Source organism: Notothenia rossii (assembly GCF_949606895.1).
Source record: "Notothenia rossii genome assembly, chromosome: 5".
NCBI lineage: Eukaryota > Metazoa > Chordata > Actinopteri > Perciformes > Nototheniidae > Notothenia > Notothenia rossii.
The window spans coordinates 83,543,390-83,614,420 of NC_136903.1; the positions used below are offsets into that span (position 1 = coordinate 83,543,390).

Here is a 71,031-nt window from a genome sequence, read left to right on the forward strand (position 1 = left end):
CATTATTAATATTATTATTATCAATACACATAATAATCAGTTTGAAAACAATGCTGATGTCCCTTGCCCTCTTGGATAAGATCCGTTAGAGTGAAAACAGCAATGAATGGTGAGCCGATGAGTGGTGTTTTTTTCCACTTCTTGGCAACTGGTAGGCTACTACATTCAAGCCAAGTTTACACAAACTTTAAACAAGATTTCCACACCATGTCTGCCTTTGTGTACACAAAAGTCCTCATGAAGCAGAGATAAACAAAACGTTAATGTGATGTATTAGCGCCCGCAGTGTCCCTAACATGAAATTGTAACAAGAATGCACACTACTAACTAACATACCTTAAACGTGGACAGTGATACGGTACGGTAGCCAAAAATATCTATCAGCAAATTGCAACACAATCAAGGAGCAACAGGATGCAACAAATTTGCTTCCTTCACTTTAGTTAATAATAATTAATTTAATTTATATAGCGCTTCTCATCTGCCATGATAAATCTCGAAGCGCTTAGTAAATAAAACAAAATGTTTTGTGATAGCGACTCATCAAATCCATTAAAAAACGTCTTTAATCCGAAACATCACTCAGATAATGCATGGTGTGTATTTTTAATTGTGCTCTACCGACCTCTGGTGGGTACAGCGACTATTTTCACAAATGACCGTCAATCTTCATCCGCCGAAATAGCTCAGTTGGGAGAGCGTTAGACTGAAGATCTAAAGGTCCCTGGTTCGATCCCTGGTTTCGGCAGTGACCCGGACATTTTTAATGGCAATTTGAAAGGTTAGTATTTGAACAACATATCTAATACAAGTAGCAGTTATTAAGAAATACATGTACTTTCTGGTGTTAAACGATACTTAACAACTTGTAGATACATACATGAAAGTAGAATATAATCAAGATTCAAGATTCAAGGCTTTTATTGTAATGTGTACATAGCTACAGTGTAGTTATGACAATGAAAATCTTAGGTCACAGGCCCCTCCAACAGTGCAACACAATAAAACAGATAATATATAACAGTGTTATACCGTAAGACCAGCAACACCGACAAAAACATACATTTTTTCTTCTATTTGTGTGTGTTTCTGTGCATGTGTTAAAGTGGGTTGTGCATGTTTCAGGTATGTGCGATGAGTGGGACAAGGAGAGATAAATAGATAATAATAAAACAAATACTGGATTATAACTATTGATGCCTTTATGTGTTTATCACTTGATACATGACAATGACTTCTCACAGTAGCTTCAAAGTAGGGATGATAAGGATAAGTCAGCAGTGCAAATCTTTATCAAATGTTGGTCCTAGATGGTATAATATGAAGCCGTAGTCTCACTTAAGTAGGGTATGCTAATTTGATGGGTGTATTTATGCATGAATGTGCATATAAAAAACAGGAAAAAGGAAAACCAGTTGTTTCTCATACTTTAGGTCATATCATGCATCAGAGCATGCCAGGAGAGCCCAGCAGGACAGCAGAAGGTTTGTTAGGACCTCCTGTGGTAAACTTGGACGTTCTGGCTGACTCTCAGCTGTTGCCTTTCCAAGTGCCGGCCACACACACACACACACACACACACACACACACACACACACACACACACACCCCCACACACACACACACACACACACACACACACACACACACACACACACACACACACACACACACACACACACACACACACACACACACACACACACACACGCAGTACCACAGGGTACCGACCAGATCAGCGATTTGCGTCATTCCAATAGAGACCGGAATGAATCGCTAACCAGCTCTCCGTGGGTGACCTTCAATGCAGGAGATGGGGAAAGAAAAGGTTCTAGGGAACTGCCTGGTCATGAAGAAACGTGTGTGTGTGTGTGTGTGTGTGTGTGTGTGTGTGTGTGTGTGTGTGTGTGTGTGAGTGTGTGAGTGTGTGTGTGTGTGTGTGTGTGTGTGTGTGTGTGTGTGTGTGTGTGTGTGTGTGTGTGTGTGTGTGTGTGTGTGTGTTTGTGAGTATTGGATTGAGTGTTTCGCTGGCTGGATACCTGGATAAGGATTTCCAATGGTTCCAGTATGAACTTCATTAATGTGACATTATGTGATGTGATTCTGCTTTCTCATTTGTTGCCATGTACCATCCTGTGCTCTAGGTTACATAAGATCTCCTCAGCTCCCTCTCCCTTTGAATTGTGTGTTTTCCACTGGTGCGGGTTGGTTTCCTGGTGGCTTTGTTCCCACTGCTCTCGGAGGACTACAAAGAATGCGTGAAGATGCCAGGCAAGCTCTGAGCCAATTTAATGAGGTAGGTGAATGAAATGTGCAGGTGGCCGACAGCCGGACGGACGGATGCATGGTCGCAGGGAGAGGATGTTTTTGCTTTAATTAATCAAAACCCTATTCAGTCTAGTTCCACTTCCAAAAAGCTCTCACTGACGTCCCGCTCAACCTGGCATTGCTTTGGAGGCTTGCATAACTTCCACCCCTTTGTCCGACTTACATAGCAGGTTGAGCTCTAAGTAATTGATTTGTTGACCATATGGATTTAGCTCCACCTTTAATAATATTGTTCATAGATTTGGTCATTGTTAAAGTTGCAATTGTAATGGAATCATTTCCATGCAATGATGGAATGCAATAGTAAGTAGTAGTAAGTAATCTAAATGTGTTGGTTTTGTATTTAATTTTAAGAGTCGATTGTGAGTGTAAAGTAGGTTTAAAATGCCTAACAAACTGCAGAGAGAACAGGGTCAAAGGTTAAGCTTTATGAAACACTCTCCAGAAAATCGCTGAGTTTGCATTATACTGGACTGGAGTCAGGAAGAGGAAGAGAAATAATTTATAGTGGAACCGGCAAACGGCCTCACACTAATTTCACCGGTAACAGTTGAAGACAGGTGCCGAAATAGCTCAGTTGGGAGAGCGTTAGACTGAAGATCTAAAGGTCCCTGGTTCGATCCCTGGTTTCGGCAGGCATATGTAACTTTTAAGGGAAAGTATGTACAGTTAGTAAAAACGATAAGCCTGGTTGCACTGAATACAAGATGGGCATTTTGTCCACCATCTGTTACATGATTGTGTATCATAAATGCAGGCTTGATATCATTTCTGTGGATATAGAAGGATTTGTTTCAACTTTCATTTAATATTTGCAATATATTTTTTAAAGTGCACCCTATTTATCCAATTGAAAGTGTTTTGGGCTGTCGTAGTGTGTTTACCTGGCCACCGCACATAACTCTCATAATAACTCTCATAATATACAACATAGAGGATAAAGACTATTAAATGTTGCATAGTTGCTGCATTGCTCACATAAGTGTGTCCCTACATTTGAGAGTTTGGGCCTACTATAAAGAAGTATTATTTTAAGAAGTTGTGGAGTTGTGACATAACCCACCATGATGCAAATACAGTGAAACGGTGACAAGGGGAGGTTGTCTAAGGGGACAGAGAGTGACCTCGCTTTTGTCCTTATAGACAAAAGGCTGGCATTGTTTTTCTCAGACGGACTGAGTGGAAAGCAACGAACCCACTCTCCGCTCCATGACCGAACTCCAGATACAGTGGGGAGGTTTGTTTCTCTGTGGCTTCTGCGTACATGCTGTTGATAGATTGGTGTTGTTTTTTCTCTGAAGTGGGCTGACCTTTTCTAATGTGTGGGTGATCTACGTCATTCAATCAAAGCTGCAAGTCACAAATGTTTGCAATTCTTGATTTGTACACCAAACAAAGGTGCTGACATTTGAGTGCTAGGGGAAAAATATCAAATATCACCAAGTCACCTGACTCTCTGCTGTGGTAAAGTAAGTTGCTGGTAATCATTTGTTAATTTTACAAATGCATTTCACTAGCAAGTACTATAAAAAGTGCAAGAAAATGTTATGCAATGTGCTCCCAGCTTGAGTTCCCCATAGTAAAACCAATATTTTCTTATATATATATTCTTTTCTAATTCATGATTTCTGATCAACTTTTAAAGGAGCCCTTTTATGTTATTTGGTTTCAGACAGAGGGGGAAAAGAGGTTCTGCAGCACAGGCAGTATGAGAAAAAGACTTCATGTAAACATGTCACAGTAGAGGCACAACATACTAATATGTGGCTGAAAATAAGCATTAAATGTCCTTTTTAATATGTTATCAATTGTCTTTGAATTATTGTCCACACAAGGCAAATCATATTGATCTGTGTTCCAGATTTAGTACATTTTCCCTTCCCCCGTTCTCTGCTACCACTCAAGGTTGACCTGGAGGATCACAGTGATGTGATTTTGAACATCATCTACCAGAGATTGACTCCACCAGGTGCACAAACTCACATGCATCACATTCACTCTCACATCCCATGATCTACATTTCATACTTCCCCCCCCCCCTTGACTCAAAGAGGTCACCAGGGTTAATGACTGAAGTTATGATCTCCTAAAGCGCTGTGCCAACATGTGTCATTGTCAGCAGGGCAGTCACACACTTTCCAGTGACAGTATTGTTGTGATGCCATGCTGTTTCTTTCCTTCTCTGGTGTAAATGTGTGAGTTGTTGTCAGTGTGTGTTTGAGCATGTGTGCGATTTCTCTCACGCCAACGCTGCATCTGTGGTTTTCCCAGCATCTGTTAAAAGGCCTAAAAATGAGGAAATGTGAAGTTCCATTTTACTGTACATGTAGGAGAAGAACTGAGATGACAAGTTGTATCGGCAGGATTTGGTTGAGTAAGCAACATTTTTTAGAAATGAGAAAGTGACACACACACACACACACACACACACACACACACACACACACACACACACACACAAACTGCTAAACCTACTGGCAGGATCGGGTGTCCCCCTTTTGTCCATTGAAATGTGTCCGGAGCCTGGCAGCTTGTCTCCCCTCTTTTCTCTCTCTAGGGACTCAGGATCCTGACCTGTTATGTAACTCTGATCCTGAGCCGTTGAACTGAATGTACAAACATGATTGGACCTACAACAGATCGTTGTATTCTTCATAAACCATATTGTACTGAGGAACAGGAAGTACTTGTTGCTGATGCTGCAGATGTAGCAAAACATTTCTTAAGTCTTTCAAACAGAATATTTCCACTGATATGAAACAGAACAATCCTCACTCTCGTGCAGGTGGACCCTTAGAATAAAATTAAAATAAATGTAGTTGTATCATTGTTTCAGATCAAGGCTGCCATTTAATTCATTTGCATATTCTTACTACAAAGCTATCGTTTGGTAGCGTGTCTTTCACTCTATGGGTTTCAATTGGTTGAGAGGTTGATTTGGTATCCTGTAGTTTGAATTTAAATGCAGCCCAGCCAGTGCACATGCCTTTTTTCACGAGTCTATTAGAAACCCCATCAATAGGACTCTTTAAGCTCTGACACAACCTGTTATGGTGAGGATTCCCCTGCATGCAGAGGGGCTCTCTATGGCCATGCTGTGGTAGTATTCAGTGTCTTTGAAAAGTGAAGCCAGGTTGCATTCATGGACGATGACAAGCTGAAGATAAATGTTAGCGCCACATATCTCACAGGCACTCGTTTTCCTGTTGCAGCACATTTGTGCACTTGACACAAATGCTTAGTTATCATTTATCACTTGACTTGTCTCAGCTAAATGGGGCCAGGTTGACAACACAAATTTTAAAACATGTTGTGTTAGCAGAATGCACAGTGACATGGATATATCGCTGGCGCCAGCTCCTCAAATGTGAATATTTGCAGGTGTACTGAATGTATTCGTACGGTGGCCAACAAGTGCAAACATGCTTCAACGGCCTAAAACATATCCATTAGAACTAGAGCTACGATGCAAATATAAAAACACAAATGGGCCAAGTCACACAAATGAGAAAACATCTTTACCAATTTGAGAACACACGCGCAACATTTACTAAAAACACTGCATAATCAAAACCCTGCAAATACAAAACACTGCAAAATAATGTGTTTATTCTACGGGACACTAAAAAGTGATGCACAGCATATGTTTGTTTCTTTAACTGTGAGTCAGACAAAATAAGTAATGTGAATATATCTTTTTTTTTTTGAACAAGCGATTTATAAATGAATTTAGAAAATGATAAACAGATAAATTGGCCGATGAAAAAATTGTTTGGTTTCATTTCCAATCAAGTTATCCTGCAAAAAATGTGTGTATCTGACTTCGCCAAAAACATAATAGAAAGATCCAATTGTTTTGTAGCCAAATTCTAATGAGGTAACTTCTGCAACTTCAACAGTCACATGTGTACAATAAGTCCAGCACTCTAATAACCTTCAAGCACGACTTAAAAAAAGTTATTAGAAATGTGTGAATGCTTTTCCTAAGTGGCAAATTCATATAACATAAAGGGCATTACGATTTGCTTTTGCCGCCCCTCACTCAGTGATCCCCGTCCCTGCAGAGCACGGCTAGCATCTTAATCTGTGCCCCGCAGTCATCAATCTGTTAATCTCGCAAACCGCTGATCTGAGTGCTCTTATTTCACATACTCACATACACCGCCATGTTTCCTGGCACTGGGCTGATGGGGATTTAGATGTGTTGGCTGGGGAACCATCAAGTGTGCTTTTAACTGGATGGATATGTATATTATGTATGTGTTAATGCATGGTCACATGTTATCTTCACTTTCAAGCATATGAGATCACACTGAGATGAGTGAATGGTCAGCAAAGAGTGGCTTAGTGACAGAAATACAAGCATGGTGTGTTATAATATCTTAGTATAGATGACATGTTATTTAGCAGACGCTTTTATCCAAAGAGACTTACAAGCAATTCAATACTGTAGACAGGCATTGAAGCAATATGGGGCTATTGTAGCGACTGAATTTCCAATAAATGAAATTGCTAAGAAGCTAAATTTGGCTCATCACTGTGACTCGCTCCAAATAAAACAAATCAAATACTAAAGTCTTTGTCCTCAACTAACCTCGACGTACAACAGGTGCACTAAATACCATCAACCACACCCAGGTCACAATTGTGGACTATATGCAAATATGTGTGGTCTAAACAAATAATGATCCATCCATCCATCCATCTTCTCCCGCTTATCCGTGGTCGGGTCGCGGAGGTAGCAGTTCCAGCAGAGAGCCCCAAACTTTCTTTTCCCTGGCCACATCAACCAGCTCTGACTGGGGGATCCCAAGGCGCTCCCAGGCCAGAGAAGAGATATAATCCCTCCATCTGGTTCTAGGTCTACCCCTTGGTCTCTTCCCAGCTGGACGTGCCTGGAACACCTCCCTAGGGAGGCGCCCAGGTGGCATCCTAACTAGGTGCCCGAACCACCTCAACTGGCTCCTTTCGACGCGAAGGAGGAGCGGTTCAACTCCGAGTCCCTCCCGGATGACCGAACTTCTCACCTTATCCCTAAGGGAGACACCAGCCACCCTGCGGAGAAAACCCATCTCGGCCGCTTGTACCCGCGATCTCGTTCTTTCGGTCATGACCCATCCTTCATGACCATAGGTGAGGGTAGGAACGAAAATGGCCCGGTAGACAGAGAGCTTTGCCTTTTGGCTCAGCTCCCTTTTCGTCACAACGGTGCGGTAAAGAGACTGCAGTACCGCTCCCGCTGCTCCGATTCTCCGACCCATCTCACGCTCCATTGTTCCCTCACTCGAGAACAAGACCCCGAGATACTTGAACTCCTTCACTTGGGGTAAGGACTCATTCCCTACTTGGAGTGGACAGTCCATCGGTTTCCTGCTGAGAACCATGGCCTCAGATTTGGAGGTGCTGATCCTCATCCCAGCCGCTTCACACTCGGTTGCGAACCGATCCAGTGAGTGCTGAAGGTCGCAGACCGATGAAGCCATCAGAACCACATCATCTGCAAAAAGCAGTGGTGCAATCCTTAGTCCACCGAACTGCAGACCCCCTCCCCCACGACTACGCCTCGAAATCCGATCCATGTATATTACAAACAGGATTGGTGACAAAGCGCAGCCCTGGCGGAGGCCAACCCTCACCTGAAATGGGTCCGACTTACTGCCGAGGACCCGGACACAGCTCTCGCTTTGGGAGTACAGAGATTGGATGGCCCTGAGTAGAGACCCCCTCACCCCATACTCCCGCAGCACCTCCCACAGTGACTCCCTTGGAACCCGGTCATATGCCTTCTCCAAGTCTACAAAACACATGTAGACTGGATAAGCATACTCCCAGGCACCCTCCAGGATCCTTGCGAGAGTAAAAAGCTGATCCGTCGTTCCACGACCAGGACGGAATCCGCATTGTTCCTCCTCAATCTGAGGTTCGACAATCAATGATAATAACAGAAATAATAAACTCAGGCTAAATTAGCATTTTGTCCGGAGTTAAGGATCTCGCCCAAGGACACTTTGATCAAACAGGATGACTGACAACAGAACAAGCATCCTTAGAAAATAAGTAACCAAAATATATTTTATCAGAAATAAATTCTCTGCTCAGGGATTTTATTTATAGGACAACCTGCCTTCATTTGATCCACATTAAAAACAGCATTCTGATTATTTTATTATGTTACTGTAAGAGAATCCAGTTTATTTATTTTGGTATGATTACATAATCCAATGTAATAATTTAGTCTCCGAACCTGACCCGGATTTGCCAGTCAACACTTCTCATTTGCGGAGAGTCCTGAGACTTCATTAAATAATCTCATTAGTGACTTATTTTTTTATTATTATTAGCTGTGAGCCCAGTTTGAAAGTGTGTTTTGGCCTTTAGGGAGCCCGTTTGGCAGAGAGGGAACATGTGGTATTTGTCATTGAGAGGTCACTGAGCATGAATCTGCTCCGTTCGATGAGTGGCACAATCCTGAGTTGAAGCCAGCGACATTCCCCTCTTCACCTCCCTCCCTCCCTCATCCTAACATCCAGGCTCTCATTAAGTGCCCCTTTGTTGAGGGATTACTGAGTTTATATATATCACTGGACTGTTGAAGCATTTGTTGGCACTGCCGGCTCATTTAGGATCCATATCTGCGTCCGTCTGGCGTCTGACTCCCTCCAATGTCTCGCTTCATTTTCCGCCTCTCCCTCTCACGTCTCTCTGATCTGAGCACTCTTCTCCCTTGTGATACTACAGTCATACTCTTTAATCTATTTCTGTAAATGCAGGACCTTCTTTCTCCCCCGGTCCACATTCAAAGAATGAGTGGCTCAGTGCCTCATCGTTGTGCTGCATCTGATGTGAGGTGATGTTTATATATGCAAGGGCAGGTTTGCTTTCACTAACTGTACAGCAGCTCAATCACTGGTATCTTTTTATTTACAAAGGAATGTTAGGCAAACTTCCATCCTACATCTGCTCCCTGATCTCACGGCGTATTGTAAATGGCTACTGCCTGAGACCGAATGCTGTGGTTGTATTAAATGTGCCAACTGCTAGGACTGTCTTAGGGAATACAGCTTTTAGATGCGCAGCTCCGCTAAGTTGGAACAGTCTGCAAAAGGAATGGAAGTTGAGCAGTTTGGTTCCATTACATGTTTTTAAAGCAAGGTTAGATGCCATCCAATCGGAAACTGTTGGTATCTGTAAATGCTACTAGCTATACAAACTGTAGTCAATGTATGCCATATGATGTCCCACTTGCTGCAGGTCACCATTGAAAAAGAGTTCAATGATCTCAATGGGTTTTCACCTGAATAAATAAAGGTTTTGAATTTAATTGAATGTAATGTCTGCATCTGTCAGACATTAACACATATTTCTGTAATGTAAATGCCTGACTGCCCTTAATGTGTAAGCACCTCTTGTTGTTTTTTCAGGCTTTGTGTGTGTGTGGTTGTTTTTGAGGAACATACTGTTTCCATACCGTGCTCCAGAGAGTCAGGCTGAGTTCATCTGCTATTTACTTCTTCTGAGTTCAGTTGTAGAAATGCACTTAACCCCTGTGCCTTCCTTTTAAACAAGTTGCTCTAAACCACCACATATTCTACAGAGGCTCAACCCTTTAAATGCCACTGTATATACATATTGCCACCTTTATATACAGTGTAAAGGTCACATGAAATCACTCTATTTCTCCCAATCACAATATCTCTTACAAAAACTGCTCAAAATACCTACACAAATATACTATGAGACTTTGACCAGTTAAAATATATTATTGCTTGATATTTTGCATAACCATACACAGTATAACTCCTGATGGCAGACAGGAGCTCTCACACATATTAGATTGTTTGGATGTATTACTATAAATACTTACTAAATCTGTATAGGAGTTATTCGTAACAATAAACTGGAAATGTGATGTAATAAATTAGTAATGAAAAACACACATTTTCCGTTTACTAAATGCTAGGGGGGTTAATGACGAGAAAATGGCTCAATCTGGCGAAAAATTCAAAAATGTCCCTAGTCTGGCACAACTGTTAAGCAACACACCCTCATGGAGAAATCAGTGTGAGAGTTACAGCAGTTTCTATTTATGGGCTTTGTCTGTGTCTAACACTGTTCAACTTTTATAGAGCAACTTAAGCACATATATCCACCGTTTTTTGTCTTTTTCCGGGTGTTTTGTACACAGGCCATAAAGGGTGAATCCTCAGAGCAAGACCCAAGTTGTTTTAGCTTCAGGGAGGGAATTACCTCTCTGAACTGTTTTCAACTCACCCTCCATAAATCATTTGCTTGACACGCTTTTTGTTTTTTATTTCTACCAGCACTCTTCTGCTTTTCCTCCCTCTGGGCATGTTCTCTGCTTTCCCTTCTTACAATGACGGAGGGTGTGATTTTACTAAGCCAGGATCTGTTTGTTCTAAGTATGTGAGTTCAGACACTGTAGATTCACCAGAGGTAAATGAGCCGCTACTTTATGGTTCACTAATAAACACCAAGCACAGAGGAAAGTCCATCTCAATGCAAAATAGTGAGCTGGCTCTGAATAGAGATGAAGGTTGGATATTGGAAGTGGATTTGATTCCCTATGTTGAGACCAATGTAAATGCCTAACAATGAAGTCATCAGTGGGACCGACTCTGATTTCGAAATTGCATCGATGTGACCTTCTGTTAGAGATTAATCAGCATGTCTCATAAAATATGTGTTACATCATGACCTGATGATTCATTTTAAAACCTATAAACAAACAATGTATTGTCTTAATACATATTTTCCAAAAGGAAACCATACCTAAGATCCCAGTGCATGATGTGTATTGATCCCATTAGCACTTCTCTGTCAGCTGGTGAACTGCATCGTGTCAATGGAGCGTCTGACCCATGGGTCTGAGAAGTGAGGACAATTTGAGCTAAATCCAGGAAGTATGTGACATCCACACATGGATGTATAATAACATCCCTATTTTCAATCCAGTGTTGCTGAGCTTTACAAGAGGTGGTTTAAAAAGAAGACGCTGAGAGTAAATAACCTCTATGTGTTGGTTTAGCCACTTCCTTACCTTTATTAGTCGAAGAGCAGCAGGTCTAAGTCGATTTTCTCCAATGAAAACGATGACCAATTCTTTCGGCCATCGCCACCAAAGTAAATGTTGGACCTGTTTTCAATATGTGTCAAATTGTCCTGTGGTGGCAGCCAGTGAATTGTTTCCGCTCTCTCTGATCCCTGTGTTGATTTGCCTCTTGTATTTGGCATGCAGCAAACTCCAGTTTATTAATAGCAAGTCGGCAGCATGAATTACTTACAGCATGTTTTATTTTTAGTGGGAGCTTATGTGTTTTGTGACCTATGAGCGTTTCGTTAGTGCGGTTTATCTGGTGTGATGTCATGTGAGGAGACCAGTCTGTAAAACACAAATCAACAGGGGGTCAGACAAGCACAGGTAGAGATTGTGTGTTTGTTTTGATGTGTTGTTGTTATTGGATTGTTGACCCTGTTTCTGCCTGTTTGCATGTGTGATCTTAATGGCTGCTGAGTGTTTTGAGAACATGTATTGTAAGTGGATGTGTCTCAGCACGATTCGCCCTGGGCCACTGGGTAAATAAGTCCAGGTAAATCCAGTCGCATGCCGATTCATTCAGGTTCCACGTCTCATCCTAAATCTTTTAAGTCTCTTGAATTAGCTCAGTTTAGCCTTACCAAAAACGTCAATTAAGTAGTTCTCAGAAGCATGACAAATACTGAGCATGCTCAAAATCATTATTCAAGACATATAGCAAGTTGTTTGTAGGCTTGTTTGTGCTGTTTTACTGGTACGGAAGCACATAATAGACCCGTCCAAGTATTTGATATGTTGTGTGTGCTTTGTTACTTTGCCCTTCACGTACCCCTCTAGTCATTTGCAATTTGTTTTGTATCCAAATTCCCTCAGCACCTCCTTATTAGCCTCCTCCTCAAATGTCCATGGCCACACAAGGGCAAAAGAAAAACCTCACCCACCCTTCCTTTTCTATCCTCCCCTCCCTCCCCCCTCACCTACTATCCTTCTCCACAAGAGTTCTCCTAATACAGACATATCAGCCATTCACATTTTTAGGAAGCCTGATTAAGCTGTAAAGCCCTCTGGAGCTCCCGCAGCCTTCATTCATAAAACAACGCCCTAACTACTATCACTCTTTCCCCTTTTGCTGCCCTGTTTTTGTTGATAGATGAAAGCTCACAGATTTTGTTTGTTAAGTGAGCCCTTTGATCTTCATTAATCTGATGATCATGGTCAGAATGTTGTCCTGTTTCTGAATAACTCAATACATTTTAATTCTCTCTTCGGCATGTCATTTCCATTGCATGGAACTTATTCACTTTCCAGTTTGGGTTTCAATTTCCACTGCATGGCACGGCACAACTTAACATGCATGACCTGCTTTATTTTGTTTCCTATTGGTAATGAAATGTAATGTAATGTAACTCTAACTGAATGTCTAAAAATGTGCGCTGGACAAGACATGCCTCTGTTTGGTAACAGAAGAGGTGATCCAGCTTTGTTCAATTGTGTATTTGTGGCGCGTTGAAGGTGTTGTCTAGGCTTTGTTTTGTGGAGAGCAGCATACAAGTCCTGCAAACATTGAGGGCATACATTATACAGTAGAATACACAATTGATAAAGTACCTGCACCAAAAGTTAATTAAAGGGGACCTATCATGCAGAATGCACTTTTTGATGACTTTTATACATAAATATTTGCGTCGGGGAACTCACGCAGCGTCAGAAAATAAAACCCTTTCTCTTTGCCTCCGTACCCAAATCTTTTTTAAATGTGGGTACAACGAGCAGATACAGATTTGTTGCCGATATGACGTCAAATTGGACCCACAGAAAGTTGCTATCAGAAACAATGCCTGATGTGTTTTGGACGTAATCTCATCTTTGTTTACATTAGCAAGCCTCGCTAACACTCAGAGCTAACCTGTACTGAAGAGCACATGTGTTTAAAAAGCAGGAAATAAAAAAAGAAACTCACCTTGTGATAAACCCGCAAGAGAAAAAGCGTTTGAGCTCCATTCTATTTCAGAAATAATCCTTGACGTGATTTAAACGGATGGCGTTTTATCACAACCGAATTGAACTTTGTCTCCGGTAGAATTCTGATCAGGCATTAGCTCCGCCTCCTTTTATTTTTTTTAAAGCTAAGGACCCAAAATCCGCGTTTCTCTAACAGGGCTGCAAAAGAGGGGTTTGAGCAGTATGAGGCATGGCTACAATGGGTGATCTGTTTGGTATTTGAAGCAAAAAAATTCACAGACATGTTTTTTATAGGTATGGCCCTACAATATATTTTTCCAATATAGCATAATAGGTCCACTTTAAGTTAATTTGAGTCGAGCTGTGGAAATGTGGCAATCTTTCTGTCATGCACCTGTTGATGTTTTTGCCAGCGTGTCTGTGAGCTTTGTGGATGTCAACAAGCAATTCATTTCATCACATTATGTGCCTGAGGAACTCCATAACTCTGATGTTTGCAGTTAATCTTTTTGTAATGTTGATCCCTTGCCATCTTCAGCCATCTGTCAATTCCAACTCTCTTTGTGGTAATTTTAATATAACATGCAATACAGGAGTTGAAATTGACATATCTGTAGACAAGACAAGCACGTTGTCATAAACTCAGGGTTCACCTTTATCCTCCGTTAACAGGTTGCATTTATGACCCACAGTCAAATCATGATGTTATAGTTGTGCAGCCGCCTGACAGCAAAATATCCTTTATTGTGTGTTGGTCTCTATCTTAACGACAAGTTGAGGTGATAACAGGGAGTCAGATGTTGTAAAGATCTTTCCCTACCAAGTTGGACTTGGATTCAATGGTCTGTTTTTTAAGGTGCCCATTGATGAAAGATAATGAAAGCAGGGGGTTTGTAAAGGGGTTCCCAGGAAGTTACAGCGGCCACCCGACTTCTTTGTCCACAATCACACGTCTGTTTAAGTGTAGCTATTTTCTACTTGTGTGTCATGTCCTGTATTTCCCTCTTGTGTTCCACGATGCAGGATTAGAGAGATTACTGCTCAGCTTTCTGACTCTGTTCCTTGAACAACTGATCAGTGGCCAACACACACACACACATGCTCACAAGCAAACACTCACACTTACACAAAAACAAACATCACAAGCCCACAAAACACACGCCGCCATACACTGATAAGCATGTGATACATTTTGATAACACATCATGGACTCATCTGTGATTTCCAACGAGCAGTTTCAAGGTGGAAACAGCAGCGAGCAGCATCTTAATCAGATATTTTGTCTGATGCAATAATCTGTGCCAAAGAAAGGTTTTGAAATGAGGACCATAGTTCCCACTCTGGCTGCAGCTCTCAGTCACCCCCTAACATCACCCCACTTTCCCTTATCCACATCCTGAACTCAGCTGCCATTTACATCTCCATATTACACTAAGTTTCCATACCCTGTTTATCAACTAAATTGGCAGAAATTCACTTTGGACTATAACTAAAGGCAGGGGACCCAACAAATGTTGTTTTCATTTAACATCACAAGCCCATAAAACCCGTTGTACACGCGATCAACTTTTGTTGGCTATTATTACGTTTTATATTCTATCACAAGGTTCGTTTTCAGGTATCCTCAGCTGGAAGAGAGACAAACTGCATATGGATAAAACTGAGTTTGTATAAACTGGGCATACGAATAATGTGTAGGGTGGCCCCAGGGTGCCATTTATAAACCTGTTCATGGAACAGACAATAGGCTGAAGGAGTAATAATAACTTGATAGTACTTGATAGGTCTTAGCCGTCATCAATGTTTACACCCATTAAACTATTATAGATTGGATTCATGTTAATCTAAAGTGTGTTTTCAGATGACCTCCCTCCACCAATCCAGTGCGCTATCTCTGAGAGCCTCTTATGTATCACGTTTACAGACGCCTTAGGTCATGATGTTTTTCTAATAAAGTAAAGCTTTATGGATTGAAATGTACCTGATGACTTCTGAAGATGTGATTATTCAGCTATCAGTAGTTGCTGCCTTCATATAGCGAGCACTATCTGTTCCTGTGGTGATCTCGTCCGCCATCTCCCACTCCTGTGCAACTTCAAGAGACTGCCACCTAAAGAGAAAATCGTGCAGATGCCATTTGTCATGGATTAGGTGTGCCATTACACCAAGGTAGTAATGATTACTTCCTGAATGCCAGTGGTCTCCAGTCAACAATACATACAGCTTTACTTCTTCAATGCCATGGAATTCCCGGTAAAAATCCACGCTTGATTTACGGTACGATGTTGGGGTCAAACTTGATAGCTTGATTAATTTGTGTAGTTTTTTTTGGATTTTAATTCAGCACTTTGATCATACTCTGTTTCAACATAGTCTTGTGATATCATGTTATCGCTGGGGGACTTTCACAAGGAAGGAATGAGATGTTCTCTGATCAGATTGTTTACTGAGGAATCTAGTTATAACTTGTTAGGCAGCCTGTGTTTCTGAGCAACTTGGCTTCTACAATGTCAATATAAAAGTCTGCTGGTGGCCACAGAGTTTTAGATGTAAACTCCCACTACTACTACTACTACTACTACTACTACTACTACTGTAAGCATCAAATCAAATCAAGTTTTTTTAACGATTTTTGGTCGAGCCAAAGTGCTGTAGCCTACATATAATAAAAAATAACCTACAGTAAAGACACTTTACAGAAAATACACCAGCACAGTTTGTGCAGAATATCAGTATGACAAAACGACACCCTCTGTCAGACCCTCACATCGTACAAGGAAAAACTTCCAGAGAAAAACCCAGAGTTTAAAGAGAGAGCAGGCTTATGCTTAGCAAGCATAACAACATTACAATGAAAGGGTCCTTACTCTGCGCTGTGTTTTGCTCATATCATCGAGCCAAGTATTCTGTAGTCAGGAAGTAATTGTGTTTATGTTTAACGTTCTCTTTAGTACTGCAGGACAGTTGTGGTGTACAATCTCCCCCTTGTTCTGTTGACCCCATTAAAATGAATAAATAGTGCCGCTTGTTCTGTCGGGTTGTTTAAACATCACAGAGAAAAACAGCTGGTTCAGCTTCACTCTCTCTGCTTTTTTTGTATTCTTCTGACCTCTTTCTCATTGAGTCTGCTCTCACCCTCCCCTCTCTTTGTTGGTTTGCTCCTTTCCCTCGAAGGGAACATCCTGCTTTCGGTGCTCCTGATTGGTGGATTTCTTGTGAAGTGGGTGGGATCTGTGTCAGGCTGGTAGGAGCTTTACCAGTGGTGAGCCTGCTCTCAGCTGTCAAAGAGCATTCAGTCTGAAGTGCAGGCACAAACAGGATCTGTGTGTCTGTGTTTGCTTTCTGTGCCACTGCAGCTCCAGCCTAAACACGTTTTAGAGGACTTTGTGTGCTCAACTTCAAGATCTGCAATAGAAGTAGCAAAGGAGGAATAACATATCCTCTGATACTTGGCTTTTTATTTTGTTTCTCTTCTATTTCCTCCTTCCTGCTTTAATGCCCACGGTAGTGTGGACGGGGCCAGAGGAGGATGGGTCCAGCTGTGGACGTTCAGGCAGCAAAAGCCATGGAGGCAGAGCAAAAGCAGCAAAAGCAGCTCCAGCAGAGCTACATGGAGAAAGGGGTGATGCTTGAGCCCTTCCTACACCAGGTGGGGGGGCATTGCTGTGTGCTGCGCCTCGGGGAGCAGACCATCTGCAAACCCCTCATCACACGGGAGCATCAGTTCTACGAGAGTGTGCCTGCTGAATTGAGGAAGTTTATCCCCCAGTATAGAGGTAATGCAAGCCATGCTAAGATGTGTTGTTGTTGTTGTTGTTGTGGTGGTGCTTTGGTGTGTTGCAATGCATCTTTCTGTCCTTGTGCCCCTGCTCTATGTGCCTATGTTCAAGTCAGGAGGGAAATGATGTTTTGCAAGCTTATTGTAAAATGGTGATTTGGAGATTTTCAGGAAACATGGTGTTGTTTTTAAATAGTGCCAGCAGCATGTGCACCATTGTGCCACAGGAGGGTGCTGCAGCTGAGCTTCAAACTGTCCACTGTTGTGATGTCATGTGTGTACAGTCTGTACTAACATAGGTAAGTCAGGTTTGCCCTCATCTCTTTATTTGGCACGCAGCCAGCATGGTGAAAGGGCTATACGGAATAAGAGATTCTTCCTTGTTTTGATCTACAAACCAAGCAGGAGGTCACCTTGAAAGGAGAACATAGACATTCTTCAAAACCTGTACTGTACATGATTGATTGTGGCTGAAACCAAAACTGACAGTCACACCACCAAACCTTGTGTAGGATCCTTAAAAATGACAAAAGCATTTGAAGCATGATGGACAATTTCCACACTTCTTAATAAGCGGAAGTGCAATAATCTACGCCTCTCTCACACATGTGACATATTTCTAAAAGCGCTTCAGGTTTTTTGTCATATGGGATAGCTTACAGGTTATATCAAAACATAACAACCTTTTTTTTCTCCTCAACATGCAATTGTTATTTTGTAGCAATGGTGCTTTCATTTCAGATGTTTTTCCTCTCTACTTCTCTTGAGTCCTTCACCTTATTTTGCGTTCTTCTTGAGTCACCTTGGGGATGAAAGGATGTTATAAGAATCAAACAAGCTTTGGGGAACCTGTTGACTAATATTTGTTCTGCTCTCAATTTCTATAGCATCAAAAAAATATATATGTCTGTGTATGTGTGTGGTGATATGTTGTATGTATATTGCTCATGATTTCACAATAATAACGAAATCACAATAATATTTGTCACAAAACAACAACATTTAAAAACACCCGACCTGTTTCACGAAACCGAATAACATTTCAGGAAAAATACCTTTGTGAGCCACCCTGGTCATATGTTGTATGTGTACGCATGTAGTGTATGAAAACTGCTCTGTAATTCCATTTTAAAGTGTGATTTCTGTTTACATTTCTGCTGCAGCCCTCTCAAAACATAAAATAAATTGACTTTATTGAGCCTTTTTGTGTTTGGGTTGTCATTTATTTATATTGATATATTCTTCTTATCATTGGATCTATTTAACAGCATACTTTGTTTTTGAGTTTACACAGAAAAACACTACCTGCATATTGATGTTGTCATTGTTTATTATTTTTGGGACAGATTTGGGTGTGGACACAAACTAATCTGAAAGTAGCTGCAGACATTCCTCTTGTGTTATCATATCAGCTTTTTGTGCTTTGATTCTTTATGAAATACATATTCTCTTCATTGCTCCATGACACAAATGGCTAACACACGTTTTTGTTTTCCCGTCTGTGTCTGGTTCCCAGGGGTGGTGTCAGTCAGCTTCGAGGAGGATGAGGAAGGGAACCTTTGCTTCATTGCTTACCCCCTTCAGAGTGACCCGGCACCTGATCTGGAGAACAAAGACCCCTCAGCCGACATACATTTGGGGATGCTTATATGGGAGAAAATGATAGCATCCTCGTCACTTGTGGACAGTGAAAATTACAGCAAAGATGGCCGATGCCGCCTCTCTTGTAGTGACAAGGACAAAAGGTGAGCTGGAAGATTCTGCCAAAAAAGAGAGCAGTACACTCAGGGACTTGTTAATCATCATAAAGCAGAAAGTGTGGTCAATGCATTGGTGTCATTAACAATGGAGACGGTAGCCCCACCACTGTTTGAAATTACTTATTTTGTCCCTTTTCAAGAGTATAATTTATTTTTTTAACCCTCCTTTTATCCTCAGATTTACTTTACACCCTTTATCCTCTGGGGTCAATTTGACCCCAGTAGTTTAAAACTCAAGACAATGATCATATTCCACATTTTAACCAAAATGTATGTCTCTGGTGCTTTAGGTATCTTAGTTGACTACCTAAATAACCATTTAAATAAAACATTACCCCAACCTTTCCCCCCACAGACCCCTTTATACATCCAGAATTCCTATTATGTGACTATCGAAAAATATATAAATCACCATAAAATCTCACTGTCTGAAATAAAATGTTAAAGTAAGATCTTTTTGATGTTGTTAAAGGACCAATAATTAAAGTAGAGGGTAGTTTTTTTTTACAATTATACATTTGCATGTAATAGTCACCTCAATATCATCCTACACAATCTACACAAATAGGAGTAAAATGTTGGCCTTTTTTTATGTTTTATACTTCTAAAACAGCCTGGGGTCAAATTGACCCCGAGGAACACCGATGCGTGCAAAGTGCATACAGGACATTTAAAAAAGATCTTCATGTTAATTTTATGTTACCCATTAGTCCTCACTAAATTAGGAAAAATCAAGAAATACTAAGCAAAAAAAATTATGTGAACCATTTTTTTAGTTACGTTAAACATTGAATGGGGTCAAATTGACCCCAAGGATAACAGGAGGGTTAAGTTAATGGAATAAGTATTAAAGAGGACATCTGCACATTTTCATTTTCATATTTGTATTTTGTGTCTCCACTGGGACATGTCTCCATGCTTTCATGTTCAAAAAGCTCTTTATTTTTCTCACACTGCCTGTGCTGCAGCACCTCTTTTCACCCTCTGTCTGAAACCAGAGCCCAGTCTGCTCTGATTGGTTAGCTGGCCGGCTCAGTTGTGATTGGTCAATCGCTTAGATATGTCCCGCCCCTTAGCCTATCAAATACAATGTGTTTGAGTGCTAGCCAATAGAAGCGCGAGTGTTAGATAGTGATGTCACTTTGTTACAGAAGTAAACAAAGGAGTCCAATTGAGTCTACTCAAGCGGGGGGGGGGGGGGGGGGGGAGTGTGGATTTTCGCCTTTGCAGTCCATTTACATGCACAAAAACCTATATAACACACTACATGAGACGGGAAACCCCAAAAGCATGAGAGGGACCCTCAAACTAACAAATGAAAAAGCTTTCAGAACTTTTTATTTGGACAATAAGAAATCATAAAATGCTATTCAAATATAGGATAAATGTACAGTATGTACAGATGTATGTGTAGTATATGTTGCTAAAAATCTGTAGATTTTAATATTTCTTCACGTAGCTCCTTGCTTTGTTTTTTTAAATCTTGGTAATGATGTACTCAACAACAAAAACAAAAACAACAACAATAACAACAACATAGAGGAGCTAAATGAGTCACTTTAACATTTAAACATTGCCTCATGTACATTTAATTAAAGTGGATTCATTGATCATTTCAGAAATGTTACACAACCGTGATCTTTTCAAAACAGTCTTTACATTCCCTTTAGAAACTTTCTCTGAATGCCGTGCAGAGAGAGTCACAGCTTCAGGGTTGCATAACAGCAATAGATGCACAGTGCACAAACACAAAAACTAGCCGTGACAGTAAAATTGTTGTGGAGGTGTATTTTAAATGCTTTTTTAAGATTATAATGAGTGTAGGACACTATTTTATTGGTTAATTATTTATACACATTACTGCCCCCTAGGGAACCATGTTTATTTAAACATTTCTACTTGTTATTACCATGGTCTGAAGCAATCCAAAAGCATAAGTAAACATGAACTCTCTCCCAAAAAACAATTTGGGGCTTCACTAAATAAGTCTCTGATACAGTTTCTATGGTGCAGCTCCACACTTTATAGCCTCATACTTGATGACATAACAAGTTTGAGAATGACTTCTCATGTTTTTGGGTTTGAGAGAGTAATTTATGTTAACAAGTATGGACTGAATTGAGCAACATAATATCCTCTTAATCTAATGATGTTCTCTTTTCCTCTTCTGTCCAGCGATCAGAGGCTGAAGGAGAAGATCGAGGTGCTCTGTTACAGACTGGACAGCAGTCACAGTAATGCCGTACCGCAGCACACACACAACCCCTGGACACACACAAGGAAACATCACCAGCTGCAGAAGTTGCAGCAGAGCGACATGCACCGCAACAAATACAGTATCCTTTCACTGGCAGACAACTACGCTTTCTTTTTTGTCTTGCAACATTCAATATAATAGTGGAAGGGATAGGATTGTTCAGAGTTTCCAGACCGAAAGAAACCTAAAAAAACTGCACCTGGGCTGCACACTGACGGGACTTGCCTGTACATGCGGGGTTGTAGAGATGATAGCATTAATGTGAAGCCTATCAATTTAAAAGCGGCAGTAGTGGAATGTCAGTACCAGTGTTACCTCTCTCTCCTCCTTTACTGTTTACGATTACCTTATAAGGACCAAATATATTACATACAGAGGGAAAGAAACAGTAAACAAAGAATTACAGTAATAGTGTCCCAGATTAAAGGGGCCCTATTATGCAACATTTTCAGGTTCATATTTGTCTTTTGGGCCTTTTCTGTAACATGTTAGGGAGGCGCGTGGTGTAGTGGGTTGTGCGTTGGTGTTCGGATCAGGGGGTCAAGTTCAAACCCCGCTGCAGTCAGCATGTTATTGTGTCCCTGGGCAAGACACTTCACCCCAAATTGCTCCTGTGGGGATTGCCCACGGTATTGAATATGTAAGTTGCTTTGGATAAAATCGTCTAACAAGTGACATGTAATGTGATGTAATGTTTCCATGCTTCAATGTTCAAAAAGCTCTTTATTTCTCTCATACTGCGTGTGCTGCAGCACCTCTTTTCACCCTCTGTCTGAAACCAAAACCCCGCTTGCTCTGATGGTTAGCTGGCCGGGTCTTTTCTGATTAGTCCACCGCTAAGAGATGACCCGCCCCTGAGCCAATCACGTAGTGTTACAAAGTGATGTGCCGATGTTACGGGAGTAAACAAAGGAGTCCAATGCTGTGGGAGAAAAACTCCATGTAACTTCGGGATTTTAACCTTTGCAGACCGTTTACATAACAAACTAGATAACACACACGAACGGTACGTCCACACAGCAGCTTTGAAAAAATCTTGAAAATCTTGGAGCTGGGCGTGTCTGAGAGCTTGGGGATTTTTTGCGAGCAACGCGACCAACAACCAATCACATGAATCTCCCGCCCCCGACATACAAAGCAAAAAACCCCGGGGATTTTATGCGAGCAATATATATATATATACACTGATCTCCTTTGCATAGAGTTGATCAGGTTGTTGATTGTGGCCTGTGGAATGTTGGTCCACTCCTCTTCAATGGCTGTGCAAGTTGCTGGATATTGGCAGGAACTGGAACACGCTGTCGTATACGCCGATCCAGAGCATCCCAAACATGCTCAATGGGTGACATGTTAGGGTTAGGGTTAGGGTTAGGGTTAGGGTTAGGGTTTAACCCTAGGGTTTTCGGACCCCCCCCAGACCCCCCCAATAAAGCAAAACTACACGTTTCAGAGTGGCCTTTTATTGTGGCCAGCCCAAGGCACACCTGTGCAATAATCATGCTGTCTAATCAGCATCTTGATATGCCACACCTGTGAGGTGGGATGGATTATCTCGGCAAAGGAGAAGTGCTCACTATCAGAGATTTTTTCAGATTTGTGAACAATATTTGAGATAAATGGTTATTTTGTGTATATAGAAAATATTTTAGATCTTTGAATTCATCTCATGAAAAATGGGAGCAAAAACAAAAATGTTGCATTTATATTTTTGTTCAGTGTATAAACTCCCCAAACAGGTGAAAACCTACCAGTTTCACCCACTGTCTCTGCCAACACCCTCCATGCCTGGTTACTCCGGTTTGTATCCCGGTAAATAGTTCTGGTCGTAAAGAACCGGGTGATTTGCTACCGTAATTTCTCGTTTGGAATATGAGGAAATGAACTGCGGTCTGGCTCTCCCAGCTTACACGCGGTTTGATTGGCTAGCGCTTGTACTATCAGATTTGCATAAACGGGATTTGATTGGCTGATGCTTGCACCTCAGCTTCAAAAGTTGAACATTGCTCAACTTTTGAATCCTGAAAATCCTGAAAATCCTGGAAATCTTCGCTTTGCTTCCCCACAATGCAGGCAAAAAGCGAGGCAAAGTGACGTCACCCCCATTCAAAGTCAATGGGCAGAGAAGCGTTGGAAGCGTTGGAAGATTTTTTTTAAGCTGCTGTGTGGACGTACCGTAAGTGTAGGTTGATTAGTGGAAAGAAGGCTGTGTTTTTTGTTATTGGCCTCCTTGACTCCACTGACCAGAATTCATCCTGCTGGAGAACCTGACGTGGCGGCACACTTTACCGTGTGTGTTGGACCTGAAGATGGGCATACAGCAGCATGGAGACGATGTCACCGAGGAAAAAAAGGCCAGGAAGATTTACAAGTGTCAGCAGAGCACAGTGTCCCAGTTAGGAGTCGTCCTCTCTGGCATGCAGGTGAGCTTCTCTTAGCCATCGCTTTAATATCAATGGCTACATCCAAAAGGAAAAGTTGGACATTTTTGGGAATTGTTTGTAGCGATGGATGATAATATCAATATAACTACGTACTTAAATATAAGGATTACAAAATCCACCTACCTGCACCTCTAAAACCCGATGGAAAGGAAATCTAAAACAGTTCAAGTGTCAATCTGGCAACAGACAAAAAAACAGTGAAATATGACAATATACTCGGAAACTATAAAATATTTGCAGTAGTGGAAAAATATGCCGATTTTAAAAGAGGTAACTTTGAACAGAAATGAGCAAAGTATACAGAGTGATCTGATTCACACTGACCTCTCTTTGTCCCTCCATCAGGTGTACCGGTGTGACACGGGTCAGCTGATGTTCATGAACAAATTCCACGGCCGCAGCTTGACGGTGCCGGGCTTCAAGGAGGCTTTGCTCCAGTTCTTCCACAGCGGACAGCGTCTGCGGCGTGAACTCCTCTCCCCCGTCATACAAAGGCTCCGAGAGCTGCAAGCCGCCCTGGAAACCTGTGAATCCTACCGCTTCTACTCCAGCTCCTTGCTCATCATCTACGACGGAGCGCCCCAGCCAAAGCACGCTGAGGACGGCCTCTCTGAAGAAGAGGATGAGGACGAGGAGGTGGAACCAGACATGGAGGAAGAGAAGAGGGAAGGTGAAGCAGCGGGTGCATTCGGTATCCCACGCAGACCCTCCACGTCTAGCGATGGCAGCATCAGGGACGGGAGCTTGTGTGTGGGCCACTCAGAGCCCCGGAGCCCCATGGTGGAGGTGAGAATGATAGATTTTGCCCACACCACCTGCAGCCATTACCAGGGGGACAGCGTGGTGTACGAGGGCCTGGACAGCGGCTACATCTTCGGCCTCCAGAACTTGATCACCATCATCTCCGAGCTGGAGAACACCAGCACAGACTGATGAGACAACACACAGGAAAACGAGGAGGACTGGACTACAGAGGTGGAGAGAGATTTCTCCTCTTAAATTAACATCTTATTGTAGCAGACATTTTATTGGACATACAGCCTGTTTTTGCTCTTGGTGCTCCTCAATGTTCCTGTTGTATGTTTCCATTTTTGGGATATGACAAATAAATGCACTTAACATAGACAAGCCATCTGTGTGAACAATGCAGTGATTTACTGTAACGTCTAATTCAGTTTGGAACAAAAGTTTAGGCAGCATTAAAAGCAGTTAGGATTCTCAGGAGAGGAGAAACGTTTTTGTTGTGTCGGATCCAAAGAAAGCATTTAGCACAAAAACACTTTATGATGAAGAAGGACTTGAAGGAGTGTGTTTTTTGCCTTTTAATTCTGCCATCCTCTTTTCCCAGTTCGACTTGTCTCAAAGACATTATTTTAGGTATAAGGGAAAGATGATATAAAAGTTTTTGCATTATTTGACATGTTTCATAAAATAAATAGAAAGTCTAAAAAAAAAAACGCGTACTACATTCCATGTTGTTCAATGTCATAATAATAATATTGATTAATATTGTTACTTGACAAGTTTGGATACCTCTATCTTGTATGTGTGGACTGTAAGGGAAGAAAATAAAGACTTCAAGTCAATATCTGTGTCTTCTTTCATATTCACTGGCCAGGAAGTGGGTGAAAAATGCAATCTGAAAAGCCTCACATTTGTACATAAGGTTAGCTGGCCGGCTTTGTTGTGAATGGTCAACTGCTTAGAGATGTCCCGCCCCTTAGCCTATCACAAACAATATATTGGAGCGCTGGCCAATTGAAGCGCAAGTGTTACACAGTGATGTCACTATGTTACGGAAGTGAACAAAGTAGTCCAATGGAGGCGTTTTCAGGCACACTACAGGAAAGGGAAACCCCCAAAAAGCATACAAGGGTCTTTTAATATACTATGAATTTACTATATTGTGAAAACGTTACATGTTTTTTTCATGTATTGTGTCTTGATATTTGTCCATGTTTATGTTACAAGGTATAAGGGAAAGAAATTCTGAAAGTCTGAAATTGGACTATCAGCTCACTGTGACGCAAGTCCAATTTCAGAATTGATCTGACCATTAAAGTCTTATAGTATCGTATGCATCACTGCTTGTTGATGCAAAGATGTTAAAAAAGAAACTGGTTGTTCTGGCAGGAGGAGGATTACGACACTCCGGCTGCGTCCACTGGTCCGGCTCGTCTCTGACCAGTCTGAGGCGGACAGAGAGGAGAGAACAATCTGCGCTCAGAGTCACGGGCTGCGGTCATGTGAGGAGTACCGGCCGTCTGCAGGGAGGAGAGATGTGAGGCAGACACAGGCCTTTGTAAACAGAGAGCATGGGCCGTCAACACCAGAGTTGGGAGAGTTACGTTATGTATTCCATTACAATTAGTTATTTGTAAAAGGTGTAATCCTGTCAAAATGTAAAAGTGATGTAACCTGATTACTTTCCGTTACTTTTGGATAACTTCAGAAAATAAATATTATTACTTCAGAGCATTATGTGAGACAACAAAACAACCTTACAAAAGAAGAAACCGCCAAAAATGGAAAACTTGCCTTTTATCAAGCATTGTTATGATTGAGAGAGCACCAGTGGAAACATATTGTGCTTCTAAACTTTTTTTTAATTATTCAAATTTGGGAAAAACTGAAAAATGTTTTCCGTCAGCTTTTCTTTGGACATTCTATCCCACTGCAGCAACAGTTTTGTCATTAATTAATTAATTAATTAATTGTCAACACATATGTTCCTTATATAGGCTACTGTAACATATTTAATTCTATGACCATAGCTTATACTGCAGCAAATTTATAAAAGTACATTAAGAAGTCAAACCCTTTACTGTCACCCAGTAAAGGACAGACACTTAATCTGTAAGAGTCTGGGTCAGGGCAGGCTTAGGATGGTTTATGAGCACATATCATATGGACACGCCACTCTCAGACCCCGATGTATGTTTAATAGTCTGCTAACGACCAGCAGCGGAGCCACGGGCGGTCCTGCAGCAGGAGGCCTGTGGTGCTTCTGTGCTGTGTAACTGCAAAGGGATGTATAGATTGATAGATGGATGGAGAGATGAAGAAGATAAACTCAAACTGGGGGGTGGGGGTGTGTGTAGCAAATGTTACATAACAGCCTCAGGATCAGTTGTCTGCTTTAAACCATCAAATGATCCCACTCTTTCATCAAATGCATGTATATAAAACCACACACATATTGTAAATTCACTGTTATTCTATACCACAGTGCTTGCATGATGCTGTATATCAAGTGTTTGTGTTTGCATCATGGTAGCCCATGGCTTTGTGCATGTGGAGCAGTTGCGTAACTGCGGCTTAAATCACTATGACAACAGCAGCCAAACAGCTGGGAATGAAATAGTGTCGAAGCATTTTGGGCCACGAGAGCCATGCCCCCTCCCGTTCATCATACTGTTCATTCAACAAGTCTGCTCCATCCTTTAATGAACACATTGTGTATGCATGCATATAGTCACTGTGCTGCACACTTCCATTTAAAGCACATGGTGGGATTGACGTGTCACTTTCATTTATTTGCATTGCAAATGTCCAGTTGCTGAAGTTGAAGCTAGTGCATGATGCAAATCTCATTTTGTTTACTTGCATCATCTCATTTCCTTTTCTGTCAACAGTCACTCATTATCTGCAGCAGACTGAGGCTTATATCTAATGACTGTGAAGCACTTTATGACACTGTTGAAAGGCAGATCACAAAGTTCCAGTACACACATAGTTCAGAACAAATCCACAGCTCCAGTTTGCTCCTGGATATTCTTTAAAGGATTTGTCCTTGATTGCTTTTCAAATAGAGATGCAAGCTTTCTAATTGTACTGTATTTACTTTGCTTTTTGGTGTGTGTGTGTGTGTGTGTGTGTGTGTGTGTGTGTGTGTGTGTGTGTGTGTGTGTGTGTGTGTGTGTGTGTGTGTGTGTGTGTGTGTGTGTGTGTGTGTGTGTGTGTGTGTGTGTGTGTGTGTGTGTGTGTGTGTGTGTGTGTGTGTGTGTGTGTGTCTGTGTGTGTCTGTGTGTGTGAACCTTTTGTAAATTACTGGAGGGTTTTTTTCTGTCATATTTTCAATTTCAGCAGAAAGCCTTTCTACTCTTCGCTTGTATGCACACACATCTTTTTTTATTTGTTTAAGATGATGGAGGTTGTAGGGATGAATCTCCTGACCTGCTTAAAAAATGTGTATTTAATGAGATTACAGCATCCAATGAAGTGTGTGTGTGTGTGTGAGGGGACTAAATTTGCTTTTTAGGTCAGAAGAGATTATAGCGGCTGTGCTTTAGTTTGATGAAGTGGAGATATAAGATAAAGCTGGAATAAATCCAAAACACTACTGTAGACTTTGCGCTAAATAGTCAGCATAGCTTTCTACATGCTCACAATGACAATGCTAACAAGATTATGTTTAGCAGATACTGTTAACTAAACAAACCCCTTTATGACTATGTGAAATGTCATTGTTCAAACTACCAATCCCCAAAAAATCTATTGGAACAAAAGACTGTCTTGGACAGATTGAAAATAAACTCTCAAACGTGAAGTTTAAATTATCATCTCATGCTAAGACATGATTTAAGTATTCTTATCATATAAATTAAACTAAAACATTAAAGATCCCATGCCATGCTTTTCCGGTTATTACCCGTCCCCTTGTGTGTTATGTAGCTTCTTATGAATGTAAACGGTCTGCAAAGTTGATAAACCCTCAAAGTACATCCTGTACAGAGTAAAACTCTAACACAGAAAAGACCTGTCTATGCTGCCCCAGAACGCCTCGTTGGAGATTTTTCTTTTTCCATTTTTTTCTTCCGGGAACCAAGTGACGTAACGACGATCCAAATGGACCAATCCGCGGAGCTCCTCACACACACACACTCAGCCAGCCTTCTTTTTCTCAGCTGCAGCTCCGCAGATTTCTCAGCCTGGACTCGGCGAGGCCCGGCCCTGGCCCGGTCCGAGCACACACAAAGACCCACAGCCAGGCTGCGGGTGTGTGTGTATGCTCCGGCCGAGCTTGGGCCGGGCCTCGCCGGGCCTCGCCAACCCCACGCAGCAACCAGGATACAACACCAGCAAGCCAGCTCACACTGTCCGCTCCTCGCAGCAGCGAGCCCCGCAACGTCCCGCCAACACGGCACCCAGACCCCACGCAGCATTCTCATCTGTTTGTCTTTACTGGCGTCATTTTCTGGTTGCTAACGCCGTTGTAACACATAATCACTGATGTTCCGCTGTAACGGTGGTGGACTCATCAGAACAGAGTGGGCGAGCTGACCAATCAGAGCACACTGGGCTCACAGGGAGGGGGGGGGGCAGGAGCTCCAACGAGCCGTTTAAGACAGAGTGAATACACATACTATACAGAGATGCTGTATGAGAAACCAATACATCTATTCTAGTAGACCTCAACAATGGAATTATGATCAGTAGAAATGGCCATGACATGGGACCTTTAAGAGACTTCTGATGTTTCCAGGATTTTTTCACGCAATAATCAGAGCAAACATTCCAATACAATAACAGAAACCAATGATTTATCACTTGCAGATAAAATGATGCAATGAGCTGATTCCCATCTAAATCATTCAGTTTTATAAAATCCCATCTCTGGCTTGATCCTGCACTCACACATGCAAAGCCTCTGTTGCCATGTCAGTACTAACAGTATTTTACCCTTCAAAAATAATCATATGGCTTGTTGCATGGAGGATCGGTCTGCATGGCTACTCACAGAAGCAGAGGAATTGGAGGGGAGAGAGGAAAAGTAAAATCGAGCCATAGTATAATTGGAATGTTGCATAACGGTGGCGTTGTCGGCCAGGCGTTGGCTTCGACCTTGCCTGAGGCCTCTGTCGTACCCACTGTCAAACACATTTACACTGACATCTTAATTACTATAATGAACCATCAGAGGCACACATTAGCATTAAACACACTCTTTATTCAGACTTCAGCACTCTTGACTCACTCCATGTGTGTTACTCTGGCTGTCATTTCACTATTGCACAGCCAGTCCTCCATTGGATTATAGTTGGGGGATTACAGGTTTTGGTTTTGGGTTATATATTTGGATTTGAATATTGATGAATACTACGAAAACATTGCACAACAATTTTTTTGTGAAATTTGCTGTGTCTTCCAAACAGCTTTTCCCCAATGTGCATGTTTTCAGGGATAGGCAGGAGCCAGACATGGATTTGACAAACGTGTTGTGACATATTGCTGGTAGGGATTATATTTAGCTCTCTGCATTGTTCCACAACACTGGGATCCTCTTTGCCCGCTGATATCTCTGTCCCATTCCCCTACTTATGGACATTAATCTATCCTCCTTGGTGTGTTTACATAAGTCCTTCATATACAGTGTTTGTGCAGTGGCAGATTTTAGTCTCTTTCGAATTGTCTGGTCATTTTGTGGTCAGTGGTTCTCCTGTCCCTTGTTATGGATGTTTTGTGCCTCATTTTGGTTGTTTTGTCCCTTTATTCAGTCTATTTTTGCTCACTTTGTGTCTGATTAATAAACCACAGACTTCAAAAATCATTACTTGGAACTGAGTGGCTGATCAATAAAGCTCTGCAGATTAAACAACTGGATTGCTTCGTTTTTTATTGTAGTTTGAGGCTGTTAACAACGTTGTGAACGCAGAGACTACTGGGGGGTTTGAGCGGTATTTGCTTGTCCTCACCTCTTTGTTGTGTGGTCATAACGTAAAGGGATGTACAGATATCTCTCTATTTTGGCAGCAGACGTGCAAGCTCCCACCATCCTCCAGCGTGAGTGTGTTTTTACTGCTGGACTTTAAATCAAGGGATAGGTGAGAGTAAAGCTGGGGAGTTTAGACTGATCAAATGTACAGATGGGTATACGCTACAAAAAGCCTCTTGCTATTTGTGTCAATATTATGGGTCACTGGCTAATTGTGCCAACAGTACTGTGCAGTCGAATGTGCTAGTCTCCACCAATCAATACCACAGGAACATGACAACTAACAAAGTGATGAAATGTTCTTAGCACACACACACACACACACACACACACACACACACACACACACACACACACACACACACACACACACACACACACACACACACACACACACACACACACTGACACTGACCTCTAGTGGTACTAAAGGCAAAAGGAAATATGGAGCTTTTAAAACATGTAATCATTATAAAATGTAACAATGCAACGCAGCACATTTCATTTAATTTCATTTAATCGTTTATTTGGCAGGGACAATGCACAGTAATGAACACTTAAAACATTGCAATCTGTCAAGCGTAACAGTGCCAGATTTAGCTTTGAGCTAATTTCCATCCGCAGTCCCTCACATAAAACAGTATTTATACCACATGGCACTTATTTGTAATAACAATACTGCATTTTACAATCAAATAATGTGTGTGCATATCAATTAAAGATATTATTGGATTGGTAATAGTGTTCCATCAAAGTCTAAATAACTTAAGCATATCATTCGCCCTCACTCGTACCGGAAGGTATACTCAGGGGTGTAGAACATTGAGAACATATTGCAAGTCTAAATTGTGTGGCTCCATTACTTATCGGATACTGTTAAAACTGAACAATATGCTAAATGTAATCTCTTTATTCCAATGCCACAGTGGGGAAGCTATGATAACGCTAGTACTGAGAAAACTTAACACCCTATAGAACAATAGCGAATGTAATTATCTAAAAACAAATGCCTGATGATGAGATTAAAACATGACTTAATCACCTGGGCCAAAAAACGCATGCACAGACTGGTGAAAACTTTAATCGGTCAACTGCATTTTACTTAGTCACTTTTCTTCTCCCATTCAAGATATGATCCCCTATTTATTCATAATCTATCAATAGATCAAATCATACATTGATATAGCCTTGGTCTTTCTCTGAGGAAGGCGTCAACAGCTTAAAACTTAACATTGGCCCATACACGGTTTGGAAAAGAGACGCAGCACAGAGATTCTATTACTCCAATGGGAGAAAACGTAAACAACAGATTGTGACATATTAGTTTGCCCCATGGTCACCAGAATAACTATTGGATCCAATTTCCACAATTGTTATATTTATGGACATTTCTGAATGTAAAAACTAATTCTTAGATGGACAGATCAGGAGAAAATTGCCTTTTTTCGACCAATTTGTGTGATGTGTCTTTCATGGTAACACACTCTCGCGAGATCTGGCAACAGCGCTTTAACGTTTCGTTGCTTAAATCTCTCTCTAATAAATATAGTATCTAATCATATTACATTAACCCTGTAAAGCCCAAATATAGAAAAACATTAGAATGTATTTTGACCTTTCAGATGTTGTTGTAGGGAGGCTCTGGAGCAGAAATGAAATAGTGTTCACATTTTGTAAGTTTTGGTACGTTTTTAGGGAAATGTTGTAATATTGCAATGTTGGGCTTAGGTGGGAGCAGAATTTCTTTATTTCTACTCACATTGTCTGAATAAATATATTGAACAAGTAATAAGGGTTGATTTGCAGGATTGATTGCTTACTTAGCTCTATATCAGTATATTATGAATAATAATCACACATCAGTCATTTTTTTTATGAATAGTCATTTATTAAATATGAATACAATGGTAGTCCCAAAAACAGTTCCTATCGTCGGAAAAGCAGAAATGGACGTAACACTTGGTGCATTGTGTGTTTGTGTACCCTTTACTGCAGTGTCTGCAGTGTCTGCAGCGTCCTCTCTTTGTCTTCACTGGAAAATGTGCCATTAGGTCCTTGCGTTGTGATCTCTTGGATGGGGCCCCGTATGGTGGACTCCCATCACCTTTGGATTGTCTCTTCTGAGCATTCAACGGGCTCCTTGATGTCACTGTCGCTGCTGGGCTCCCGTTGCCTGAAGATGGTCGTCCTCTCTTGGGTGTTTCCAGAGGAATTGTGTTCACCTGATTAGAACAGAATCAATCAAGATACATGTCAAATATACATTAGGATACAAGTCAAAAATATTACAGTTAAATATAAAAGAATATTACAAACGGCAAATAGCAGAAATGCATTCTTACCAGGATGAGAGAGGATGCTAGATCTGCCTGAAACTGTCTGCTGGTCAGGATCTTTAGAGCTCTGCAGTCCCGCTTGTAGAGGAGCGTTGATCACAGCAAGGATGATGGTGTGCCAAAAGATGTACACGTACCAGCGTTGGGACTTCATGGGGAACTTGTATATGGCCGTAAACAAGTCCAACAAATCCATACCTCCCATGAACTTGTTGTATACCCACAATGTAAGGCCTCTCAACTTCTACGTAGGTTTTTCTTGGCTTTGTCCCAGTGTTTAATTCTCTGCACAGGGTCTGGCCCAGCAAAGGATGACACAAGTGACCGCTCTGCTGTCATACCATTTGATAGCACAGATGTTGTGGTTGGCCCCCACTCAGATGTCAAAGCTTCCTCTCCCTTTTTTCTTCAAGCTCTTCTCCTCTTCAAGGTTGCAGTTGGGTAAGCGCACCTGCCTGGCTGTTCCCACATAATGAATCCACGATCAAGGAGCTTCACTACCAATGGGACAAAGTTGAAGTAGTTGTCTGCGTAGATCTTGTAGTTCTGACCTTCTGGAAGCATGGAGGCAAGCTGCATCACAACATCACCTGACAATCCAAGTTCAGACTTGGCTCGTATCCCATTGACACTGCCTTGGTACACATCAAAGTCACAGATCATTCCAGAGATTCCAGTTCTCACCCACACTTTGAACCCCCATGGGTGTGGCTTGCCTCGCATGTATTGCTTGATGCTACTGAAATGGAAAAAGTAATTAATAAATATGTATCAATAAATACATATGCTTATTATAGTGTAATAGATTACCTGAAGTAATAGATAGGGTGGTGGGACAAGTGTCCATTCTGTCTGGCTTAGCCTATTATCATACTAAAAGGAATGCATGCACCCCCCCCCCCCCCCCCATTCCAGTTGTCCCGATGTAGCAAGCATCTGAATCCTATTTACATTGTACACTTGAGTCACACAATACTACCTGGCTTAGCCTATTATCATAATAAAAGCAATACCTACCCCCATACATGCAGGTAAACCAGTTCGACAAGTCACACAATCCTGGCTATTATCAAAATAAAAGGAATACCTACACTCACACATGCAGGTAAACCAGTTGAACAAGTCACACAATCCTGCCTATTATCATAATGAACGGAATACCTACACCCACACATGCAGGTAAACCAGTTCAACAAGTCAAACAATCCTGCCTATTATCATAATGAACGGAATACCTACACCCACACATGCAGGTAAACCAGTTCAACAAGTCACACAATGCTGTCTGGCTAATAATAATAGGCTAATTATCGTATTAAAAGGGATACATCCAAGTGTCCCAACACATTTCAGAAACTGTTTCTGCCAGAACCAGAGTTAAATGTATTTGTGTAACTAATTAACTGATAATATACAAGTAGAGTTTAAAATATTGCTACTATAATTTCACATACTTTAATCAGAAATAATGTATACATTTATTCAATTCTGGTCTTAACTCAAAAATCTTAACAGAGGACACATTTAGAGCTTAGTTATAGTGAATTATCAAAGACATTATATTTCTATTAGTGTGTTATTTCTATATGTGAACATATAAAAAGGGCGGGGTCCATGACAGGGACACATGCTATTTAGACTACCACACTGTGTTGTAATATTACAACAAAGACATAACCTGCTCAAAATCAAATTTGATGAATATATTCCACAATAACTAAATCACCCCAAACAAATATTTGAGGCATTTTACTGGACTTGAATCTGACAAATCCAGTCCAATAAAACAAAGAGCTGTTGCTGGTTTGAAGATTCGGAAGTTGTGTGAGTGTATGGCCAGAGGGCAGGAGCTATAAACACATTTACTACCCAATAGCATTGTGAAGCTGAACTGAAAAAAAATACCTTTTGATTATGTAAATGTGGTCTTTAAAACAACAAAACATGTACTGACTTTTTTAGGATAGCTTAAAGTGATGTTGTAAAATTACAACCGTGGGTCTCACAGGGTTAAGTAGCTTGTAAAAATAAATAAATGTATACAAATAAATACATCTAACCACCCCTATTTAGTAGACAACTAGTGTGCATCATTTGATATGGCACAGCTGCTTATCTTTACCATATAGCATCTCTGGTCAGCATGATGAGTCTGGAGTATGGCGCCCCCAAAGGATGGGAGAATTGAGGCTTCAGGGGTTAAATTATAACTGTTTAATATTAAAATACTGCCTTTTCCGAGTTTACTGGATTTGTTAATCCGCTTAAATATGCTGTCCTCATGAGAAAACGACTGTATGTGTGTTTAATGATGTACTGTTTGTTGTTGATGTGTGTCTCAGAGAAGTGACGTGTGTTAGCCGCTACTCTGGTGACGTGTCTCTGCTGCTCTCTCTTTCTCCCGGAGCGGCTTGATGGAGCCACACTGACTCCGATCAGCACTCAGACTGAACCAGGAACACGACAGGAGCTGCACGTAGGACACCATGGGGAGTAAGTGGCATTACTCTCTTTTATTCACGGTTTGAGTTTGTTTGAATATACCGGCTGCCTTCTTTCAATCTCGAACAATAGCAGGCATTGTTGTAATTTACAGCGTTCGCCGGTAAGCTACTAAGCTAACCTTGGATAGGTTAAGGCTAGGTTGCAGCTAGCTTGAGCTAATTTGAAGATGTATTCTAATGAAATTGCTTCTCCTTGTGTTTAAGTCAGATGTGATTCTCAACTAGTGCACATTTACAACACATTGCATTTGTCTTTTAAATACGCGTCCAAAATTCCTGTCTTTTAAAGTATTTTGGGATTAAAGGCTAGTTAGCATCATGCTAGCTGTATGGACTCTACATCCGTGATAGTTTACTGTAAATAGAAATGGATGCTGGTTTCACCTTGTTATCAAATGAAAACGTTGCAATGCCAGATTGACTAGTCTACTGCCATACCATAATTTAGTTGTTTATGTTAAATGGCTTGCTGTCAAAGTCAACCCCTGTGATTGAAACAGCTGATCGGCTCTAAGACAAAACATTCAGCAGCGATCCTGCAAAACGGTGTAAAATGACTGCAAACACTAAGTACTAGCTACCCCAACTTTGCTCAAATGTATTTGTTAGTATATCCAGATATTGCTGAGAAAATCGAATTAATTGCTGCTTTGTCCAGATGTTAGCTGTTTAGCTGGGGGTTAGTGATGACGTTGCATCAAATGTAACTCGGTTGAGAAGATGAATAACTCAGATTTCACAAATATTTGTGATGCTATGTACTGATAAGGACTGTAATGTGTTGCATCTGTTTTTTTAACTTTTAATCTTTTTTTTTTGCAGTTAAATTTTTGGAGTTCATCAAGCCGTTCTGTGCGGTCTTGCCAGAAATTCAGAAACCAGAAAGAAAGGTATGTTTACGTCTTCTCAAAACAAAATTATTATGTTGAATTTTGTATTCATTTTGCATATATGAAGGCATGTGAATGACAGTTGCTTATTGTCTTTTTTCCTTGCAGATTCAATTTAGAGAAAAAGTACTATGGACTGCCATTACACTTTTCATCTTCCTGGTCTGCTGCCAGGTAAATATGACATCCAACATGCTGTTTCTGTAAGCTGTTATTGTCGTTTGTGACACTAACTTTACAAATGTGTTTCTGTGCAGATTCCTCTTTTTGGCATCATGTCTTCAGATTCGGCAGATCCCTTTTACTGGATGAGAGTAATCCTGGCTTCCAACAGAGGTGCTTGAATTGTATACGTTTAACTGAGTTAACCGCTGAGTTCTGTGCAGCTCCAACAAGTTGAAATAATCAACAGTGTTGTTATCACACCTGATGTAATCTCATCATCACATGTGATAAGTCAAAGGTCAACAAACATAGGGCTGTATGCATTGTTTCTGCTGCTGTTATTATACTAACTGACACTAATAATGCTTTCTTCCTCCAGGTACTCTGATGGAGCTGGGCATCTCACCCATTGTCACCTCAGGTCTTATCATGCAGCTGCTGGCTGGTGCAAAGATCATTGAGGTGGGAGACACCCCCAAGGACCGAGCCCTCTTCAATGGAGCTCAGAAATGTAGGTTTTCTGCTGATCATATTAGCTATTTTAAGAAAAGTTGACACAAACCTTTGAAATTTAGTTTTTTTGGTTTCCTCTGAAGATAACAGACACGTATTCAGTAATGTCTAATTGTTGTTCCTGCCAATTGCAACTCATGTTGTCTTTCTTTTCGCAGTGTTTGGAATGATCATCACCATCGGACAGGCCATTGTTTACGTCATGACCGGCATGTATGGAGACCCTTCAGAGATGGGCGCTGGGATCTGCTTGCTCATCATCATCCAGGTTAATACAAACTCAAAATAAATTAGGATAAAGCTAATTTAGGGTGTCTAAAAACTTAAGCTTTCAAAAATGTTACTTTATTATTCTTTACAGTAATCTGCCAATCAACCTGAATGTAAAGCATGTTTGCTCTTCTGCAGTTCATGTTTTTTCTTTGCATTACTTTCGAACACATTTAGAAATATTTTTAAAAATTTAAGATACAATTTTATCATCTAACTTTGTGGGATAGTCAGAAATCAAAAAGTTGTTATCTTCTCTTGTTTTAAATGGCTGTTTGTTTCTGTCTCAGCCCAATACTAACCTCCTGTGTTTTTCCACAGCTCTTCGTTGCAGGTCTGATCGTCTTGCTGCTGGACGAGCTGCTCCAGAAGGGTTATGGTCTGGGTTCTGGTATCTCTCTCTTCATTGCGACCAACATCTGTGAGACCATCGTCTGGAAGGCCTTCAGCCCCACCACGGTCAACACCGGCAGAGGTATTTCAAGCTAGTGACGGTAACAGATATGCATATTCATCCGTATTATAATGGCTAACACTGTCACTGTTGTTGTTTTTCAGGTACTGAGTTTGAGGGAGCCATCATCGCCCTCTTCCATCTCCTGGCCACCCGCACAGACAAGGTGCGCGCCCTGAGAGAAGCCTTCTACAGACAGAACCTGCCTAACATCTTGAACCTCATCGCCACCGTCTTCGTCTTTGCTGTGGTCATATACTTCCAGGTGAGCTGCCACTAAGAGTCTTACCTGATGTTATTGCACTGAAAGAATTTGGATGGCATTAGTGATGACGCGCTTCTTTACCTCACCAGGGCTTCAGGGTCGACCTGCCCATCAAGTCAGCACGCTACCGTGGTCAGTACAACACCTACCCCATCAAACTGTTCTACACCTCCAACATCCCCATCATCCTGCAGTCTGCCCTCGTCTCCAACCTCTACGTCATCTCTCAGATGCTCTCAACTCGTTTTAGCGGGAACTTCCTCGTGAACCTCCTAGGAACCTGGTCTGTAAGTATGACAGTTGAGCTGCACTTCCAGCACGTTTATTCAATCAGATTCAACGGTACACTATTATTAGAATTGGTGACACTTCTGTGGTGCGTATAATGCTTGAGACAATAGATATATCCAGTCTTAGTCTATGTTTAACTAGAGGAGATTGAATTACATATTATGCTGCATTTCAACCGCACAGTATAGTACAGCTTGACTTTTTTGATTTGAAACTAGCAAGAGTTTTGGATAATATCTTGTACTTGCTTTTGGTACCCACTGGGACAAGGCTCCAAGTGATCTGAGCCGATACTAAAGGGTGAATATAAAACCCTGGAGACCATGGCCCTACACAAATCTACAATTATTAAATGGTAAAGCTACCCTCTTAAGCGCTCACAATTTGTTTTGGAGTGCAGACATTCCTCTTTTATGGTGAAAGTCTTCAACAAGTTTTCAGCTGAATGTGTCAGTGCAGTTGAACATTGGTGTTGTTAAGGTGATCAGCTGAGAATCTCTCTTACACTAAGGGGAACAATCCTTAGTGGGAAACAAAATACAGAAATAGAACGGGTACCAAAAGTGAGTTTAGCTGAAACCATGCAGTTAAAATGTGGTATTTTCATTAGGGATGCCAGCCATTATTCTATTATTCGAATATTGGTTACAGTCTCCATAATCAAAAAATAAATTAAAAAAATTGATTTTATTTATATATATTTTTAATTATTATTTATGTTTTGTTTTTTTCTGGCTTAGTTTCAACCAAAATATAGATTAATGCTAATAATAATAATAATAATAGTAATAGTATTAATAATTGTAAATGGCCATTGGTCACACCACCAGTTTGTTTTACTGTAAACTTGGAGGAAGCCAGCAGCCCTTCGCAGCGCTGCTACACACCGCCCCCGCCCCCCCCCCCCCCTCTCCGTCACACGTGCGATTGATTTATTGGAGTGAGAACACAACTAAAGATGAACAAAGGAAAGAAGAGTTCCTCGTGGAACTACATCAAACTGACAAGTGTAAATGAGGTCAAATGCAAGAGTTTTTTTTTTTTCTCTCGCGGGGGGGGGGCATCGAATAATCGATCATTATTCGCCAGGGCTGTCCAATTTTCGATTTTGATCATGGTCAGTTTCTGGCATCCCTAATTTTCATAAATGGGGAACGGTTGGGTTCTGTCTCTCGTGTTGAACCGGCATCATCTTATTTATAATATCTCATTGTGATTAGGATGCAACGAGTGGTGGACCTGCTCGAGCCTACCCTGTGGCCGGGCTCTGCTACTACCTCTCCCCTCCGGAGTCGTTTGGCTCGGTCCTGGACGACCCGGTTCACGCTGCCATCTACATCGTCTTCATGCTCGGCTCCTGCGCCTTCTTCTCAAAGACCTGGATCGAGGTTTCAGGATCTTCTGCTAAAGATGTAAGTCTTGTGCTTTTACAAAAGCATTGACGACTTTGCTTTGCATCAATCCCGCATGAAATTAACCCTCATGTATCACTTGGTGCGTGTCAGGTGGCGAAGCAGCTGAAGGAGCAGCAGATGGTGATGAGGGGACACAGAGAGACCTCCATGGTGCATGAGCTGAACAGGTACAAAGCATTCTGAGTCTCAGGTGGCATGTGTGTTACCTGCAGCATATGGAAAGTTGTCCTTCAGAATATTTGTTATCTTGACGCTGGATTTATTATTCACAGGTACATCCCCACAGCTGCTGCCTTCGGTGGCCTCTGCATAGGAGGGCTGTCCGTCATGGCTGACTTCCTGGGGGCCATTGGTTCGGGGACAGGAATCCTCTTGGCTGTGACCATCATCTACCAGTACTTTGAAATCTTTGTGAAGGAGCAGAGCGAAATGGGCAGCATGGGAGCACTGCTCTTCTAAAAAATACCAACCTTCGGACACACTTAAGACACAAAGCATCCACCCGCCCCCCATCATTATTTTAATTTTGCAATTTTTTGCAATTTCGCACAATCAGTTCATTTTGCAGCTGGAATAGGTTTTTTATTGTCTACGCTATCTGTGTTTTCCACCATTACTTTTTTTAGCAGTTGAAAGCGTTTTCCCAGCAGGCTGCCTAAGTCCCCACTGACTGTCTTAAAAGCTGAAAAATGCCTAAAAGCACATCAGTGTGAGGAGCTGTCTTTGATTTACCTCGGGCATTGTTCATCGCAGCATGTTCAAGGAACACTAAGACAGAGATGATGTGATAGTGCTAATTTTAAGCTGAAAGCACTGCCTGGACTTTTTGGGGGAGTTGAAAGAAAGCCATGTCAGGTTCATCTCAAAGTAGCAATCATGGCTGAGGTTTCTGGGGGCCTATAGTAGGGTTTGAACAGTATAAATATAATATGCTTGCACTCCTGATGAGGTCTCTGGTAATCTCAGACAAAGTCGTCTATGGTTTTATTTTTAATGATGGACTATGTTTATATTCACTCTGGTCTTATGTAGAGCAAATGTGTTTGTCCTCTGTCTGGGTCCTCAAAGGAAAGTGTGTGTCTGTGTCGTCATGCTCTTTTATTCCCAGACTGTATTGCTGCACAAAACTGCCGACGTGGTCGGGATGAGGGTGGGTTTGATAGGGATGAGAAAGGGTTTCATTTTGGTTTTTACTTTATGTAACAGACATTGTGTTATTAAAAAAACAAACAAGATTTTTTTCCAACATACTTGAAAATGTGTTTTTATTCCTATTATGCCCTTGTTGTGCTTTGAGCCTGCATGTTTTGAGACCACTGGGGACACAACACACACGTTACTGATCCCTCAAGTTTGTTGCACTGATGTTACCCTCTAGAGATGAGATATTTATTAGCCATATATTGCGATTTATAACCTGGCTGTAGGTTAATTAGGTTGTACCTTGCACTTAACTTCCACCAGAGGTCCATGTAGGAAGTTCAATATGACCACACTTCGAGTAGTTGAGAGTAAAAAATAACGAGGGATTTTGCTATTGGACTGTATGTTCTGATCATAGACTGTATATATAAAGGTTCTGATGCATCAGTACCTCCTTACATTTTATCCAATGTTTATATCAAATCTTTACTGACAGAGCTTTAATGTGACAATGAAAACTGTAATGAATAAGATGGATGAAACAAAACGAACTAGAATTGCAGTTATCTAACTCATTTAGCAATCCTTTGATCTGAAGAAAGAGAATCATAAAATATATGGTATGAGGCAGTGCATTGATAACATTTAATTGGGTGATAGTTTAGAATACATAACATTTTAAACATTAAACATTGGGGAGGCTCTGGCTCAGTGGGGTGGTGCGTTGATCTTCAGGGAAGCTCTGGTTCCAACCAAGACTCTTCACCCCATATTGCTCCTGTGGGGATTGCCCACAGTATTGAGTGTATGTAAATTGCTTTGGATTAAAGCATCTAACAAGTGACATGTAATGTACATTTTGACCCTAATTCACCTTTGTATCTCATTGTCCCTTACAATACAAAATAGAATATGTGTAGGGGTAGTTATCAGATATATATTGCCCTACAAACAGGTTTGGCAGACACGAATCCCCTCCTGAAGGGTCGAACAGACAATACATTAAATACAAAATAAGAATATAATGCATAATACAATAATACAAATATATATAAAGACATTTAATAATAACCTTTTTTTTTGTAAAGCGAAATAAATAGTATTTTTTTTTACAACATTTCATATAAAGCGTGAAAGAAATATAGCAAAAGAAAATTAACTCTGACTTACTTCACATCTTGACACTAAACCCAGTGTTCTTGTTTATTATATTTCTTTGTGCACGCTATTTTTAAGAACATTTGTAAGTTATACTTTACAAATTTGGTGGGGATAAAATTGGCCATTTCAGAAACATGTCCCCAGAACAAATGACGCCTACAGTTGCCATATAAGTCATGACAGTCGAGTGACGTCATAATTGTGAGACCACATGTGACCGAAGGGTCAGAGGGGTAACGGGGCCGTTTGGAAGCCGGGTATCCGCGGGTATCTAGTCAGATGAGACGGTTTCACTTAAGTAATTTCTGCTGTCACACCGGTCATCTTCTACCACGGAGGGCAACGGACTGAACCAGCGGCAGACATGTCGTACTGCAAACAGGAAGGTAATCTAAATCTCCTTCATTCATGTTCACTCCATGTCCATTGCTTGGCAATGTCACCGAGTTAGCCACCATGCTAGGCTAACTTCTAGAAGAAGCCGGATATTTCAGTAAGTTAGCTAACAGTTACATGGCTGGTAGCGAGGAAGCTGCATGCAAATGAATGAGGCTTATTATTAAGGGTGTTCGCATTGTTGTGATAAAACACATTGGTCATGGTCGTAATTTGATCGGACACCTTTGATAGACATTGGTAGAAAGGGCTAGCTTTGAACCTGGTGGTACGTCCAGGGCTATCAGTTGACAGGTCAGGTTAAACCAGGTTACTGGCACAGTGCACCCACAGGGGTCACTGTTAACCAGCTTCGTGAACTGGTTTTCTACTTCTACTCGAAATATAAACTAGTAGAGAGCATTTTTAGTTTATTTGTGTAGAGTTTATTTATTTATCATACATTTGAACTGACTCTGGTTGCTCTTGCTGTAACATAGCAAATGAAGACAATGATATAATCTTGAGATGTGATCATAGCAACGCCAGTAAAGTCGAGGAGGAAATGTCGTCTTCCACACCCCCCCCCCCCCCCCCAAACATTTCAAGTGCTACTCAACTGGCTTTAGAAAAGCCAGCCCTTTATTAGTATATAAGTGCTTTGTTAGCAGTGCTTTGTTAGTAATTCAATCGCTCAAAGTGGAGTCTAAAGAGATGAGTTTTCAGTCGTCGCCGGAAGATGTGTAAGCTTTCTTAAAACAAACATTACTTCCGGTGCCCTTGGTCTGGCCACACCCATTTCCAAACTGAAGGCTACAACATTCATTTGTATTTGAGCTACACACCTGTTAATTCAACATATGTCCAGAGGAGAGATGACAAATGTGACTTTTACCAACAGGTGAAGTCTGTCATTTAATAACGCTTTCTGCACCTTTGTCATATCTCAAAAACATGTAGGAATCTATAAGCCCATGTTTGTTGTTGCTGAATTCTTGTCAACCTCTCCAAGATTTAACAAGTCAAATAGGCTGCAGTAACTAAGGCAATCCCCTATGAAGACTCCACATTACACCTAGCTTAGCATCTCAACACTGGATAACTGATCCAGAGATCAGACTGGATTAAATGGTACTGATGCTTTTTTAGGACTTTTCACATTTACTTATGTTATTGGTTGTTTTTCAGTTTAGACAATACTTATTTTTACTGTTTAAGTTATTGATACCTTGCTTGTCATTAATATCAGTTATATTTTATATCATCTGCCATTTTTTTTTTTACATCTTTGTAAAACACATTGTTACTTGGTTTTAAGTGCTATGTGAAAAATCCATGATTTGGTTATTTGTTTTGTTATTAAAGGTAAGGATCGCATCATCTTTGTGACCAAGGAGGACCATGAGGCACCCAGCAACGCTGAGCTCATTGCAGATGACCCCGATGATCCTTATGAGGAACAGGGTTAGTCATTGTGGAAAAACAATATCAGACTTCCAAACATTACCTCATACAAGTATTCTTTTAACTTACTTCCCTCTGCTTTCCTTTCCTTAAGGTCTGATTTTGGCTAATGGAGACATCAACTGGAACTGCCCGTGCCTTGGCGGCATGGCCAGTGGACCGTGCGGCTCTCAGTTTAAAGAGGCCTTTTCCTGCTTCCACTACAGTAAGGAGGAGCTGAAGGGCTCCGACTGCATCGACAACTTCCGCGGTATGCAAGAGTGCATGCAGAAGTACCCCGAGCTCTACCCTCAAGAGGAAGATAAAGAAAGCTCCTCCCAAGCAGAGTCCAACTCTGGTTCTGGTTCTGCTGCCCCCACTGAGGGCTCCGCCTCGCCCCCTGAAACTGACTCTCCCCTGGCCGCTACTACACCTGCTGCTGATGCTACACCTGCTGCTGTCGCTTCACCTGACAGCGCATCGCCCACAGAAACCCCGAGTGCCAGCTAAGGTCCACCAGTGCTCATCCAGGCTTCTCTGTGTCCAATCACTGAAGAACTGGCAGAACTGACTCTCCAGGAGGAGCTCTGATTGGCCTCTTCACCTGATTAAGCCCACAGACTGAGAGGACTTACTGACATAGCTCTGATTCTAATGGGCCATATTTACAGGCAATCAGTGAAGGACTTTGTGAATGCAGATGAACATAGCGTATGTACAAAGTATAGGCTGCTTTGTTTCACTGGCACTCAAAGATCATTGAAGAGTATGATTTAATGACAGCAGGCTGAACTGCAGGCACATCAGTGAAAGAGTCCCTTTTATAGGCAATTGGGATTTAATTTCTTGTGTCTTATCGTGCAATCAAAAAAGCTTCTTTGTTGGCATCCATTATGTGTGTTGTCCTGTTAATGAAATATACAGCACCGGCTTCGATTCATTATGTAATTTGATAGTAACCCAAGCAGGAATCACTTGATCTTTTTGATTGGAGCTTCTTTTTCTTGATGTGTTACTGCAGTTTAACATTTAATTCCCTTCCTTTATGCTATTACTCAAAAGAAAGAATGCCCTTTTTTTAATTGGTAAAAAAAAACAAAGCTTCTGTTTGGGTAACATTAAGAGAGGTTTTTAGCTGCGTTTGTTGACATCTTGTAAGAACTTCAGGGTTTTCATCTACATTAGTTGGCATATGAAAAGTTGTTGTCATCTTCATAATTGAAACTGTATCTGGCCAAGACCAAAGTGGTTTGTTACGTTTTACTGTCAGTGCATAAATGTTTGTTGTCTGAACACTGTCTGGACTCTGCTCTGATCACCATTCAGTGACCTTCCTCTAAAATACTTGATCTGTGTTTCTCAAACATGTCCAGATTAAAATGATTTGTGGAAAAATCAGATGTTCCTGTTTCGTATGAAGACTTCTTAATGTCAGTCAGTTTTACATTTTCACATCTTGAAAATGTAATAAATGTTTTGAGGTTTTAACTCTAATATGTACAAGTAAACTGTGTATTATGACAGAACCGACCGTCATATTTAACAGCCTAATACTAGCTTGCATTTCTGGAATATCAGGGATATTATAGTTTCATAGTATTTTATTATCAAAATCATATAGGCTTCAACATGTGTATAAATAAACTTTGAGAAACCCAGTTGGACATTCAAAGAACGACAACTACCTTCATCTTACACCATTACCTTGCTCTTTGCTGAAAAGAAAGTGGTGATAAAATACTGATTTGTTAAACTCAGATCTTAACAAATCCAGGAACTCACTTCAGTCTTTATTTTGTGTTGCACACACACACACTGTGAGTACCACACAGTCATGAGTTTGACTCCTCTGAATGAGGCAGCATGTTGTCGTCAGTGATTTTCAGTCCCCTTTCTGAATTGTCCACTGAATCAAAAGTCCTTGCCAAAGCTTCTGCAGTCTGTCCTGCCTGTGTAGATCTATATTCATGTACATCCGTTCCTCAGGCCCTCTGATACCAGTAGGCCGAGCCGCGGTGTCCATGGGACGACCACGCTCTGCATGGTGACCAGCAGTCGGCCTGTTCCCGCCTCCTCGGGGCCCGCCAGCAGGTACTCCATACCTGGTGAGGGAGGTAAGACATTATTGACCTGGTCTAATAACACATCTATATTCCTCTGTTACATTTTAAAAATGTGTCCAGAAAGCTGAACATGACTGTGTCTCGTGTACTGGTTCACAAATGCCTTTTCTTTGCCATGTTTTCAACTGATTCTTCAATTTTTAGATATTGACCTATGTGTCTAAAATTAAAAAGATAAAAAGAAATACATATTTAAGATTCAAATTCAAAGGCTTAATTGTCATACAGTAAACACAATAGCTAGAGTGTAGTTTTGGCAGTAAAAAGTCCCATATTAGGTCCCAGGCTCCTCCTACAATGCAACATACAATATTCTTAAAACATAAAAAGAAAGAAAAATAGTGCAAGAAGAAATGGAAATTAAAAAAAGTACATGAGTATGGTGCAAGGAACACAATGCTGAAAAAAACTAAAACGGAAATACTGTAAGTAAACTATGTAAAATAAATACTGCATATTGTAATAATATATAAATAAGTATCTAGACTAAGTACATTTACATTTGAACTGAATTATAATGATCTTACCTGGGTTTAGAATGGGACAGGTGCAGCCACGGCTGGTCCAGGACAGAGGGTAGATGCTGATGGTCCCTAAGCTCAGCGCCACCTGGCCTGATCGAAGGACCTTGCGAACTTTGACCTGCACTTCTGCGTGGCTGCCTTTGTCGTGAGCGGACAGCACACTGGCCTTGATCACTGTCAGGGTCACACAGGAAGAGAGAATACTGAGGGGAGGCACTATGAAGCAAGTATAGATCACAATTCATGAAACGGTTATTAAAAGAGTGATAATAATTAGTTACACATCCTTTCTTACCATAATCATGTTTGGTCTTACAGAGGTCCAACGCACTCCTCAGCTTTTTCTCCTTACAGCTGCACTTTCCTGCATACAGACATGAGTTATTCCTGATCCACTCTTACCTCCAAGATTACCCTCAATAAATCACTATGATTCCACAGTTTAAAGCCATGCAATGCAGATGAACATCAGACTCACCTGTGTAATGCAGAGCAGAGACGGCGAGCTCCTTCGTCCACTGAACGTCTTCTTCTAATGTGAACATGTGATCCAAGTCAGGGATCTTTCCACCAATGGGCACGTTGAACACCTGGTTATTTGAGTAGCTGCAATAGTGGAATTGAACCCATCAGGTGAATGTTACTATAATGTCTTTATCAAACAAGGTCATGCATAACAAAATCATTGATATCAATGGGAGAACAGATGCTATATGCCCGTCCCTGGGCAGGTACACACATACACATCAGATCAAAATACAATTATTTCGAATATACATACAAGCACATTTATCAAAACAGCTATATCTTCAGAATTAATTTAAACTAACCTATCAAATTACAGTATAATTATTGTTGGCAAGACTGGTTGCTCAATATTTTTGCACATTTGGAAAAAGTGTGAACGTCTGAGCAGGTTTAAGCTCAACTGGAAGTATAAATTAGCAATAACCACAGTGATTAAGTTTTAGCTTCTGCCTTGATGTGTGAATGATTAAGTCGTGGATAGATTATATGGCTAACCTGTCCAGACACTGCCCTGTGATTGGATCACAGCTGTGAGGGCAGGCGCAGGGTCTACAGCCCTCCTCTCCAAACCCCCAGTGTCCGGGCTGGCAGTGGCTGCAGCTCGCGCCCCAGACCCCAGTCCTGCAGGGGCACTGCCCGCTCCTCGGGTGGCACCGGGGTCCCTCCTCCCCCGGACGAGTGGGCAAAGACCCCCGAGGATCACACCAGCAGCCTGAGAAACACACACAGTTAATTATGATGCTCCTACATTTATTTTTTACTCTTCTATTATTGTCAAATTATGGATTTAGAAAAGTGCCAGCAGATGGAGCTATAAGACGTTACTTTTATTTTATCCACAAACCTGTGTTACTTTGAACAAACACCAACAGTACATTTACTCAAGTGCTATACTCAAGTACACATTTGAGGTACTTGTACTTTACTTGAGTATTTTCATTTTTTACTACTTTATACTTCTTTTGTACTAGATTTTGGGAGCCAATATCGTACTTTTTAATCCAATATATTGATTTTACAGATTTATTTACTTTATAAATTCAGATTTTGACAAACAATACTTTTAAAAAAAACGTTTCAAATATGATTATTTGGTATCCAAAATGTTATGCAAGGCAGCTAAAACCACAAGTGCGACAACAGAAAATGAATCGCAGTTCCAGCTTTTTAAATATGAAGATTACTCTGAATACTTTAAGTACATTTTCCTTATTGTATGTAAATACTTTCTCAATGCAGTACTTCTAATTTTTACTTCAAAGCGAAAAATAGAAGAAGGGCAAATTGTACTATTATAAAAGCTATTTTAGAAACTATTTTAAAACAATTGGAAATATTAAAAATAAAGACAAAATGTACACAAAATATAAATATGTGAAAAACTAAGTACAGTAAAGTATAATAAAATATGACAATTAGTTGGTTGAAAGTGGACAGCTATGCAGATTTAAACAAGAAGTAGTGCGGAGCAGAAATGTGTAACTCTAAGATCCACTCAGCGATGAGGGTCTTACGTGTGCAGGCGTGGGGGGAGTTGAGGGGCAGGGATGGGTGGCGGTGGTAACCGTGGCGACAGCGCTGGCACCTGCGCCCCACAGTGTTGTGCCTGCAGTCGTCACAAACGCCCCCACTGGTGCCCCCCGAGGAGAGCCAGGCCCTCGGAGAGAAGTGGCAGCGCTCTGCGTGAGCGTGGCACTGGCACTCTGAAGGCGTGAGAGAGAGACAAAGTGATGGGGAGGGAGGAGGGGGAGAGACAACAGGGAACACGGGGTACAGGCACATTATGGGTTAGGTTTTTGGGTAACATTTTTAATGAGGCCAATGTCTATAATTATCCACATTCAGTATTTGAGAAAATGTACCATCACTGGTTTTATTGTATGGTAGCAGGGAATGCGTAGTTTACTATAATCTGCTTTTAGCCTGTCATTATTAAAGTAACAAGTACTTGGGAAATATTCATGTTTAATTTCGAAGCATTTTATTACGATTTATAAAGTCCAGTATCATAACACTTCATACTTAATCATCACATTTTACATTTTTGTTTTAATTATGTTTTTTCTTCTTTTTATTTAAAGCACACAATTACAATTTGAAATGATTTAAAGGCAGCTTGTGATTGATTATATCTGCCTTTAACTTGGTTGACGTATTTTAAACAGATTTTTGCTATTATAATGTATTATACCTGAGGAAATCATAATACACTATGATCCTTTGTCAGTTAGTGACCTTGATCCTATAAGTGCTAGTAAGTGCTACAAGCGGATAAAAAATGCATTATAAGTATTGGATTTAGTATGTTCGGATTTTCTTGAGTCTATAAAGCCTATTTGTATACCATGTTCAAAACACTGTTGTCAAAATGATGTTCTCACATTGACAAAACTTAAGTTAAAAGACTTCACCTGCAAAGTAAGGATGTGATATTGCTCATCTAAAAGCTTTAAAACATCATGAGTATGTATTTAAAACCCTGCTAGATGGACGCTTGATAAAAACTATGTATAGTTCCTGTTACAGCCCACTTTTGAAGCTCTTCTCTGGTTTTTCTCAGCAGCATGGTTAGCGTGCATCGTGTTGGTGGTCACTCACTCTGGCACGGGTTGGACTCCCCGCTGCTGCTGTTGGCCGGCCTCCAGGGACGATCATTGTAGAGCGGGGCGCACTTCTCACAGTGATCCCCGGCTGTGTGGTGAGCACACATGCACCTACCGGACACCTGGAAAACACATCCGGGGTTGCTTAGTTACTTCACCTACACCTGCCGTCTGGAGAGAGCTATAAAATAGATCCAGGCAGGTGGTGTAGAGAGTAAATCAAACAATTGAAATCTCTTTAACTGGCCATTCTTACATCAGTAAGTGCTTTTTACATCTTGACTTAATTTCCTGATGTGTGTTTTACTACACTGTAATAGAACACAGGCCAGTGCAGTAACTGACAGACTCACTTTCTCCAATTGTATTACCAACTGTTGTTATTTTACTTTGAAACACAGGAGAAGCCACTCACCATGTTACTGTCCTGCCTTGTGTCTTGCCTGCTGTTGTATGCTACACAATTCTCAGCGTGTCCGTGACACAGGCAGGTCCCTCTGGCCAATAGAGTATAAATAGCGTAAGGTGCTGCGCTTTCTGTGGAGGATGTGGAAGTGAGAGCTGAGTCTGTGGGGCTTGTCCAGGCTGCCGGAGGATGTAGAGGTCCCGGGCAGCTCTGAGCTTTCAGCAGTCTGATGCGGAGGTTAGTGAGGGTCAGGCGGGCGAGGGCCTCCGGACTGTAAGGGTCCAGAGTTTTAGCATTGAAGGGGTCAAGTGTCCGCAATATTACCTGCCGAGGAGAAAAACAGAGCACCAGTTGGAGCTGAATTAAACCCTGAGGAACTCCCTAAAGATTACATTACAGCTTTGCAGTAGTGGAAAGTAACTAAGTACTGTATTAACAATATTATGTTACTATTTGTTTACTTGGCTATTCCCATTTGCTGGTACTTCTACTCCATAACAGTTCAGAAGGAAATATTCTGTTCATATTTATTGGATAACTTTAGTTTTAACTTTGCTGATTACAACTAAAAATACAAAATCAACTACAAAATAATGTACTGTATTTAGTATTATTATACGTTAAGATTGTAAAGACTCTATTAGCCCCAGAGTGCACATGCTACCCAGTAGTGTGTAAAGTAGTGCAAATAAGCCCACCTTTAGCAGCTGCAACATTATAGTGATAAACACGTTAATGCACCATTATACAATAATATAATACAAATATTTCTTATTTCTTATGCCATTTCTGCACTTTAAGTATATTCTGATGCTAATACTTTCCTACTTTTACATAAGTAAGATTTCATACAGTTCTCTTAGTGCTCCTACTGTGGTGTAGCTCGTTTTAAAGTAAAAGTGCTTCTTTCACCACTAAATCTTAGCATAAACTCTCTTACCTCCCCCCCACTGCAGGGTGTATGACTGGTATAACGGGATGTGCACAAAGAGCCTGGCTGAGTGAAGTCATCAGGCAAACCAAACTCCTCGCTGCAGTTGTGCGCAAAGAGCTTCAAAGTTTCCCAGGTCTTTCCAAAGTCAGCTGAGCGGTCGATGGCCATGGCAGCAGGCCGCGGGGACCGGAACACCAAAACCATGTGGGACATGCAGAAGTGGGTTTCCAAGTCCAACCGGATCTCATCCTGCTGCTCCTGCTCGGTGGGATCTGCACCTGATGCCCACCACGTGTCTGGATGCAGGAAAGGGTCATCAGTCATGTGAGCAGGTGGATGGGTGTCATTGGGGCAAAGGGCGTGGGGAGTCACTGTTGGATAAGGGCAAGGGCTGCGGTGGAAGGAGCTATTTCCACAGCAGCTGGAGTGGGTGAGGAGGGTCCTGCCACTAGCCAGGTTCCCAATGGGCGGACTGCAGGCATGGTCCACACATCTGGAGACTGACACAGAGGGTGACGGAGGATCAGTGATATGATAGCAGTTATATAATACAGGTATTCAGATGCTTTAACAAGATATCTGGTGGCACAAAACATTCAAAACAACAAGCACTTTCCATCGCTGACATCATGGACAAAACCAAGGTCCTCCTCTTTGTGTTTGCCATACATTTTTTAGTTATGCTTTCTCTGATGTGACACAGAATCCTTCCCTTTCCCCATTGGACAGCATGCTCAGGTTACATGTAAAGGCAAGACACAAGCAGCCCCAGATCAAATGTATCAACAAGTAGGGCTTTAACATTTAGGTCTTAAAAATGTCACAACTAATAATCATGCAGATATAATGTCATTCAATACATATGTTACGCTGCTGAGTCACCCACCACTGTCTTCCCAATTAATAAAATAGCCTAAACACAACAGGGGAGAACAAGAAGGCAAGTTCAGCCAGAATGACGCAGGAGATTAAGAGAAAAAGAGCATGATGTTGATGATGCTCATGATCATTTAAAAAAAATGTATGTATTCATGCTATGTTTTTATAGAGTTGTTGATGTACAGCACTTTGTTCAACTCTGTTGTTTTTAAATGTGCTATTGAAATAAAATTGATTGGATTGGATGATGGTGGTGCACCTCACCTGCTCCGCTCCTCGTCAGAACCAAAAACAGCCAACAGAGCGCCAGCAGCATCCGATGCCGACCTTTCCCCAGCATACTAAACTCTCTCATCTTTGTTTCTGCTGTGTTTGCAACATAAACGGTGCGTTAAACGCCTTCCAGCAGAGATGTGTCCCAACATTATGTGCAGCTTATCTAACGCACCAGCGCATTTCTCTGCCAATTACGCAATGCGCAAAGCCTTCAGATGAGTCCTTATTTTTCTCCAATTTACCCTCAGGAACAAAATCCTTGATAAAGTTCAAAGCGTCCTCAGGAACAACAGCTATGGCATCTCTCTGACGGGAGTGGATTGCGCGCCACCGTCGCAGCAACAATGTCTCATTGGTTAGTCCAGGAATGAACGGAATGTTACTGATTCCAATTCGATAGATGTTTGTCTTGATCCAATTTGCGCAAAATTGTTTGTCTTTGTGTTATGAAAAGCGATGATTATTATTTTTTTCGCCGATTAATTAATGTAAATGTTTTAATTATCACAGCCAATCTGAAAGCTCAGTGTCCCAGCCAGGTTCTCTACGCGTTTACGCACAGGAGTGGAGTCTGCGCTCTATTTATCCACTGTCCCTCCCCGCCCACACACTCATGCACGCACACACTGTGAGTACACTGTGAGTATGCTGTGCTGCAACAACACTAAACCAGCCCTTGATGGAGTTGATGTATTTTGTTCTACTCTGCACGAGTGTATCATTGGGATTTAGCAAAAAAAACTAAAAAACGTGCGCAGGGGAGGAGAGACTTGCGACTCGCACGGATTCGTCAACGCAGTTAATGTGAACCAGCCGCACAGCGCATACCATCTAAACTAGGTCCCTCCACTATAGTCAGGGCCTCGTAATGGGGCGAGGAAATTAGTTTATCTGTTTCTGCCCTCCTGTTTTTCAGCTGCAGTAATTCCAAGTTACAGGTCTCTTTCAAGTCTAGCAGGGAGAAATCTGAGAGTGAGACAATAGTCCTCAGTGCAGTTATTTGCAGCATTTGTGCATTGTGGCACCAAAGAATCTGACAGCTTGGACTTTCATGCAAATGACTTGGACACGAAAAGGGCCTTCCTCCCATTCGTCTGCCTGACTGGATAGATTACTCTGCCATTCTTCATTATAGCCCTGGATAATAAACACATGGTCTGATACATGACAGTCCTTTTTCAATTATTTTAAACTACACACATCAGCAAATCTCAGTGCTTTGCTGAGCCTGGCACCCGAAGGATAAACATTATGTCTCTTAGGCTTTATGGCTCAACTTCAAATACAGAGGGCTCATAAAATTGGAATGGACGCACAGAATGGGATTGGTTTTCATAAATGTCATGCAAATTGTCTACAGACACGCTCGCTTGCTTTCCCCCCAGAATGTGGTATACAAAATGAATTACTAAAGGAATTACATATGGGCTGATTTTTGAACTGACAGAAAATACAATATTATGTTTATGAGCAGTCAGCGATGAATTATTCACTTTATTTTGGCTTGGTCATCAATCCTTAGTTATCTTACATTTAAATGTAAACTGTTTTATTCCCCTTTTTACGCTGCATGTCTCAACTCCTATATAACTATATCTATCTGTTCTACATTTGTTTTTGTCGCAGGTCTCTCCTTTCATCTCTCTCTCCTGCTGCTCTCCACTCGAACACCAGCTATCTGGCAGGCCTCCACAAAATAAAAACCCGGAGGCTCTTCATCTTCTGGCATCTCATGGTTTCTCCTTTCGTCACACTCCAGTGGTGCAGTATATATGCTAAGAATAGCTTTATGGGAGGTTAGGAGGGGGATGCCATTTATTTATGTTAGTTGAATACAGTTTATGACTGCTTTGTACAGATTTTGAAGTCAGTTCTGGCTGAATGGAATGCACGGAAATCCTTTGACCGGTTACAGCCAGGATGGGAGGACCTGTGTGCATTTGCGTTTAAGAGGAATGGATAATGGATAAAACATCGAGTGAAATCATCCGTGTGGTCCAGCTGTGGTTGTGCTTTCATTGCGGAGTCAGGTCGGTCCTGAAAGGAGTTCATACTGTACTTGCCTGATTTTTGAAAAGGCATGCACTAAAATTCGCATCACTGAGGTTTGAAGTCAAGGTTTGCAACAGAGTCATAAAAAATGTTTTAAGAGCAGCTGGTTCAAGTGCAAGTTAACTTTGTTTAGTTGCTCTTTATGCCTTGAAATGCAAAACACATTGCATTCTTAATTGACTGAATTGTAATTAAGTGTGAGTTCTCTGATGTAGGAATGCAGAGTCGCCCACATCCAATAAAGTGCTTGTTTAGAACGAGTGGATAAACAACAGAATCCACACCGTGGTTAGCAACACATGCTTCATTCTCGGTGCTGAGAGAAAAATGTCTTTCTTCCAGAACCTTTCAGCGAATACATTCCGGTAATGTTCAGCATGTATATTCATCATGGCCCCCAGCTGTGAGAGGTCAAATACCAGCCAGGAAAGGTCACAGGGATCTCCTACCTGCACCGTGACTGCCTCTCTAATTGCTCTTATTCCTCTCATTTACAGGGCTTAATGGGGGCCGGGGGGTTAGAGAGCCGGGGTCAGACGAGCAGGGACTCCCCCTCCCTGCCATTATAATCCTCCATGTTTGTCCATGCAGCTTGCGTGTTTTGGAGCACATGGTGTCACTCCACACTTCTCCATCTCCCTCCACATCTTCTTTCTGTCTTCATATTCTCAGTCAGTCTGTATATTCCCCCGGGGATAAAAAAGATTAAGCTTCTTCCTTACATGACTTCACCCGCATTTAGGCCTCACAAGACAAAATCCAGTTAATGTGTGTGGATTTGGAGAGCGATCAAGTTCATGCCAGTCTAATTTAAATGCCTCAGTATGTTATGGTATTGTTGTTATGGAGACTATAGTAGGAGCTCATATAACATTATCCACCGACCACAAGAGCCGCCAGTAAGCACCATGGTTAATAGGATGTGTTCGAGTTAAGCACTGAGGTCAGAGTTAATTATCTTGGGGAGGTTTTGGAGAAAGATTTATAGCTTTAAGGTATAAAGTCTTCATGTCTGATATATAAACTGTCGATCCAAAAAATACCAGTTTCGACAGTGGCACCCTTTAAATCTACAGATGTTATGTAACTCTGTGGTATCATAACACATTCCCCAGTGTATTGTATGCAGATGTGTTTGAGGGGTGGATGTTGCCGTACGTTGTGTTAAATTGCTATTCTTAATGTTTAAAAAAAAAAAAGTGTTATTATAATTTGATGCATATCTTGAATCTCTCAACAATTCCCAATCACTTTGACCAAAAGCCTTTCAGTTAACATAGTTTGAAGTCAAAAGGTCAATGGCAAAGGTCAATGGCAAAGGACTACAGTTCAAGTGTAATAAAACCAAGAGGGCTCTTTTTTCTTTTTCCTAGAGTTGGTCTGTTGCTTTAATACATTGTCACTGTGAACATGTAAATCAGTGTGGACAGTTTACAAAGAACGCCTCCTCTCTACAAATGTTTACTATGATCCTCATGTCATGGAGGGATTTCTAATGCACACAAAGAGAGAATTAAAAGTCTGTAAACATATGCATGTGCACATCTACTTTGTGTGCGAGCATGTTAGGTTTAGATTGCATGTTGCCTCTTTGATGTGAGAGGATGAATGACACAGATTAAGCTGTCAGACTTTCCTGATAGAGGCCAGATGAGGTGGGATGACAAATCAAGGCCTCGGTGAAGCACTCAGGCAGCTTGCCAAACCAATAACGTGTGCATCTGTGATCTTGTGTGTGGATTTGTGGTTATGAGTAAGTGGAAACTACGCAGATCTGTTTCCATTTACTCTTTATTAATTCTTAACAAGTAGGAATGTCAGGAATATTAAAGAGTTGCTCGCTTGAGCAGGCTTCAGCTGAGCAGCTTTTACTTATTTATAGCCAAAACTCCTTTTTAATAAAGGACAACAAATTAACATCCCTCCCACAAGCACAGTTGAAAAGAAGCACTCAAACTACTCCCCCCCCCCCCCTTTGTCTTGTGTCCCTGTCTGACTTCTTTATATCTGTTAATGATGACATGTAATAACAAGCTCAAGATTGACTTTAGTGCGTCACCCACTTCAACATACTGTCACTCCAACACACACACACACACACACACACACACACACACCACACATACAAAAACACAGACGCAATTTCTTGATATTGGCTCTCCATCGGCCACCCACATACACAAATTGGAAATCCAGCACACACACTGGTTTTCTAACACAAAAACACACACACACGTGTTACAGATTTCACTCACGACTTTCTTATTCTTCCAGCTCATATTCGCACACCCACGGAGATAAAGCGTAGTGACATCTTACATAACAATTTATTGTTACTGTCAAAAAGAACTTGGGTTCAAAGAGAGTGTAGATTGGCACAAATAGCTGAAAAAAGGTGACTAGCATTAAGGATGCTGGGGGGTCAGAGGTCGGCAAAAAAAGGCTACTATAACTCACTTGGAGTTGAACATCAGTTAAATAAAGGGAGCCACAAACATAATGTTTATGTCACATAAAGAGACACAAACAGCCTAACTGCTCATCACTGATGTTCTCCCACTACATTGAATATTTGGACTTTGGTTCCCCTCCTAAACTGACAAATGTAGCAAATGAGAAGAAAAATCAAACGCAGCTGTTTGAGGTCCCGGGCCACGGGTTGTGGGGTTCCAGTCTGTCTCTCATGTCTGGCCACTTTGCTTCTTTTGAGGCCCTTTCTCAGCTCATTAAACAAGGCTTTATTGGCATGCCAATAGTCCACCTGTGAGTCATCCAAGCCATGACGGCAACTTCAATGTATGGCCAAGCACAGGGGTCACCGTTAAACAACAGTACTGCAAAGTCAAAAGCCAAATCTGCACGGAGGAAGCCTCATTTTGCTGTAAAACGCACTGCCACAAAACGCTGTGATGTTAACGTGACACTTGCTACCCTCATGGTGGTTCTGTTTCATCTGAACTGACGCCAGTGACATTCATTGACCACATTGGTGTTGTCACTCATATCGGTTGCCCTTTAAAAGAGAAAGGGCTTGGAAAATGCTGGCTATTGTTGTAAGATTCTTACTTGATATGTGTCCAGGAGTTCTTAGCCCCATATCGCCAAAGTGTAAGCCAAAAAGAAGACTTTAAAGCTCCGTGGCAAATAATCCCGACATGTTTTTCACACTTTTTTTTGATAAAACCAAAGAAAATTCCAGTTTATTCTCAAGAAAGCTTAACAGGGCTTTACTGGAAAACCACAGCATGCCGTTGTATGGTTCCATTCCTCTGTGCAAATGCAAAAATAAAATCACACTGCAACTTAAGGGTGTTGCCAGCATTTGTGGTCGGATTGTGGGTTTCTGCAGGAGGTATATGGGAATATGTGCAACTGCTAAGCCCTCCTGGCCTGCCCAACAATGTGCCAGTGTTTGATCCCGTCAGCCAACATCTGGCCTTCAGGAGAAGCTAAAGTTAGCGGCACATGCTGATGTCATTAGCGTAAAATGGGAGGTATATTCACAGAGCCATGACCCTCACACAGCATCCCAACACTGTGGAGAAAGAGCGGGATGATTAATATGATATTAGGATAAGGACAAGAGAGGATGGATTATACATCTGGCCGATTATGTAAGTGATTAATATTGATGTACTTCCACGGTTGATGGTGAGCCAGATCTTTCATGTCAGCGTATATCTGCTGCTGAACGAGAAGTGAGGAAAAAGACAAGTACAGGGTGGATCAAAGCTGTAACGATGCTGTAACGATGCTTGTTAGGATTTAATCAGTTCCACTCACCCCGAGCGGCTGGCCACATCTGTCCAATCAAGACCTGTCACCATGGTGGGCTCCTGGCTCCAGAGATGCATACAGTACTGCCAACCAAAAATTGGTAGGCGACCATGTTTTGAGGACCCCCACATCATCAGAGACTTGTGGTTATCGTGAGGTTTTCTTTGGATCCTCTGTGGCCCAGATCTCCTCACTGGTTTAATCGATACCATTAGACATGTGTCAACGATTAATAAATTGCTGCGGTAAGGATGCTGAGGTCACTCAGATATGATAATGTCTTTATTAGATGTGGGTTATTTAGGCCCTTGGGGAAGTCTTTCATTTGGTTTAGGCTTCCTCATTGGGTGAGGTCATTGCTTTGAGGCTTAGCTCCATTGGGAAGGAGCTAATTTAGTGGCAAGCCTCTCAACAGGCCCATCCAGAGTAATGCTGAAGCACCTAATTGCGGTCTCCATAGCATCCACATTAAGTCACTTTGCTGGACAATTTGGCTCCACTGAAAACATTTTGTTTTGACCTTCTCAAGGAGCTCAGTACAGTGATGTAGGTCACCTCTGACCCTCTTTGTCCTTATGATCCCCGCTACACTATGCCTCTTCAGTGAATCTGCGGTCCCCTTTCGACCTTAATGTATCCGTATCTGCGTGGCACCATGTCCTTCGCAAGTGACACGTGAGGGTTCAGACACATGAGACTATTCATTTGTGCTTGGCTACCCAATCTCAGGCTGCTCTGATGGGTTTCAACGGAAGAGGCCAGGGGCAGGAACAGGGGCTGCAGTGCATGATGTCTGTGATCTGCCATGGGAAACAGATGAGGTTATGATGCCCTTGTGACCCAGGAGCGTGGGGATCCCACGGGTCAACGGGGTTTCCCCCCCTTGTGGACACATTCAAGCTGTCATGAGTGTGAAAGGAAAAGATTGGAAATATGTGCAAGTGTGCATTCCAATCAAATTCCATTAGCTTATCATTACTGCCATTACCGTCACTATCTTCACCAGGAAACAGCATGGGATGTGAGTGTTCTTGTATTAACATGTGGAGAACAGTGTCATGGGACTTTTTTTTGTGGTGGTTATCTCACAAAGTCCCAAACTGTCTAGTATGTAAATGCCTGAAAATATATGTATATTTAATCTTTGTTTTAGAATATAACATACCTAATATAGCACAATTCCTACTCTTGTCAGTGGTGGAATAATTATTCAGATTCTTAACTTGAGTAAAAGTACCAATACATCAATGTATGTGTATGTAAATACTCCATTACAAGTAAAAGTCCTGAATTAAAAAATCGTATTTAAATGTATTATCAGCAAACTATACTTAGTGTATTAAAAGTATAACTTGTAATTGTTCAGACTAATTGCCTCCATGTGTGATATATTTTATAGGACATTTATAGATAATATTGTTGCATCAAGTAGCGTATAAACTTTTTGTAATATGTTGGATAATTCTAAATGTTCTACCTTCAAAAGTTACTCCACAAAATGTAGGGATTCATTTGGTTAAAAGTTCTGAGAAGTAGCTAAATATTTAAAGAATGTAGATAAAAAAAAAAGAAAATTAGGCTATTTCCCATCAAAATGTAGTGGAGTAGGAAATACTCAAGTTAATTACAAGTACTTTACATTATACTTAAGCACAGTGATTGAGTCAATGTATTGACCACTGACTGTTGTAAGCCTACTATTAGCTTCTTAAAGTAGTTCTGAATGTAAAACCTGGATCGGTAAGGTAACACCTGTAAAAAAAATTAGTATACAATATATTTTTTTCCCATGTTGTGGTATTTTGAAAAGTCTTTATTCAGTCTTTCACAGAGCTCTGTGTTGCTCTGTAAAAATTGACGGAGCGACACGTCTCCATGACAACCGTTGCCGAGTCCAACAGTTCCATACCTGTAGTTAACTTCCACTTGGATACTGAGATTTCTAAAGTTTTATATCGTTTTTAGCAATGCAGAGGACAATGAAACGGAGTTTAAGAACATGCAGTAACATTTAAAACAAGGTATGTATACTTCCTGCTGTTTGTATTAATATATTTGCGAATGTAAACGTTACTTTTTAGCTTGATGAAACCTAGTCAGACAAAGTTTTTAGCGCTAACGGCTAACCTGCTAGCGTTGGCTAATTATAGCCAGCTGTGTTTTTGGATTCCTGTTTTATATTTATTGGCAACAACGGTCTGTTTAAACTTAGACACAGTTACTCAAACTGTAGGCCTGTAAACAAAATATAGGCTATATCGTTAGCCAGTAGTGTAAAGTAACTAAGTATATTTACTCAAGTACCATTTTGAGAAACGTGTGCTTTACTTGAGTATTTCAATTGCTTGCTACGTTGTACTTCTACACCACTTCAATTCAGAGGTAAATAGTGTACTTTAACTCCACTACATTTATTTAATAGCTTTAGTTACTTTGCAGATTTGGATTAATTATATGGAATATAAACAACACTTAAATAACACTTCAGTTACACCTGGAGTAAATTCACAAGCTACCCTGCAGTATACAGAGACGTTACAATTTGCTGCACCTTTACCAGCTTTGATAAACACATTAATGCATCAATAATGATTATAAAACATGTTGTTTATATTATTCTGAAATGGGACAATCTGCATAATGAGTATTGAATTGCATTTTTTATGCATATGCTTTCGTACTAGTTGAGTAACATTTTGATTGCAGGACTTTTAGTTGTGACAGTGTATTCTTATAGTCTGGTACTTCTACTATTACTTAAGTACAAGCTCTAAGTACTTCCTCCACCTCTGTCGTTATCTCCTCGGGCAGAAACTAACATTATTAAACATTATAGTTTTCATTTACATTTTGAATGTCTATGCAGTCCAGTTTTTTTTGGGGGGGGAAGCATACAGGATTGAATCCAATCTTGATGTTGACCCATTAATGATTTCTTCTAGAAGATGGAAAGGAAATATTTCCCAGATTTCGGTGTCTTGGTGCCTCATCCACCCAGCAAACCTCCAGAGCCCAAGCCTCCAGCTCTAAGTCACAGGCACAGACTCGCTCCAGTCAGAACATGCTCTGTGAATGAACAGATGGGGATCTACTCAGATATTATAACTAAACACAAGTTCCAGGTGAAAGCACACAAACTGCTCATGCATTTCACTCTTCAAATTCTGACAGACATTTCAATAACAAGCCCATGCAAATCACTGATCTTCTGTTTATTGATTAGTCTTTAACAGCGGGACCAGGCATCAAGCAGAGGTCACAGGGACGATCCATCGTTCGGTTTTGTGATCCCAACGCTACAAAGGGTGAGATATACATGACGGCAACTATGTATTTATATTTAACTTTTTGTGTAACTATATATTTATAATTTACTTTTTTAAATACAACATTTTACCCTGTGTAAAGCTTATGTCCTTCTGCCTTTTTGTACTTAGTTACAACCTTAAAGACTCCATCTGACCAGGGCAAGCATGTTGAAAACCAAAAGCCTGGACCTACCTCACAACAATCACAGCAATCACAGCAATCACAGCAATCACAGACTTCTTACTTCCCTCGGGGTGGAGATTCACCCAAGGTCCAGATACCTTACCAAACAGCTCCTGGACAGGTCCCGCGCAAGTTAGAGATAGAGAGGTATGCACTGTGACACTTCAGCCATCGTTTCGGAGCTTTACTTGTTTTGCATTACCTGTAGTATGCATATTGTCCATGCTGTTTTTTACTGGTCACATGATGTGAGTCAGTAAGACATTTGGCTTCTATCATACAGTACATATTCCGTTTTTATCTCTGATTGCAGAATTAGCTGTTTTAGTGTTTTAGTGCATTGTTTTACTTTATCTACATTTTGTCAAAATTTGTTTATACTGATTTGTTTTCTTAAAGACGTCGAAGGGAATATTTGAAGTTAGACATTGAACAGCTCCTGGCAGAACAAGGCATCTATTCAAATCTTTTAATGCCAACACATCAGAGCAGCAGTGATGATCATGAGACTACAACAGACAATCCTGTTTCACCCTACTTATCCCTGGAAGTAAGTCTGTTACAACTGCCATTGTTTCTTTGGTTACATGCCATATTTTGTTGCACCACCCCCGATCATCTTTCCTGGTTTTCACCTTAAGGTATTTGACAATGAGGACTTTGAATGCCGGAATCCAGGAGACTGGCTTGCCCTGGGCATTGCTGAAAAATCACTGGAACAAAAACCTATCCCTGCAAAAGCTCTGCTGCCTACCGATGAGGAAATTAATTCTGGTAAAATGTCCACTGAAAAGAACGGTGTAAACAGAAGTACACATCATTTTCTGTTCTTTAATGAGTACTCTTCTTTTTGTTTTGAAGATGAGCCACAAAGCTCCTCCCTGGAGTACAGCTGGCATCTAGTCGCTGTTCTTGACTATAGTAAGGAGAAATGCCAGTACCTTGTACAGAAAGTTTGCCAGAACAGCCAACTGACAGATGAAAAAGGTCGTCCTATTCTAAGTGAAAAACACAAAAAGAGCAAATCTGGTTGGTTGTGAAGTCTTTCCACTTTAATGAAACAGAATTATCCTACAATTTCCTCTTGTCTCTGTTTTTTGTTTTGACTTTCCATACCATCCATTTCTCACTCGTGATATATTTCAACACCATGCTAGCAGGCACAACGTTCTGGGTACCCAGGATCAGATTGGTTTTCAGTGCTGAGGACCCACGTGTGTTTGTCAAACGGATCCAGTTTGCCCTGCGCTGGCAGGAAAACACAGAAGCTCTGCTTCTCTATCACCTTTCTGTGGACTGCATGCCAACCTGGAAGGGAACCCCATCTCTTGATAGCCACGCTCTCCAGAGTATTAAAAGAGCCACGCTTTCAGCCCCCGGGCTCGGACAGAAAATGTGAGTGATGTCATATTACTGCTGTCATTATTCTCCTTATTATCTGTTTTGTAATAGATTCCTCTGAGTTCATGTGTTAACTTACTAATGGGGTGACTAAAGAAAACATTCTGTGTACAGTTTGGAGAAGTGTATCGGGGATCTGGAGAAGGAGCTCAAACTGGATTATGAGCGGACAATGAACCGCATGAGATTTGACAGAGTTGTGATGAGAAACCCAGAGGAGTTTTCACACATCACCCTGCCACAGAAGGTTCCTGAATATGTACCCCAATCAGGTGAGACGATTAGCTGTGTGCACATTTGTTTGAGTCAATCTGGTCAAGATTTAAGAATACAACTTTTTTTCCCACCCACAGGGCGTGTTCCAGTTCCCACGTTTCCCTATGAGAAGTATAAAACAGCTTTCTTCTTCAAGTCCCTGCTAACAAAGCCGGAGGTGATCCGTGTGTTATCTGAAATCACGTCTGAGTGCAACAAAGTAGCAAACATGAGGCTGTTCAATGTCACCTCGGTCAAACCACTCCGACTCGACGAGTTTGAAGTCATTCAGGCTCAAATGCATACTCAGGTATCGTAGCATTGGGTAGCTTTTCTTCTGGCAATACTGTTAGTAGCTGACATTGAAAAAAGAGAAACCTTGAATGCAAGGAAAACACCTGGATTTCACATTCATAAAGACGCTTTTAATCTTTGTGTCCTCCTCATTCTCCAGGTAAGCTTATTTCTTAGGGAGGGATGGATGGTCTCACTGAGCAATTGCATCCGATTCCACCTGCTGAGTTTTGGCCCTGGCACTTACAACGTGGACGAGTCTCACTGGGAGATGTACAAGATGTCCAAGCTGTACAGATTGATGGCTGTGGTGCGCTACAACCTGCAAGACTCCATGCGCCACCTGGTGCAGGCCTCGCTGCTCCGCCTGACTCTGCTGCTGTTAACCACCTGCCACAGTGTGCTGACATGTCCTCAGGACCTGGCCTGGGGGGACGACCTCGTCACTAGCCCATATAAGTAGGAAATGATGCACACATTGAAATGTATTTAAACATCTTCATATATCGTTGTGCTCAAATGCATCTTTTTCGAGTTATTTATGATATACTCATTGAATTTTTAGGGACAGTTCACCAATTAAAAAATACACATTATTCCTCTTACCTGACTATCTAGGTTATTTTTGTCTGGGTGGTCAAAGATAACGGCTGTAACAATCTAGGCATTCTTTGGAAAATAATGGAACTAGATGGCACCAGTATTGTTGTGCTCACAGAGTCGAAAAGTAGTCTTAACATTTTAGAAATCATAACCCTTGTTTTGACTAGATTTATTTCTGTGTGGTGATGCGATTGGCTGGTGTAGTTTGGTAGAAAGAAAATAGTTCCTCACTAAAACAGCAGATTTTCCTGACTAACCCGGCCCTGATTCAAAGAACATTTGTGGCCGTTTAGTTTCTTATTTGTAGTTTTTTTTAGATCTTTAATCACAGCCATCTAGATTCATTATATTCAGGAAAAACTAGACATCTCATCTGATTTTGAAGAGAACTGTAACTTTAAGGAGTGTTTGATAGTGAGTGTGACATAACCTGTCAATAACATTATCTCCATTCTCCATAACTAGGTCAGAAAGGACCCCTCTGTTCCTGTTGGACTTGATTCTGGATCAGACTGGGGTTCATTACAGCACTCCACTCGAGAACTTTAAGACATCCATGGTCAACCTGTTCGATAAGGCCATTCTGGCCACTTACAAAGTACCTCAGCTTGATAAGGTACATTTTTATCACCTGAATCACAGAGCATTACATTAAAATGCAAGGCTACACGAGACCTGTTAGTGAACATACTCAGAGTAGGGCTGTCCCGAATAACATTTTTCGGGCTCCGGATATTCTGTAGTTTTGAAGGAGAGTTAGCACTGTTGACAGTAAATTGTTGTTGCTATGAACAACGTGACGGAGATTAATGGAGAAAGTCATATCTACATATAAAGACGGAGAAAGTAAACGATAAAGTTTATGGTTAAGTGTTAGCACCCCCCGAAGAGGCACAAGCTCTTACGTTGAAATTGGAGATTTCAATAAATTCAATTTTAACCAAAGAAACCGAAAAAGAATAACGAAATTTATACCCGAATAGTACTCCAACGAATGGATATTCGGATATTCGGGTACAGCCCTAACTCAGAGACAAAGATGTAATGGTTGTCTCCTTATTCAGTTTGTAATGAAGAAGATGTTCGTCGCTGGGGATCCATTGCTTGAGTCTGTGAATCTTTGGGAACCAGAAGTAACTGCGCTGAGAGAAAAGGTCTCCAATGCTGTGATGCAAGGAGTCATACCTCTCAGGGCCTATGCTGCTGAGTATGAGAAATACTTAGATTTACACAACCTGGACATAGAAACCCTTCTCAAGTAAGTCTGTTAAAAGCATATATTCAAGTTTTCCCACAAGGTAAAGGGTCGGTGTGATTTATGGTCCACTCAGCATGCTTTCCTCATTACAGAGAGTCCGTTAATCTTTCCTCTGCCAGATCTCCTGCGAATGCAGAACAGACATCCCAGGAAGTGAAAAAAGAGGTGGAACAACATCTCAAAGACAAGGAAACACTTGAGCACTCTCTGCCGTCCTCCATTGTAATTGGAACATTTGTTATTCGAGTGGAGGGTGTACGTCAGGCTCTCTCCAACAAGAAAAAGGCTTTAGCCAATGCAATGCTGGCCACCCTTGCTGGGAAGCTAAGCAAGCAGGTTGATGAAGTAAGTCATTTGTTTTAAGGCCAGAACATGTATACACTGTATTGGTATAATTGGTGTGATTTGATTTCTTCACACTGGACCTAAATGTACCTCCTTTTGAACGTGTTTAACACTGATTGTATCTTGTGTGTGTGTAGGCATGTGAAGAGTACAACACAATCAGTAGAAAGCTGCGTGAGAAACTGAACAGCATTGAAGAACTGAGTGAGAAGAGGGAATGGATGAAGCAAGTCCCAGACCAGCTCAAGAGTTACAAGGTGCACATTCGCAATCATTGACTGGCTATTTTCTTATGTGTCATATAAAGGGTTAATTTGTCATTTAATCTGATCTGTCCACACAGGAAGTTATTGGAAAGACCCTGTCAGACTATGAGCTAATAGAAGAGCTTCGCTACTCTCTTTCAAATGAGAATGTTGATAAAAAGTAAGAGTAACATCAATTATTGTAATGTTTTGAAAACTACGTTTGTACATTCTCATGTGAGATTAGATTTCTTCGGTGAATGGAGTAGATTTTGGAGTTATTACAGTGAGGCTAAAGCTACTTCTCTCTGCAGGTGGACAGCTATTAGATGGCCTCAAAAGATAATAAGCCAGATGGAAGCAGCGGCCGCCCAGCATTTGGAGGATGAAGAGCGCTTCAATAAGATTCAGCTGGCCGACCAGAACAACTTCGAGGACCAACTCGACTCGCTAAAGGTCAGCCGAGCCGAATAGGTTATTTTGTTCCATAGATACTGAACTAGAAGCATCATTTGAATGCACCTGCAGGTAGATCCCTTTATGATAGTTATTTCTTTCTTGGACAGTTAGACACATTTTAGACCAGGGCTATTCAATTGGCGGCCCGCGGGCCAAATCCGGCCCCGGGGTGATATTTACTGGCCCTTTGAGTATAATGTATAATTTTTTTTTGGGCCAGAGTGCCTTTATTCCAGAGAGGGTGTTAAATTGAGAAATAGAGTGGAAGACAATGCCTGAAAACTTCGGCGGGCTCGGGTTTTGAACCCACCTACTAGCTACTGTAGTGTATTGCATCTCTGCGTGAATGATTAGATCATTTCACCTAAATTAAATCAAATGAAATGATGTTGATGGTTATATCAGCTTCACATGTAGGCCTACTGAGTTCTGAACTTTCCATTTAGATCTATAGGCCTTGGGGCTATGTGGTTTGATTTAATTAAACACAATATATGCACTCCACTGTTTAAGTATTTACTGTATCTGAAGCTCTTAATATGATTGCTCATATTTCAAGCCAACTTTTTCCCGGCCCCTTGCTTTGTATCATTTTCATCAACCGGCCCCCATTCCAAACTAATTCAATAGCCCTGTTCTAGACCGTTCAGCATATTTTTATAGAAGTGGTCTCCCAGGGTGTGCAGTTTTCTGGAGCAACTAAATAAAAGCATCATAATTTAAAATAAATATAGTCCGAAGCCCTTTGCACTGTACGAGCCTAGGCATGTGCCTCATTTCTTTGCAAACTCTAGCTACAATTTTGGGAATTTGCTTCCGAGATGGAGAGATAAGTATAATAGTTTATATATTATATTGACTGTAATTGCAGAAGGGTAAATTATTATTTACATCATGATTAAAGGATATATTCAAATGAAAATTGTGTGATTTTATTCAAGCGGATTTGTACCAAACAATCCTTTTTTTAATTATTTCTGTATAATGCAGTTTATTGGCTAGGATATCTGCAGGACCATAGTACTTAATTCATAATTATTCATATACATGGAGCTTACTGGCTCTTGAATATTGCCCTAGTCCATATTGCGATTTCAATTATATTACAAGTAATTGTGCAGCCCTAACTGTTGAGCATTTTTCTAACGGTAGCCACGAGCTCTTCTAAATTACCACTACCCTGTGTTTATAGATGCTGGTTGCTGGGTTTGCGTGTCATGATGACATCAATCATGCCCATGAGGTGGCCAACGAAGTGAGGCGTACAACCAAGCAACTGAAGGAGTGTCAGACAATGGCTCAAACCTACAACACCAGAGAGCGTCTGTTTGGTATTCCTGTCACTAATGTAAGTACAAAAAATATCCACGCTTGTTTTGAACTGTTAAACAAATAGTGATACAATATACCACATAGATATTATAATATGTATTTCTGACAATGCACTGTAAATGTGTTTTTCAGTACGATCGGCTGCAGAAGCTGGTGAAGGACTTCCAGCCTTTTACGGACCTGTGGACCACCACCTCTGATTGGATGCGTTGGCACGAGAGCTGGCTCAATGACCCGCTGTCTTCCATAGACTCCGAGCAGCTGGAGCGCAATGTTACAGATGTCCACAAGACCATGAACAAATGTGTGAAACACTTCAAGGACATTCCTGGTAGGAAACGCACGTATGACCATGAAAACTTGACAAAGGGAAGTGTAATTGTTGTTAATATGCTCATCGATTTCTTTATTGGCCTTACGCAACGCCAGGCTGCCAGATGGTTGCATCGGCGATCTGCATCAAGATCGTGGACTTCCAGCCGTACATTCCTCTGATTCAGGGCCTGAGGAACCCGGGGATGAAGAACCGCCACTGGGAGATTCTTTCAGACCGCATTCAGATGAAGGTCAAGCCCAAAGCCAACCTCACCCTTTCTCGATGCCTGGAGCTGGGCCTGCAGAACCACATAGAGGACATAGCTCATGTGGGCGAGGTGGCAGGGAAAGAGTACACCATTGAACAGGTACCTTAATAACACAGTGATTCATGAAATTGTGCTTGTGCAGGATGTGCGATGAATGGTGTGCCACCTTGGAGCTGCATTTCAGTAGCTAAGTCGTATTCACTGCATGGTAATCCTTAAGATTTTAGTCCTGGTTGATGAGTTACATTATATTACATTACATTACATTTAGCTGACGCATTTATCCAAAGCAACTTACAATAAGTGCATTCAACCAAGAAGATACAAACTAGAAGAAAACAGAATCATATAAGTACATCAGGTTTCATAGAGCTAAAACATTTCACGTGCTACTCAACTGGCTTTAGATAAGCCAGTCCTTTATTAGTCTATAAGTGCTCTGTTAGTAATTATATCGCTCGAAGTGGAGTCTAAAGAGATGAGTTTTTAGTCTGTTCCGGAAGATGTGTAGGTTTTCTGCTGTCCTGATTTCAATGGGGAGCTCATTCCACCATTTTGGAGCCAGGATAGCAAACCCACGTGTTTTTGCTGATGGGAACTTGGGTCCCCCTTGCAGTGCGGGTGCAGCGAGCTGTTTGGCTGATGCAGAGCGGAGTGCACGTGCTGGGGTGTACGGTTTAACCATGTCTTGGATGTAGGAAGGGCCAGATCCATTCACAGCATGGTACCTAAGTACCAGTGTCTTGAAGTGGATTCTAGCAGTTACTGGAAGCCAGTGAAGTGAGCGGAGCCAGGAGGGAGTTGCAGTAGTCTAGGCGTGAGATGACGAGAGCCTGGGCCAGAAGCTGCATTGCTTTCTGGGTCAGGAGGGGTCGTATCCTCCTGATGTTTTAAAGAGTGTATCTGCACTAGCTGGTTGTAGCAGCGATGAAATGGAGTTGTCCCCTGTTCAATACTGCAGGTCACAGAATACTAGAGGAACAAAGACAACACATTTTTTTCCATAAGAACAGACAGAAGTTTGCTCTTTTCCATCATTCTGTGAGTCTGCCAACAGCGAATGTGAAAGAAGTACGTTACCTCATTATTTCTATTTGATCCACTGTAAAAAAGAAGTAGAAAAATGAACATTGTCATTTTTTGATAACACATTTTTGATGAATGATAGCAGACCATGTCAGGCTCTGTTACAGAGAAAACAAATGGTGTTTCCTGTGACTACTTTATAATAAATATCAGATACATTTTTTGAAGTAAAGCTGCAGCAGTAGAGAATGATTGATGAGCAGTAACTTAATACAGCCTAGACTTTCGCCACAGACTTACAGCTGCTCATACTGCAAGTCTATCATTGTTGCAATACTTTCATCAGTGGGCCATAGGATCAGTCAGCTTGGTCAGAATCAGGATCAGAATCCCTTTATTAGTCCCACGGAGGGGAAATGTGCGTAGTTACAGCAGGAAAAAGAGCCACAGACAGCTTAATGTTACATATGTTAAATATATGTGACATGCATTTTTTTTTAAAGTACTAAGTTATGATATAATAAAAAATATAATAAAAAATAAAAAGTTACATAATTAAAAGAAATACACATCCTGTAACAGTTCTTAGGATTTAGCAGCCAGGTATATATTACAATTATTAACGGCATCTATATATATTGCACATATTGCACATAGTTTGTTGGTATTTAGCAGCAAGGGGTGATATAGTCTTTGTTGTGGTGTGTGTGTGTGTGGGGGTCTGACCGCTACAGGTATCTCTCCTATAATGTGTTACCTCATTAGGTGAAGGATAGTAACAGAACCGATTGATATTCAAATTAAAATCTTTAAGATCAACGCTTTAAAATGCATTTCACTTGAAAGCACTTGACTGAAATGTAACACCAAAAGGATGGTGACACAGAGGCGAAGTGACTCGTGGGTTTTTAAATTAAAGCAACTCACTTACTCTTTCCTGTTGAACACAAACAGTGTGTGGATATCTGCATTAAAGTGGTGGCTGCTGCCTTTGTTTCACACCTAATCACACAGGCCCTGGACAAGATGGAAAACGAGTGGTCGACAATATTCTTTGACGTGTTGCCCTACAAGGATACAGGCACCTACATTCTGAAGAGCCCAGATGAAGTCTCACAGCTGCTGGACGACCACAATGTCATGACGCAGAGCATGTCCTTCTCTCCCTTCAAAAAGTCCTTCGAGGCCCGTATCAACACCTGGGAGGGCAAAATCAGAATGACTCAGGTACACACACAAACGGTGTTATGGTCTTCTTGAGTATTGTATACTTATTATACAGTGTCTTATGTCGTGCTACTGCCCTCTTGTGGTTTCTGCAGGACGTGCTGGAGGAGTGGTTGACATGCCAACGCTCCTGGCTTTACTTAGAGCCCATCTTCAGCTCGGATGATATCACCCAGCAGCTGCCTGTGGAAGGAAAGAGATACCAGCAAATGGATCAAACGTGGAAGGCAGTCATGAAAAGTGCCTTTAAAAATCCAAAGGTCAGAGCCTCCACAGCACTTCATATGAAAGGAGAAAGCTTTTGTTTTGATACGGAGATGTTAAAGTGTGTGTTTATTTCTAGGTGATTGAGGTGTGCCCAGATTCTAGGCTACTTGAAAAACTGAAAAAGTGCAACGAGCTGCTGGAACAGGTCCAGAAGGGTCTTAGTGAATACTTGGAAACAAAAAGAGGCTCCTTCCCCAGGTAAGCCTTTTTTGAAAGTGTCCTTATAAATTACTCTCAACTAGGGATATTTGACATTAATTATGAGATGGTTCAACATGCCATTCCCCGGAGAGGGTCTGCAGTCATGTTCATTTGATATCAAAACCTGAACAACATTAAAGGTGGGGTAGGTCATTCACTTCAGAAACACTTATTGTTATATTCCATGGAATGCTCTTAACATCCCGATAGCAATGAATATGTTAAATGCTTCGACAATAAATACATTACAAATATTTCATCTGTGGAAGCCGTGGCGCTATAAAAAGCACGACCAATCATCTGAGCCGGCCCGGGAAAATAAATAACTGGATGGCCTACCTGCCTGTCAGCCTTCCATCTGTGCACAAACTGCATCTCGTGCCCTCATTGGTCATGTGCGCGTTTGTGTGTGTTGGAGG

General features: G+C 41.2%; 5 protein-coding genes across 6 annotated transcripts in view; 4 read left to right on the forward strand and 1 right to left on the reverse strand.

Annotated features, from left to right (window-relative positions):
- Positions 1-13,563: 13,563 nt before the first annotated feature.
- On the forward strand, positions 13,564-25,167 carry LOC307039851 (inositol hexakisphosphate kinase 2-like). The gene is made up of 5 exons (XM_079682281.1): positions 13,564-17,121; positions 18,640-18,868; positions 21,059-21,219; positions 23,385-23,560; positions 23,927-25,167. The coding sequence occupies exons 1-5, from the start codon at positions 16,875-16,877 to the stop codon at positions 24,512-24,514; spliced, it is 1,401 nt and encodes a 466-aa protein (XP_079538407.1). The 5' UTR covers positions 13,564-16,874; the 3' UTR covers positions 24,515-25,167.
- A 9,805-nt stretch (positions 25,168-34,972) lies between these two features.
- LOC307039850 (protein transport protein Sec61 subunit alpha) lies at positions 34,973-40,645 on the forward strand. Its single transcript, XM_079682280.1, has 12 exons — positions 34,973-35,125; positions 35,959-36,026; positions 36,135-36,200; positions 36,284-36,362; positions 36,571-36,702; positions 36,863-36,972; positions 37,296-37,449; positions 37,533-37,693; positions 37,783-37,980; positions 39,205-39,396; positions 39,490-39,566; positions 39,672-40,645. The coding sequence occupies exons 1-12, from the start codon at positions 35,119-35,121 to the stop codon at positions 39,856-39,858; spliced, it is 1,431 nt and encodes a 476-aa protein (XP_079538406.1). The 5' UTR covers positions 34,973-35,118; the 3' UTR covers positions 39,859-40,645.
- A 1,248-nt stretch (positions 40,646-41,893) lies between these two features.
- Positions 41,894-44,919, forward strand: chchd4a (coiled-coil-helix-coiled-coil-helix domain containing 4a). The gene is made up of 3 exons (XM_079682289.1): positions 41,894-42,089; positions 43,444-43,542; positions 43,637-44,919. The coding sequence occupies exons 1-3, from the start codon at positions 42,068-42,070 to the stop codon at positions 44,029-44,031; spliced, it is 516 nt and encodes a 171-aa protein (XP_079538415.1). The 5' UTR covers positions 41,894-42,067; the 3' UTR covers positions 44,032-44,919.
- Positions 44,920-45,292: 373 nt separating this feature from the next.
- On the reverse strand, positions 45,293-52,362 carry LOC307039846 (netrin-4). 2 transcript variants are annotated; one of them, XM_079682275.1, is made up of 10 exons: positions 51,783-52,362; positions 50,646-51,132; positions 49,715-50,029; positions 49,295-49,421; positions 48,211-48,399; positions 47,192-47,408; positions 46,647-46,774; positions 46,464-46,532; positions 46,172-46,342; positions 45,293-45,623 (listed from the first exon to the last, which is right to left on the reverse strand). In XM_079682275.1, the coding sequence occupies exons 2-10, from the start codon at positions 50,961-50,963 to the stop codon at positions 45,487-45,489; spliced, it is 1,671 nt and encodes a 556-aa protein (XP_079538401.1). In that variant the 5' UTR covers positions 50,964-51,132; positions 51,783-52,362; the 3' UTR covers positions 45,293-45,486. The 2 variants fall into 2 exon arrangements, with proteins under 2 accessions (XP_079538401.1, XP_079538400.1); XM_079682274.1 differs by having other exon boundaries at positions 50,646-51,139.
- A 7,155-nt stretch (positions 52,363-59,517) lies between these two features.
- The window catches only part of dnah1 (dynein, axonemal, heavy chain 1), a 46,947-nt gene continuing 35,433 nt past the window's right edge, over positions 59,518-71,031 (forward strand). Inside the window, 23 exon segments of the mRNA XM_079680587.1 lie at positions 59,518-59,644; positions 60,566-60,745; positions 60,847-60,928; positions 61,061-61,262; positions 61,515-61,665; positions 61,757-61,889; positions 61,977-62,144; positions 62,177-62,510; positions 62,631-62,788; positions 62,870-63,081; positions 63,226-63,524; positions 64,134-64,284; positions 64,733-64,926; positions 65,046-65,271; positions 65,409-65,528; positions 65,615-65,697; positions 65,831-65,972; positions 67,168-67,323; positions 67,440-67,638; positions 67,737-67,990; positions 69,932-70,144; positions 70,240-70,404; positions 70,488-70,609. Of these exon segments, the coding sequence (XP_079536713.1) occupies positions 60,569-60,745; positions 60,847-60,928; positions 61,061-61,262; positions 61,515-61,665; positions 61,757-61,889; positions 61,977-62,144; positions 62,177-62,510; positions 62,631-62,788; positions 62,870-63,081; positions 63,226-63,524; positions 64,134-64,284; positions 64,733-64,926; positions 65,046-65,271; positions 65,409-65,528; positions 65,615-65,697; positions 65,831-65,972; positions 67,168-67,323; positions 67,440-67,638; positions 67,737-67,990; positions 69,932-70,144; positions 70,240-70,404; positions 70,488-70,609 (3,941 nt within the window). The 5' untranslated portion in view covers positions 59,518-59,644; positions 60,566-60,568.

Coding starts and splice junctions, on each gene's coding strand:
- LOC307039846 (XM_079682274.1), bottom strand. CDS start 51,873: ATGAGAGAGTTTAGTATGCTGGGGAAAGGTCGGCATCGGATGCTGCTG. Junction 50,030..50,645: donor CACCCTGCAGTGGGGGGGAG/GTAAGAGAGTTT, acceptor TCTCCTCGGCAG/GTAATATTGCGGACACTTGA. Junction 48,400..49,294: donor GGAGTCCAACCCGTGCCAGA/GTGAGTGACCAC, acceptor TCACGCCTTCAG/AGTGCCAGTGCCACGCTCAC.
- chchd4a (XM_079682289.1), top strand. CDS start 42,068: ATGTCGTACTGCAAACAGGAAG. Junction 42,090..43,443: donor GTCGTACTGCAAACAGGAAG/GTAATCTAAATC, acceptor TTGTTATTAAAG/GTAAGGATCGCATCATCTTT. Junction 43,543..43,636: donor TGATCCTTATGAGGAACAGG/GTTAGTCATTGT, acceptor CCTTTCCTTAAG/GTCTGATTTTGGCTAATGGA.
- LOC307039850 (XM_079682280.1), top strand. Junction 37,694..37,782: donor CTGTGGTCATATACTTCCAG/GTGAGCTGCCAC, acceptor TTACCTCACCAG/GGCTTCAGGGTCGACCTGCC. Junction 39,397..39,489: donor CAGGATCTTCTGCTAAAGAT/GTAAGTCTTGTG, acceptor GGTGCGTGTCAG/GTGGCGAAGCAGCTGAAGGA.
- LOC307039851 (XM_079682281.1), top strand. CDS start 16,875: ATGGGTCCAGCTGTGGACGTTCAGGCAGCAAAAGCCATGGAGGCAGAG. Junction 17,122..18,639: donor GTTTATCCCCCAGTATAGAG/GTAATGCAAGCC, acceptor TCTGGTTCCCAG/GGGTGGTGTCAGTCAGCTTC. Junction 23,561..23,926: donor TCGTCCTCTCTGGCATGCAG/GTGAGCTTCTCT, acceptor TCCCTCCATCAG/GTGTACCGGTGTGACACGGG.